General features: G+C 26.5%; 1 protein-coding gene across 2 annotated transcripts; it reads left to right on the top strand.

The window, feature by feature from the left end:
• The first annotated feature begins 21289 nt into the window (after positions 1 to 21289).
• Positions 21290 to 71093, top strand: LOC129961784 (uncharacterized). Of its 2 annotated transcripts, none has more exons than XM_056075352.1 (3): positions 21290 to 21364; positions 66870 to 67101; positions 70022 to 71093. In XM_056075352.1, the coding sequence occupies exons 2-3, from the start codon at positions 66959 to 66961 to the stop codon at positions 70332 to 70334; spliced, it is 456 nt and encodes a 151-aa protein (XP_055931327.1). In that variant the 5' UTR covers positions 21290 to 21364; positions 66870 to 66958; the 3' UTR covers positions 70335 to 71093. The 2 variants fall into 2 exon arrangements, with proteins under 2 accessions (XP_055931327.1, XP_055931328.1); XM_056075353.1 differs by lacking the exon at positions 21290 to 21364 and adding an exon at positions 21610 to 21663.
• The last annotated feature ends 996 nt before the right edge of the window (positions 71094 to 72089 follow it).

Here is a 72089-nt window from a genome sequence, read left to right as displayed (position 1 = left end):
AACAAGTCGAGCAGCAGTGATCGGACTTTAACCTTTCTTCAATCTTTTCTGGGTCCTAAACTTTCGTAAGACTTCAGCCGCCGATTCATTGCTGACATAAAACAACTTTACCAATAGTGCTTTATCCACCAGTGTCAACATCTTAATACAAACCTTATGCAAACCTTTAGAATTGATGTGTCAATCGCTCACTCTGCCTTTCATAAGACTTTAATTTGCATATTTCAACTGATTTGCTTGTGTGCAGCCCCCTCTATTGACAAATTTTTGAATTATTTTTTTTTCTGTATCAAAAAAAAATCCCCCTTCATGAGAATAATAGTTTCGCAAACCGCATTCAAATATACCCAGTCCTTCAATTTTTATGAATTTTTAAAGTATTTACAAATTTATGGGACACCCGGTATAATTATATAGGTGGCCTATCTAATTTTCAAAATTTCTATTTAAACGAATTTTCGGTGAACTCTAAAAATCCTTGAAGCTCTACAAAAATTCATTACGTCCTGAATTTTTCTTCTTGATTTCAAGTTTATTGTATTAAAAATAATTTGAAATTTTTGATAAAATTAATTTTAGTGTTTACGTGATCCTTTACTCAAATTCGTAGCACCGATATCTTCTAAAATCGAAATAAATAGTTTAAGACTTCGATTCCCTTTAAATGTTTTGAGAAGGAGATCTTAGGCGAAACTATTTATGGCATTAATTTATTTTAACTCAGTATTCAGTGTAAATCCGGTCAAAGTAGATTACTTTGCATTAGATGGTAACTTAATAGAGATTTATGTCATTGACGGTAACTTAATAAAGATTTATGTCATTGACGGTAACTTAATAAAGATTTATGTCATTGATAAATTGCTTTGAAGCTCTCCAGCTGATTTTACATGCTAATTGCAATTGTCCTGGATCAGAATATCTTCTAAATTTGCCATCCTCAGAAATTGCAAATGTAAAACTTAAAATAAATTTTTCGTTTAAAACTATGCTTTGGAAATTACTTATTCGTTTAAAATTCTGTAAATTATGTACCAATTGCAAAACTATTCAAACTTTTTCAGCAATTTCTGATATTTCTGTCATTAACCACATAAGAATAATCATTCTGAATTCTAATTCATAACATGTATATGAATTTTTAAAAAGTTTCATTGATTTTCTTTTAATTTACTCCAAGAGATGAAAATATTTCCATTAGATACATATTAGTTTATTCTGCGTTCTTTGAAAATCATCTTTTTCTCCGACTATCGTTTTATCGGAGCATTGATCTGATGATCATCTCTAGAAAATTGATTTTATGTTGTTCATATTTCACATTTTTCAGAAAGTGAGAATTAATTGCATTTTTTTTTTTTTTTTTTTGCATTTTTGACAGAGCATAAGTTTTTTCTGTTTCTTACGCGTAAATATTCGTTGCAAACAATTATAAAAATTTCAAAAATGTATCTAAGATGATTAAGAATTACTGCTTTGTTATATAATGAAGTTCATATACCTTATTCACATTAATAAAAAAAATCAAAATGAGAAACTAATGTAATGATCAATTTTTGAACTAATTTCTCATGTTTTCTTTAAACATTAATTCTCAAATTATAAAAAAAAAATCAAAATTAAATCTTAGAAAATTAATTGGAAAAAATATTTTCTTTTTTACAATATAATCTGCTATATCTTTTATAGTCTTCATAGATTTTCGAGAAGAAACTGCTATTCTTCTTTTAACGTTTATAGATACATTTTTCTGCTTTTATTTGGTTTATATTAATTACTTTGTGGGTCTTTTGCCTTTCATTTTCATAAAATTGCAGAATACATTGTCCCTATATTATCTGTCTTCAACTGTAATCAATGCGTCATTGCATTTAATACTGCATCGGAAAGTATGAATGCATTTTCAATTATTTTACAACTCTATTATAATTATATTGGAAATTCATTCCCTAAATAAAAGTTTAAAGTAAGAAAACTCATTGTGTTTTCAATTAAAATAGAGCAATGAAGATATAGAATTAAAGAAAAAAAAATAGAAATATTTAAAAAAAACATAGATTTTTTTTAAAAAAATTATTCTATGCAGTGCAAGTTCATTACATTTTATTTAAATTTGTCAATCACTCTTTCTGTTTAAAAAATATGTCAATTCTTTAAAAAAATTGTCACTTTCAATGTAATTCCTGTTGTAATAGATTAATCTTGTAATAGATTAATCTCTTACTTTTATATAAAAGTTAATTTAACCAAAATATTTGAAAAGTAGTAAAAAACATCATCTTTGAAAACTATAAATTTATTTTTACTTTATAAAATGTCCACAAAAGGATTGAATTAAGATATGAATTTACCTGCAATTAAAAAATGTTCCTACAGAATTTAAAAATGTTTATTGAGTGAAATTATAATAAGTTAAAATAAAAAAATAGTTTTAATGAGTAATATAGTTAAATCATTCATAATAAGGATTCTTTTTATAAAAAAATTATGAATATTAACAAATAAATTAATTACATGAACATAATCTTTGAGAATGTGATGTCTCAATGAAGCACTAGCTTAATTTTATTGCCGTTGCTTACTTTTATCGTTCGCAATTCTATGAATGAATCCTTAATACAAATAAACGCAGTTGCTATGTATATAAAATATACTTCCAGATATACACATAGTTAAAAAGAATATTAGCACAAATCAAACTCATTATTCATGGAAAAGATCTTCTCGACAATTTCATCACTCTGGCAACTTATTTGTGGACTATAGAAAAATTCGTAATAAAGGGAAGAATAGCATGATAATGTAAAAGATATTTCGACTGAGGGGAAGATTCTCTATTGTCAATTTCCATGAATAAACACATAAAATAGGTGCATTCCTTATCAGTATAAATGACAAGTAACATGATTATGATACCTTACGATATCTCAATATTATCTCAAGCTGATGATATAAATTTATGATGTTTCTTTCATAATATTGTAAAACATTGCTGGGATATCGTATATCTTGTGCTAATAGAGTTAATTTAGACATGCTTTGAATCTGAATTCTAAATAATATTGAATTACTTAAGTAATACAGAGTTGCAAGGAATAACTTAAGATAGAATGATAGTTTGATGATGAAAAGTCCATGTTTAACCAATCTATGCTAAACGATACGTAAAATTTGAATAAGCAGCAATATCACATAATCAATTTTTACTCTACAATCTTTTCAATTTTCAATGAAGCATTCTGATTTGTTTTAACTTTCTAATTAATGATGGCCCTCTGAGGTAGACTGCTAATATTCATATTTGATTTTCGCAATATAAAATTTTCTATTATGTATAATTATTTTGCACTTATAGAAAAATTTAAGCTGACTAGAAAAAAAAATTTCATTGAATATAAATATGAAAAAAATTGAGCAAACAATATATTGCCTTAAACAAAATCAATTCATGATAAAATACATTCTATAAAAGAGAATAAAAAATATCAATTAAATCAGATTTCAGACGATAAATGAATTTCTACTGTATTCTGCATCAAGAATTTGAAATTTTGACTTCTAAACATATTCTTTAACTTCAAATCATGCCCCAACAAATACAGAAAAATTACAATTAGATTTCTAGATTCAGAGATTCCGATAGATTGAAAATGTTCCGATCTTGAAATTCGTATTTCTGACAGACTTTCATTGACAAAATTGCTCTTTATTCATTTCAATTTTATTTTTCTAGAACTTCGAATTTTGATTTTTGGATTTCTTCTTTCCAGATAAAAGCTTTTAACTCATCTCGTTATATCAGAATTCAGTCGTACTATTGGTTTATGCAAATCAGTTGAATAAAATCTGCATTATGCAAGAAGGAATAACAGAAACGAAATCATTTCATTGCATGGATGCATTTTATTTTGTTTTCAATAAGTCAATTTTGAAAACAAATTCGCAAGTAATCGAACCATTGATATATATTTTCTTTAAAAAATTCTTCATAACTAGAAGAAAAATCTATTTTTGTAATTTCAATCCTTTTGAATTAATTATAAAATCATTCTTTCATACATACTTACATATACGTATACACATACATACATACATATATGCATGCATACATATGTTTTAAAATTGGATATGTAAAAAATAACTTAATAGTAATAAAAAATTTTAATTTATTAGTTTATATACCGATTTTAGAGAGAAACTTAGTATTAATTCATTATTTTATATAATTGTTAGAACTACATTTCCGATCTTTAAAATTTTTGAAAGTCTATTTAATTATTAATAATTTTTTTTCGGGAATATGCTTATATTTCTTTGGCGATCTCCATATAATGTTTTTTTTTCTCTCGGATCTGCAAAGAAGTGATTTTAATGGCAATCTAATGAATGTGAAAACTATATTTTCCCATTTGCTTCCTTTTTTAAATTAAAATGCGTTATTTAATTCTAATTTGTCAAAGAATCAAATCTATACGAATTTAGAAGATTTAAGAAACAAAAGGGCATAAAAATTTGTATACATAAAACAAACCAATTAGTTCATCAAATAATCCTCTAAGCAGCAACACACAATTACAATGGAAGCTTCTCCAAAAATACTTCTACATTCTGTCAATGAAAGCTTTTTCCAAAATTCTTCTGCATTCTACTTCAAAATGCTTTTATAACAAAAAATATATTCAATACGAAAGTATAATATTCTAAAATGTTTTGAATTTTATATGTTTGTTGAGATAAGAGAAAAATGGCTTTCCAAAGTCTTTTGGAACTCATGTGTTCATGAAAGGCATTCATTATTTAAGAATTTTTCAAGGCAATTCACTGCCTTTTAAAGAATTTTCGTAACATTCAAATATTTTCTGAAAAGTTATGGTAACACTTCCACTTAACCCATTAGAGACGACTATCCCATTAGATGACTCAATAAAAGTAAATGGCGTTAAAATGAGAAATTTACTTTTAAAAGGAATGTCAGATCTCTGAGAAGAAAATGATTCATATAGGATTAAATACAAATTGGAGAAGGATCTACATTTTGAATGAATTATATATAATGCTATCTGATTAGATAATAGGATTGTTGTCTGTACAAAGATTGTGTTCAGTGTTTTTATGCCTATGCAGTTATTTAGAACAATTATCTATGTCTCTAAATAATCGGCAATGGAATGCTTTGTTATATATTGAAGAATCAATTGATGAAAGAATTTAAGTGGATAGACTCGTTAGAAAAGATTGGTTATACATATACGTGTCTAGTGCAATTATTTGCTTTAAATTAATTTTTATTGTGTATAGTTAGTAGTTTTTTATTATTTCATAAACGAAATAAAAATGACAAAATTGAACCCTGTGTTTTTTAATAAAAGGATTATAGCAACTAATTAATTTTATACAATCTGAAAATTGCAATGCAAATCAATAAGCGGTATTCAGATTCTTTATAGGATAAAGGAACCAAATCATTGCTTTTTATTATTACTCTTTAAAAACATTGTTTTTTATTATTATGTAATAGAATTCAAAAACCCTAGTACAATATTTTAAACCAACTAGAAGGAGTTCGAAAATTCATCATCGATTTCCATAACTTTTTATAAGAGACTGAAATTCTTCTCGAATAAAGATCTGTTTGAACTTATTAAGAAATTAAGTTGTTATTAAGATATTTTATATAATTGTTATTTCGTTAAATACAACATATTGATAAATGTAATAAAATGATATATATTTGTATAATAAATGACAAGGTGAAATGTATTAATATCGTTGTAATTAAAAATTTGGTAATTGCATATTTTGTATGATGGTTCTTCCGAAAAATTACAAAATTAAAAGATATTTAATGCTAAAAGTAAATGATTCTGCTGATTCAATATTTCATTGGTGTCCATTTTTTCTATTGAATACTATTTTCCAGATTCTCTAAACGTTCTTTTTAGAAAAATAATTAAAAAACCTTTTGCAAACAAAATGGATATATTTATAACCTTGAGGCCAACTTTTAATTTAATTAGAAGTAAGTTTCTTTTTTTCATACATGTCTTACGTTTCTTTTTATCTTTTTACTCAAAATAATTACCAGCTTGAGATTTTTTTTCTTTTTTGCTGGTCTCTTGGTAAAAGAAGTCAGCATTTTTGAAGAATAAAAATCTAAAATACGTTTTAATTAGCTTGTTACAAGTGCCAAAGCTCCAATCAGGACTTTGAAGTCACATGATATTTAAATCCTCCTTAGGGAAGAGATAAAAAATAATTTGTTGAAGCAATAATTATAGTGAAAATGCGATACCCCAAACTTAATCGTCTTTTTTCCCCCAAGGAAGTTTTAATTCAAAATAGTCCTTCTTAATTACTTACTTTAAAAAATGTGGCATGGTTAGTGTTCAGGGTTACAGAAATATAATAAAAAAGAATTTTAGAAAATAACACATTTGCTTTAAAAAATATTTAAAAAAATGTATTCACAACAATGCACTAGTTTTTTTTTTTTTTTTTTTTGAGGACAATATATATTTTTTTAGAATATGCTTTTTTGTTTCTAAATATACATATTTACTTTCCATATTACATATTTACTTAAAAATTTATATTGTTATTTTCATCTTGCATATTTAAGTAATTTTCCAAAATTTGTAATTGAGGCACAAATTAGTCAACGCACTACCCATATAATATATGAACGAGTACGTCTTATTACGCTTGTATTGTATCTTTTTCTCCTTTAGTGATGTAAGATTGCCTTTAATTTCTTAAATCTCTTTATTCCTATTCACTTTGATTTCTTCATCTCTTAAAGATTTGAATTCAGTGTCTAGAAAAAAGAACTTTTCATCTTAATGATTGACACTTTCTACATAGAATGCTCTAAATTTCCTTTATGTGGGTTCACATTGATTTCAATTTCTCATGAATCGCCAATGCACATTAAACGCAACATTCTATTTTTCGTAACTTATACATATATCATATTGATATATGTTTTTTATGCGTGCAAAGGCATGTGTGTGCGCATATGTGTATATTTGGGAGAGCGATTTTGTTCTTATTTTGGCATGAGACTCTCTGTAACTTTTTGTTTCATGTGTTTTCTGTATACATGTTCCCTGTTTTACAATTATTTGTCCTGAAAATAATTGTAAAAGGTTCTTCCGAAATTTCATCATTTTGATAGGAAAAGTGTATGGAATGAATTGCAAACTAAAAAATTTAAATCTGTAACAAAAAAAAATTTTAATCTGAAGTCTATTTTATCCAAACATAAGATTTGTAATGTAAATGTATCAAAGGAAATTTACTCATTGCCTTGCTTTTATTTTTTCAATATTGTTGTTATCACAACACTACGTCCTTGTTTAGTTAAATTTTGAAATGTAAACTGAGGTTATTATTTTTCTCTTTACAATTAGACTGCAAAATTCTTGCATTCATTGTCTTCATGTAATTTTCTTCGTTACTCATTTTTGTTTCTAATATTTTAGGATAATTTTGGGCTCGGAATTAATATTTTTTTATTTCTCTAATTTCTGTTGTTTTTTTAATTTTTTTCATTATAAAGAAAAAATGTGATGAATAAAAAAACATTTCAGTAATTCAATGCAATTTTTGCATGTATTGTTTTTTAAACTTTCGGTAGTCAACAGTCGATAGAGAAATCTTAAAAATTCAGACAAGTGCTTGATGGTGACTTTTCAACAAACAGTGAGGAGTACTTTTCATCAAAAATCTTTTTAACATAACAGATTAAATTTTTATTTATCATTTTCGATAAATGTTCTTAAAATTCAAGTAGTTTCTGAAATAAAATATTACATTTTTAATGCCACACATGCGCGAAAAAAATAGAAAGACAAATATTCCCTTGTTAACCACTCTAACACAAGCGAGGCAATTTGTTTTTTTTTATTTCTAATGGAATATGAAATTTTCATAGAAAAACATAGAAAATTATTTCCTTATTAAAAGGAATTCTAATTCTCTTTCGGAGATTTGCACTAAAATAAGAATGGAATCTAGCAGTGGTTTCTTTTTTTTTCTTTGCAAAGCTTTATTTTCAGTTTATAATTATTCACAACAAAGGCGTATAATGATGCAACCAATAATATAGTAAAATGTAATGGCGAAATCATCATGCCATGTAATAAATCGTTTTCACAGGACAGTTGTTGTTTCCATGAGTTTCTCGCTAAGAATATATTATTGGCTCAAAATAAGTAGCCTTTCATCGTGCCCAAGGACGACAAAATAACTTTCACCAAAAGATACGTCACGCAACAAGTTCTCATGAGCATATATTCTTAAAGCTTATTAGATAAAGAATTTTTATCACATTTCTCTCACGTGAGATGCAGGTCCTTAAGATAATGTAATATGGTAAAAGATATAAACAACAATGGCATGAGGGGGGAATGAAATGGTCTATGCCGTTTATAAGAATAAAGATTAAAATAAAATTGATGGATAAAATATATTATTATCATATGATCACTTGGAGATTCTCAAATTTTATGATATTGAGGCTAAAATGCAATTACAGCTCACCTATCTAGATAAGTTCAAAAGCATTGCTACAGAAAAGGAAATCTGTGTTTACTTGTCATCCAAGGACGTTCCAATTAAGTCGTATTATTTTGATGAGGAAAATTGATATTTTTTGTATAATTATCGAACTGATTAAATGTAATGCTTAATACAAACGGTTAGAATCTTAAATATTCTACTAATGATAAATATTGTACTAAATGATGCCTTTTTTCATATTTTTATTTCCTGTATGACCCACAAGAGATTTTAGAAACTGAGCTGAAAATCTTTATTATGTTCCATTCAATCAAGCAAACATACACCAAGACGCCCGATGATTAGAGTGAATCAGAGTCAGGAAAATATGAATTTTGATATATTTATAATTAAAGATCATTAGATTCAGCTTTGCACTGCCGAACAAAATATGACATCCTGGAACTTAAACTTCCTTTCTACCTAGTTGAAAGCAGAATTGCTTATTTTGAAGTGGATAAAAAATTGTGTCTTAGATATGCAACCAGAATCTGAAGTCAGTGAAAAAAAAATTTCAAATTAGTGATTTCGATAGCCTAAGATATCAGTAACGATGAAGATAAATCTTGTCAGGTTCTATAAAGAAAATAATATTAAAAAGTTATTGGATGAAAGAGTACGAGCCTCGTCATCCAAGTAATTTGAAGCAAGAATTAAAAGATGATTCCTGAACTGTTAATGAAACTAAAGAAAGTTATTGTGAGTCATCAATTTATAAAAATTTAAAAGGTTTGTAAACCATAACCGTAATATAAAGAAACAAAAGACTACGATGTCAGAGAGTTTGTTTTTATTCGGGAGATGCTTTGCATATAAGTGAGTAATTTCAATTCATGGAGTATATATTCACAAATTATATTGAGTTTTTGAATAGTTAAGAAACTATTATAAATTTGTAGGCAATTTAAATATAATTTCATAATTTTTACCATTTGAACTTTTTAATATTTTATTTTTATAAATCCCACTTGCTCGTATACGAAATATATAAAAAGATAGTATAGTAACCGTCAAACCATTCGAATCGAGATTTTAATGAATATCAATGTTTGAAACTACCTTGATTTCTTTTAATGAAATGCTATACATAATAGCATTTCTATGTGAAATATACGAAACTTTGAAAGAAAAGCGTGTCATAATTTATTTTCTTTTATTGATAATATTAATAAATGGTAAAAACATTTTAAATTTTTAATTTATTCATCCTGTTTTGCGAAATTATTTTATTTTACTTATTTTTTCCCCTTTAATATCCAATTTCTATCCCTCAACAAAATATTTTATTTTCCCTTTCATGCAGTCTGAAAAATAATAAGATTTAATATTATAAAATCTCTCACAGAAGTTTCTAAAGAAAATTCTGTATCAACGACACAATAAATCAGCAAATCGGACATCAGATTTCATTCACAGAAAAGCACTTAAAGACATTTTCTGTAAACATAGTCGTCGTATTGATTTCATTTATTTCTCCCACTGTGTTTGGTTAATGATGCTTTTATTCCCGCTGTGATGAAGTAAGTAATAATGTGTAGGCTCTATTCTTAAGCATAAACCATGAAGCGTTAGCTCTTTTCGTTCGATTAACAATATCCATAAAAAAAGGCGCGTTAGTGTATTTTTGTATTTATTGTTTCTTAGGAAATTTCAGCTAGCTCATTATTTTTTTGTCATTGCTAAATCTATATGCATAGTTCTATGTAGGACAGCGATTGAGTTTGATTTAGTTTCGTTCAATTTGCATTCTTATTTTAAGCAACTCAAGGACTACATTGAGAAATATCTGGTAATTTTGCATAGTTAGTTCTGAATTGAGGAAAATGGCACCTATGTTACCATTCCTTTCTTCGATTTTCCAACCACGCCAGTTGAAATTGTGGAATAAATCGGAGAAGAGAAAAGAAGTGCTACATCTCGTTCAAAAATATTTTCTACGATTTACGTGCATGATCATTAGCTTTTGAACTGAGTTCTATTAATTTTCACTTCCTTTTCTGTTGTTCGAGGTTACGTTTTATAATTTCTTTTATTGAAAAGTGATAGAAACGAAATAAATTGCTTAAGAAGGATATTATTTTACCAAACTTACAAACTGTTTCCTTTTATTACAAGAATGTTGAGTTTTAAAGCAACATTAGAACTAATTTCAGATAAATCTTGCTATTTTGAACCTGTGGTCGTATGAAAAGGATGAATTTTTCACTTGGACCGAAGATCCCCTTTACAAGTTTCAATGCTGCATTAATGGGAGGGTGCCAGAACCTGGATCCTTTGAGTCGAGCTCAGAAGTAAGTTTAGCATTAATGAATGAGATAATTTATAATTTAATTTTTGTTTTAAAATAATACACAAATAAAATTAAATTTCAAAATATTTTTCATTTGCATGCATATTCCAATCTCCAAACAGTTTTTAGGCAAGTCATTCTTTTTTTTTTTTTTTTTTTTTTAGTTTTAATATCATATATAATCCATTTCTAACCTCCAATTCAATCATTCATTTCTTTGAAATGTAAAGATAGGCTTCACGTTTGTAGAAAATCATTTATAGATGGCTATAAGGGGCATAGGACGTGACGATACGTCGAAGAAAGCATGTCAGTCAACATCTTGTTTTATGTATTTTTAAGACACATCAGTACAATGATATAAGTTTCAAATTATGTTAAATGAATTTTCAAAATCATTATATTCATTTTTTGCACTTAGAAAGAAAAGGAAAGAGTGCAAATATATAATTGTTAAAATTGCATTTATATTTCGTCATTTTTGTATATTTCATAATAAATATTTTTTTTAATTTTATATAATGTGATTAGTAAATTTTAAATCATTAGTTAATGATGAATATATTTAAAAGTAAACAATAAATAATATTAAAATTATTTAATGTTTGAAATTGCAGTGAAATATTTATATTACACATGTATAATATTAAATTAATTTTTAAATAATCTTATTAAAAAATTTTAATGTAATAAGTATTAAAATATTTGTCAATAATTTTTAAGACCATTTATAAAATTATTTTAACCAATATTTTTTTATATAAAAATAAATTTATCATCTTATAATCATTATTTTGTCTTTGATAAATTTGCACTGAAATTAGAGTTTTTCACTTCATTTTATTTTTAGAAATTATTTCTTTAATTCAATTCTATTCTTCAAAGTTATCATTATAAGTAGACCATATATTTAGTCAATGAACTATCCAAAACTAATTTATATTTTCCTAATTTGTTGGCTGAATTCAATTAGTAGAATTATCTATGTTCTCTGCTAAGTTGTAATAGGTAGATAAGAGGAATTTGAATGAGATTTTATATATATGAGATAAATGGATATAATATTGTATCCAACTGCATAATTTCTAGAAAATAAACATTATTATCAGGAAATATCATCTTTCATTTGTATTCCTATATTTTCCCCAGAGAAGGGGAAATCCTATATTTGTTTCTTGACAATTTACAAATTAAAGAATGGGAAAATTAAATATTAAAATTAACAGATATGTATCTAATATATATTAAAAGTAATAACTTAATTTGAGAGCTTGAAAATCATAATAACACTTTTCCAAAATTATTCCGATTTTTATATAAAATGCAATAATTTAATTTGAGAGTTTGAAAATCATAATATAACTTTTCCAAAGCTATTCTGATTTTTATATTTAAAGTAATAACTTAATCTGAGAGTTTGAAAATCATGATAAAACTTTTCCAAAACTATTCCGAATTTTATAGTTAGAAGTTGTTTTAAAAACAAGTTTAAAGAAATAAAAAAAAATTTGTTAACAAGGAAATACATAAACGATATTAGTAAATTTGAGCTGCATACAATAATGATTTAAATAGAAATAAATAGCCTAAAATTAGCATAATTTTCATTTTTTTTAAAGTTAATTAAGAAAACAGAAATGTGATGAAATTGTGAAAAATTTGCTAAATTATATGTTGCTTGGCAATAAACTAAATATCTTAATAACTCCCTTTGCCAAACATCAAATGAAATGTCAGAACTCTTGAAATTGTCTTTATCAGATGCACAGGTATTGGAAAACAAATGCCAAAGAAATCCCGATTCAGTACTTGATATAAAGTCGTGACTTCTCCAAGTACTTAAATATTGAATCCTTTGAAGGAAAGAATCAAGTTCTTTGAATTTGAGAAAAATTTATTTTGTATATTTCCAAGAACTGCATAATATATATTTGATAAAGTTTTTCTCGTATTTAACAAGTCCAAATTCAGAGGAAGGTTACAGTTTTATAAAAAAAAAATTTTAAGTATTGAAATTTGTCAATGCAATACAAAATTGTAATATCAGGATTTAAAATAAGAATGAAATTCCTTCCAATTTGAAACTTTCTTGCAATAATCATAAATTTTCTCTCAACATCTTTCTCATAAATTTAAGAATATAGTGAGTTTTGTGGATTAGTTTCATCGCGCAGATAATGAATAGAATATGAATTTCCCACCTGTCCCCATCAATCGTTTGGATAAAAAAAATTGATACCAATTGGATAAAAAAAAATTGAATTTATTGAAAGAAATTGATAAATGGAATTTCAGTATCAATGCCACATATTTAATTTTATTTAATTGGACATCTTTGTGCTTTGGGTTCTTTTGTACTCATTCCAAACGTACTTTGCATGAGTATTTCTTTCGTACTCATGCAAAAGCAAGAGCCTTCTTATTCAACAACTTCCATGAAATTGTTTATAAAATTATTGTATCAATGTTACATATTTAATTTTATTTAATTGGACATCTTTGTGCTTTGGGTTCTTTTGTGCTCATTCCAAACATACTTTGCATGAGTATTTCTTTCTTACTCATGTAAATGGAAGAATCTTCATAATCACGAATTTCCATGAAATTGTTTATAAAATTATTTCATTTAACTTGTTTTGTAATCCTTAAAGGTAAAATGCTAGATCTCCTTTTGATATGGGTTCAAGAAAAGCCTTTTTCCCCAACTATTATGTTCTCTCCGACAAACCATTATTTTCTTTGGCTGTGTTATCGCCTAAGCAATGAATCAAGAAGGTTTCAAGTGGTCAATACTTTGACCAATCAAATAGCTTACTAATATTCGTTAAATTTAATCTTCGCTATGATAAACCCATAGTGTAATGCAGCTTTTGTGTTTAGCACTCCACATTCTATATGTAAGAACAAATACTAATATTCTTTATTTTTCTTTTCAGTAACTCTTCTGTTTGAAAAGTAACCTGCAATTTAAAGTTTTAAATATTCTATATTTCTCAAAAATGTTAGCATTGGTACAGTAAAATTGATATTGTATATGGAACCACCTCGAGGAATATAATCAAAATCAGTTAGCAATGACATCCCAAAGATCATTTTAATTCGGGCACCTTTGAAAATCGGAACGCTCGAGTTTCTCTTTCGAAAGTCAGAAAAATCCTTCTTCCTTCTCAAACCTCACAATGATAGTCCGTGTTTTTAAGGGATTATTTGTTTTACAAAAGAGGTCTCTACTAAGCACATGTATGCTCGGACTACCTTTCAGTGGTCTTAGAAAAATTCTTTGCCCTTTCCCACCACCCGTAAACCATCTGGAAGAACTTCTCTAAAGAACAAAGCAAGCGCCATGGGATACAATCAATCACACTTGGCAAACGAGGAAAGAATTTGGCAGTGATATTCTGGAGACTGATGTGAGTTCCGCAGATTCGTTGAACGGGTCCTTGCGACATTTCCTTGTTAATAGATTTAAATCCATTGATAAACTTCAGACAAACGATGAAAGAATTTTTTTTTACTGATTCGTGTGATTAATTAAGTTTTTCTTCGGTGTTCTACAAGAGTGTCACTAATATTTCCATAATTGTTTCAAAGTGAACTATTACCTAAACACAAACAGCTATTAAATAAATAAAATTAATTTGAAATATTAAATATATTTTTTACAGGTTCATAATTTATATTCATTACTATATTACTACATATAATAAATTGTATATTTATAATTCTTTTATTACTTTGTATACTTCACTAAGTAAAATTTAACTCTGCTGTTCTGTTTGGGACTATATGAGCCAAAATAAAATTTATACGTTCATAAAAAAATATAGTACAGAGATATGTTCATGAAACCTCTTGACATTTTTGGTAAATAATATAAATATGTACTCCTAGAGGGATTTATGTTTCTTTGTATTTCGAAGGAATATTTTTTCAATTTATACCTAGTATATCGTTCGGGTCAGTGTGACCCAATGCAAAAATCTATTTATTTTTACTCTTACGTTCACTTTTGCTTGGAATAATTCAAAAGAAAAGTATAACAATAATTTCTCTAATTTATCTGTTTTCGAAATCTGTTACATTTACGTATGTGTTTGGTTACATGACAAGAGAGCGCGTACAATGTCAAAACGTTGATACGATTGATAAGGGACCAAGCTATTTGCTCTTATTGCAACGTTTCATTTTTACTGCTGTATTTCATTTTCTTATATAATGTAAAAACGTTGTGCCTGTGAATGTGAGAGAAAAAAGGGCTAATCACATAAATTTGAGTCCCGCTGATATAGTTAAACTAATAGAAGCTTCTGATAGCGAAGAAGAAATAAACCGAGTATGAAAATCATACAAGTTCTGACAACGATTTTGATACCGATATTCAACAAATGAACTAAAAAAGAGAATGTTTCGGTCCAAGAATCGTGAAATAAAGTGGAAGTTGGATCCGCTGCCAAAATTTTCTATATCAACAGCTGCTAATGTTATAAGAACTACTCCAAGAGTCACAAAATATGTAACGGCAAGGATAACAGATATAAAAATTGCATTTGAAGTAGTATTCAATTCTGAAATTGAAATCGAAATCGTAAAAATGACTAATATTGAAGGACAAAAGGTTTAGTGGAAAAAAATATAGAAAGTAAAACTTTTCAAGCATACAATGGATTATTATTGTTAGCTGGTGTTTATAAAACATATGAAGCATCAACAAAAAGCTAATGGGATAAAGAAATTGGCAGAAATATATTTCATGAGACAATATCCCTCGAAACATTTTGCAGCATATCGAGAGTTATTTATTTTGATCATAAATTCACTTTTCAAGAAAGAAGAAATTTTGATAAATTAACTGCAATATTACATGCGAAATATCTGGAAAAAGAGAATAGAAATCCAACCAAAATTTTATAATCCTAATGAAAATATTATTAGTAGGATTTCGTGGCCAATGTTCTTTCAAACAATATATACCGAGTACGCCATTTAAATATGTGATCAAATGTGACATTAAAACATCATATGTACTGAAAACACAAATTTACACTGGAAAAGATCAAAGGTCAAAGCCAGAGAAAACTCAGGTAATGCGAGTAGTGTGTGATCTTACCTATGGGTATTCGAGGAACAATATTACTTGTGATATTTTTTTCTCATCTTACAATTTAGGACAACTTCTATTTAAAAGGAAAATGACTATGCTTATCACCATTAGAAAAAATAAATCAGAACTTTCTGAAGAAATGTCTAACAAAAAAAGTTCACTGCTCATTATTTTATTTTACATAAGACACAACAGTTGTAAACTGCATTCTTAAAAAGAACAAGAATGTTATTCTCCTGAGTACTTTGCATCATGAAAGAGAGTTTAACAACAAATCTGACAAAAGAAACCATTAATGATCTTAGATTATAATTCAACTAAAGGGCTGTGGGTACACTTGATCAACTTTTAACACATACACTTGTAAAAAAGAAACCGCTCACCCATGATAACATTCTATAATATGCTTCATACAATGCATTTGTTCTATGGACTTCAATACAAAGTGAATGGAACGAAAACAAATTGACTAAACGAAAGCTATTTTTGGAAGAACTGGGAAAATCACACATTGTAGCACGGCCATACCTACCATGATTTGAGGACTCAATAAAAGTAGTGAAACTAATGCAGAGAAAAGCGAAATCTGGACCGTCAGAGAAAAGGGGAAAACCATCGGGATCTGCTGAGAATGCTTCATTGTGTATCAAACATGCAAGGTGCAATTCTGTGCATCAATGACAACAAAATTAATATGTTATGCTACAATTGTAAAGATCACATTTGCCAATTTCATGTAAGATATTACCGTTCAAATTGTAAATAAACGTAAGTTTCAGTTTCGAATATTTTTCTGCTACTTTTATAAATGCTTTATATTATTAGAACTATTTTTAAACTTACATTACTATTGTTTAAACCATTTCTTTAATGGAACCTGTCACTTATTGCAAGAAAAGTTAGCTTTCTGAATCCGATCATATTGACCCTAACGCTACATGCGTGGAGTAAATACGAACAGAACAGCAGAATTAATCTGCCTTTTAATGAATAATTTGCTTTTTCAAAATTTCAGCCTCTATGTTTCTGAATTCAAAATGCAAATTTCTTATTCAGGAAAACTTCAAGAAATAGTACTCTTTGAAAATCGGGAAAAAAACGCTTCTTTCGGGTAACAATAAGGACAGAAATTACTTTTTTCTGCTGAAAATTCCTTTTCAACACAGGAAATTGATATTGGATATTTTCTTTTTCATTCCTTTAAATTTAAAACCAAGAAAACGCGTTGGGTTTCCTGTGAGCTTGTTCAAGCCTGGAAAGAATAATTAATTTAAAATGAAGATAAACAGACGTAATGAGGAAATTCAAGAAGCCATTTTTATTGGTTTCTTTTCCATTATTCATTAAATGTTCGAAAATTCATTTCTCAATGATAATTTCAATATTAAGAAATGGGGAACATTTTCTGTGACAACTCTAGTTCTTAATAGCATGATTTTATTAAAATGCAAAATAATTTTTATAAAATAATCTGTTGATCAAAATTGCATAAGTGCTAAACGGCAGTGGAAAATCTAGGGAACTGGGATTTTTAACCACATGTACAACATATTTTTGATTTGTTATGAATATTTAAATTTATATATATCTATATAATATTTTCTATTTTGGACTATTATAAGTGATATCCATTTTTGGCTTATTTCTTTTATACTATTCCACTCTTTTATAATCTGATTTTGGCTATCACAGTTTTGATCAAAATAATTTTAATCAAATCGTTTTTAACAGAATAATAATAAAAGCATATTAAAATTTTTTTTGTTTTTATTTGCTTTATTATATTCCACAATTCAACATTATATATATATTGAAAAATTATATTATTTTTATGGAGTTAATATTTATATGCCATCCTTTGTTTAAAATTAAATTTCAAAAAAAAAATCTAGGTAGTATCAATTATTATGTAATATTATTAGTTATTTATACCTGAAACAATTAAAAAATAATTCCAACATTCGAAAATTTGAGAATTTACTCATCAGAAAGTCAGTGATTACAAAATTCCATCTTTTTGGATATAAAATAAGTCAAGTTATAGCAAAAACCTGTATAAACGAGCATTTTCCAAAATACATACGTTTTGGTATTTGATTTTACCCTCTGTCTTAAAATAAATTAATGATTATTAATTTCAGAAAGATAAATTTTTTTAAAAAACTGTTTCAATAAATTTATAAATAGTTTTATTTAAATTATATTTCTATAAACGTAAAAATTATTTCATATGATTAAATATAATTACTTTTCAAGAATTTGTATTTTATTTAGTGGTATTTTTTAATGAAATGGTTTTAAAAGTGAGATTTTCAAATAGAATTTTTAAAGTAAAAGCTTAACTTGAGGGACATTACTAAAATCGGTAGATTTATTGTTTTTCTAAAAAGCAAAGTGGAACGTGGATTATTGCCTGAACAAAAAGGGAATATTTGTATTTTTTCTGGTCCTTAAAGCAGAATTTCAACTTGCTAAGGAAATTCAATTTTTCTTCTAGAACTAGCAGATTTCATTTTTTTTTCAATGAGTACAATCAAATAATAAAAATAAAATCTTTAACTATTGAACACTTTTTTGTGTCATTAATCGAACAGTGAAAATAATGTGATTGTTAGAATAGAATCAACAGATTATTATTAACCAATAATTCTGACAAAATTACGTTCCTATGACCTTTTTTCAATACCTAATAATAATAAATATTTTGTGCCTGCTTTTATATAATATATAAAAAAGTCATAAAAATATGTAAAATTTTAAGAATAACATTAGATTATCATAATAAATGAATAAGTAAACCTAAATTCCAAATTTAATTAAAAATAACTTCTGAAAATTATCGATATCAACATTACTTGTTACAGACTTATCTTAACTTTTAAAGCCTCACGAAAGCACGCTTACGAACGATAACAGGTAATCTGTATTCAAACATAAAAGGAAGTAGAATGATAAATGCATTTTATGCTTTATGCTAAGTTGATCATTCAGATTATTTCTTGAGTCTCTTTTATGCTGCGGTGTGCCATTTGTAGTTTCTAATGCGTCGTTCAATTCTCAATTACTTTGCTAATTAATGTTAAAAAACTGCCTTGTGCATTTTGCTATTTCAAATGAATAAAAACTTTAAAAAAAACACTTTTAATCAAACAAGAGTTTTTGCTCCCGATTCAATATGAATTTTGCAATTTTGCTAATTCGGCTACAATTGCAACCATAACCAAGGTCAAGACGATAACAGGTAATCTGTATTCAAACATAAAAGGAAGTAGAATGATAAATGCATTTTATGCTTTATGCTAAGTTGATCATTCAGATTATTTCTTGAGTCTCTTTTATGCTGCGGTGTGCCATTTGTAGTTTCTAATGCGTCGTTCAATTCTCAATTACTTTGCTAATTAATGTTAAAAAAACTGCCTTGTGCATTTTGCTATTTCAAATGAATAAAAACTTTAAAAAAAACACTTTTTATCAAACAATAGTTTTTGCTCCCGATTCAAAATGAATTTTACAATTTTGCTAATTCGGCTAAAATTGCAACCATAACCAAGGTCTAATCTGCACCTCATGTTTCAGTATTAGTAAAGTTCGGTACCCACAGTTCTCGTGTAATCTCAAAAGTGCAAATAACCGCAAGACGAGCTACCCAGCCCTGCCGAATCAACCGGAATAATCTGAAGTATTAGGCCACCACTACAGTAAATCGGGCAGTGAGATGAACGCAAAATAACCCTTATTACAGTGCAGTCCATACATTCACCATCCCAAAAGAGATACGACCCCTCATCGGCATAAAGGAAATTTAACTCCACACCATTTTTAGACCTATTAGGTGCGCTAGAGCCTGCTTAATTAACTTCTACTAAGAACACAGAAATTAACTCAACAAAACAAAATCTACTAGTGCCACATATAAAAGTGCATATTTTGAAAATGTGTCTTTTTGTCTTCTTTTGTTTTCCTTGAAATCGTAATTTTGTCCCTGAATTATTTAAATAATTTTATACTATAAATGTTAAATAAATATTATATTATATCATAACATTCTTTTTATTAATTATTATTATGAAGAAAGTAAAAGTCATCAAATAACGATAGAATTTAATCTCTTAGTAAAAATTTGCCACTTAATGCAATGAAATTAAAAATACAGCATTAGAATAGATATTTACAGAACATTTTAAAATGTAGTTTCATAACAACATCTATCAAAGCTTTAGTTTAATAAAAATTATTTATGAAAATTTCGCCAAAAGTAATTGATTAATTCTTCATATCTGTACATTTTTTTTTATTTTGATATCTCAACCATTTTTGTCTTTAAGAAAAAAAATTTCAATTGATGTGGTTTGCTTGTTTTTACGGTTCAAAAAAGTTTTTGAACTGTAAAGATTGATTTATGGAAATAGAGGGGAAAATTTTTGTTGCAACATTTTTTTAAACTTAAGAAATAACGAATTAATAATGCCTAATTTTAATTGGAATGTACCATTCTTTCCAAAACAGAAATAATGAATTCGTGCAGTATATGATTCTATGTATACATACACATTCACTTGTAACAAAATTAGTCATTGAAAAATTAAAGGATAATAAATATAGTTTGTTACGATGATTTTAAAAAGTCACTATTATAATAACAAAATATTCTACTGAAAGGAGAATCTTCTAAATTTTGATACACTTATTTTTAAAAATCACAGTTTCTGTTGTGGAAAACCATTTAGCTATATCAATGCTACTAATCACCCAAAAACAATCGGGAAAGTCTCGTCAGATCTTTTAATATATCCTTTATCCAGACTAAAATATACATCGCTTTTATTCAAAATTTGCATTAAGTTTTCCAAATTTCTATATAGTGTAAAATAATTATATCAATTTTTAACTGATTTTTTTCCTTCAGAATTCCGCTTTCTCAATTTGCTATGCATAAGAAATGAGCATTCTAATATGGACCATATATATGAGTAATCCTTTTCGGAAAATGGAGATTTGTTATTTGTATATATATGTGTGTGTGTGCTTCGATGCTTTTTCTTATTTTTTTTTATTTATAAACTATATTACTACTTTATGAACTTTTAGATATTGTATTTTATTTATTTATTATTTTTATTTGTTCCTAGTATCATCGCCCTCAACGGAGATCCCGAGCTTTAGAGAGATTCTGGTGCTCAAAAAATCTGGACAGCCCACTAAGTCGCAACTTAACTTTTCGTGATGAACATTATGGACGACCCCCTCAAAGGGTTAAACCACTTACCCATGATGCAAAGCGCAGCAAGACCTGCTCTTGACAGGAAGGTATCACGTAAACTCCGCTGGAGCGACTGTGTTGACGACAGCCGTGCTCCACATGGCTACAGAAGACGATTGCAGAATAAAGGATGTTTCAACTCCCACAAGAAAGGGTAAGTTTACTTTACAATAATTAGGTTTTGCGTCTTTTTAAAAACAGTCTGTTATCTTTAATGAAGCTTTGCGAATGTCTTCATAAATGAAGTTTTCTAAAGAAAACGCATTAAGCATAAATTATTTTTATTGGTAATTCTTTACATTTAATTCATATTATTTCTTTCTTAGGAGTAAATGATTGGCATATTTAAATAATTAATGAACTAAATATTAAAATTTTTGAAATGTGAGATATGTTTGTCAAAATATATTGTGTTCAACGTGGATTGTTTGGACGTATTTTGATTGAATATAAGTAAGGTTGTTTGTGATTACTTATAGTGAAAAATAAAATGTTTAGAAATTTGAAATTTTAATTGAAAAGTTTGTAACATGATTAAATTGGATTAATTGGCTTTTATGCTATTTTTAAAATGTTACTTGTAATTGCAGTATAGATAAAGTGCGTATGTATTTAAATAATTGCAAATTAATAATTAATCAAACCTATCAAATTTATCTTCCAATTTATTTTAACATAATAAGTTTGGTTAGTTGTATACTATTTTTAAATTATTTCATGTGATGCAAATTTTGATGAAAAAAAATTATTTTACTATAGAAAACTACCAAATATTACATGTAGTTATTTCTTACTTTGTTTACTTACTTACTAAGAATGTTTTTTTCTTACTAAGCTTCTGCTTAGAAAGGAAAAAAACATTCCAAAGTTTTAATTAGATTTTTTAATAAAAATTATCAAAATGTAACATTTTTCCTCAATAACTTCGTATACTTTTATTGAATAAAATCTGTTTTATACTATTTTGAAATTCAAACAATCATTTTTCAGAGTTTTAAATTTTATTTTAGTGGAATGTGATTTTCACATTTTTAAATACCTTTAAAAAATTTAAATCACACTAATATTTTTTATTTTAGTTGCTACGCTTTAACTCAAGTGAATTGCACTTTAAATATATAATTATATATAATTTTGAGCTTATTATCGTCACTATAATTAATAGTAAATTTTTATAAAATAATTAAGGGTAGATGGTTCACGTGTAAAATTTTATTATTTCAACTGTCCTAAATGCCAAAGAAAAACTGTTAAATAATGTTTATAAAATTTAGCAGCACAGGCATAAAATCATACATTTATTCTGAATTGACTTATGCTTTTTCATATCTTTAATTCCTCATATTGATCGTCAAGCTTAATTAATGCAAAATATTTTAATAACTCATATTGTCACAAAAGTATTTCACATTTTCCTGTATTTTAGTTTTAAATGCGATAAAGTATTTTAATGGCATTGATTTCGGCGCTAAGAGCTATATTTTTTCATTTCTGTAGTCATATTCTATTAATACTAAATGTTTTATTGTTTAACCAATAATGAATTATTTCTACTTTCCAGAGAAACAGAGTTTGAAATTTTGACTAATTCAGTTCAATTTCTAAAATCACGCTGGTCCGAATATAACTTTAAATAAAAATTAAATTTATTTTTAACATTCTTTGCTAATTTATTATGAATAGCTATTAAGTAACTGTCATGAAATTTTTGCGTCAATATATTTCGTTATAAAATTGCATCCAAATGCTTTCTTATATCCAATAGAGATTTGACTTTCTCTCTCTCTCTCTCTCTCTCTCTCTCTGTGGGCATGCATGTGTGCGTGCGTGTGTGTGTGTGTGTGTGTGTGTGTGTGTGTGTGTGTGTGTGTGTGTGTGTGTGTGTGTGTGTGTGTATGTGTGTGTGTGTGTATGTGTGTGTGTGTGTGTGTGTGTGTGTGTAAATAAATAAATATATATATATAAAGTAAACGGTAATATATAGCTTTTAATAATAATGGTAATTATTATCAAAGTGTAAATCAATTTGAAATTTATCGTGAGAATTTCAGAAAGAAGTATAGTCCTGAGATATTGTTATACAATCGGATTTGCCATCTATGTTTAATTTTAGGAATGAATTGTAACCTTGCAATGATGCCTTTATTTTAAGAAGCAAATATCCAAATGTTGCAAATGAAAATTAATTCTCTTTTTTGGGTTAAAAATATGTTTCATCGTGCAATTTCTATTAATTGTTTGTCTATAATTATTTCCTGATTTTAATCAATGCTGCGTCACACCCCCAAAAAATATATGTAATTTATTGCAGAAAATGCAGGAAATATGCATTAAGTATAAAAGCAATTAATGAAAAAATAAAAATGCTGAGTACGGAGTTAAACGAAGATTTTTTATTTATGTTTCAAGCCTGCAGTCAAAATTGGAAGAAAGAATAAAAAGGTGTAAAGTTCTCCTTCATTAAGATTATAGTAAGGAAAGAAATCCCATCTTCTTAATATTATTCGTATGTCTTTAAATTATTAAAGACCTGTGCCTTATTAAAGCATTTATTCAAAGTCAGATTTCATGCGTATATAAAATAAAATATCGAACTCGTTAAGAAAGAATAGGAACAATACTTTTTGTGAATTTCAATTTTTTTATTTTTATTTTCACATTTTCAATTCTGCTGTTATAAATTCTTAGAATAATCATCTGTAATTTTGGATTTTTTTTATAAAAATATCTAGACTTCCAGGTTATTTTTTCTCAGTAGAAGAAAAGAAAAATAAATTATTCATGATAAAATCATGTTCCTTTTTTATAAAATGTAAAATAGATGAATGGCAAAAGAATAAAAATAAGCATCTGCTTAGTTAAAGAGAAGTTCAAGGATATTGCTATTATCTTAAATGACATATAATGTTAAAGTTGATGAAGCACGAAAAATAGATGAAACACTCATTATAATCAGGTGAGAAAGAAAATTTCAAAATTTAAAACCAGTACTTCATTTTAATACAATACTTGAGAATATTTACAAAATAGCGAATTAAATTATATTAATATTGAAAATCATTAGCTCTTCCGATTTCTTAAGTTTACGTTTCTACTGATTTACATCAGAATCGGAGAGTTTATGTTAGACCTTGTATATTTTATTCAGAAATTTTTATATAACTGCTCAAATGTCATTTCAAAAATATCACGACACTTAAAAAACAGGTTTTTGAACATGTAATATCTGAAAACTTATAAGACCTACTTCTGTTTAGCTTTTTTCTGTGTGGTTTGTGCAGTTGATATAGAGCATTTGCATCAATTATATCTACATAGAAAATTTTAACAGTTTTAATACTAATAATGATTATAATATCAAAAGGTTAAAATAGTAAAATAAGAGTGAACACAGATAAAATTAATTATAATTTTAGAGACACTTGTATTAAAGAAGTTGTTAGTTTTGGTGAAATATAAGAATATTTTTTATATCAGCATGTAAATCATTTTTTAAATTCATTAAAAATTTTGATTTTTTAATTCATTATCTTCCATGATCATATTCATAAATCAGCATGGATTATATTAGTAATTATGAGAAAACGCTAAATGTTTTGGTTTTCATTTATTTCTAAAAAAGGAATGCTCCAAAACAATATTTCCTCAATATCTTTAATAAATTCTTGATGCTTACAAGTGTTGATCAAGCTTGGAGCTTTAAAACAATAGTAATTAAATTTTAAAGTAAGTGAATAGAAAGAAAGTATTAACATAATTGTCATATTAGGACCTTAGATCCAAAGAAATTTTAATATCCATGTAGAATATTGTTTTCGTAAACAGATAAGGAAAATAAAATGATATTTTGAATTCAAAGCCCACTGAAGTTTTGAACGATTTATCACTTTAATTAGAGAGCAGCCTTGTTCAAAACCTCTAATTATAAAAATATTAAAACCTCTAATTATAAAAATATTAAAACCTCTATTGTTAAAAATATTATTATTACGTTACATTAATTATTATATTAAATTATTATTATTTGAAGAAGGTCTTAATACTTTTAAGGTTTATAAATATATATGTCTTCCAAAAAATTCACGCCAATTAAATTTCTTCTTGTCATCTTCCAGTTTTATATCAAAAATATTTTGATATTTTCTTTTTGAAATCTTAAATCCCAAATAAATAGCAAAATTACCATCAAAAATTTCAACATTTAAATATACTTTTTTTTAAAGTTGAAAATAATAATTCAAAATCAAACTATGAGTCTTATGATATTTCAAATGCTCACAGAAAACCTTGATTATAACATGAGAAATAATTCAATAATGAATTCGTCAATATAGTTAATGTATTTCAGCCTTTTAATTTTTCTGAATTAATAAAGCTCTATTCACTGAAAATGCCAGAATATGAGTCTTTTTATTTAAAAATACTATTATAACACAAATTAAAATCAAAAATCACACAAATTATGTTCTTCAAAATTTAAAACAATAAGTAAATTAAAAATTAACACACTTTCATGTTTGTAAATTCTTATTTATCTGATGACTTTATTATTACTATCCATAAGAATTTTTACGATTTCTAAAGCATTTATTCCAATTTTTAGGGCATTTATTACATTGAGATATAGAAAAATGTTTTATTTAAAACTTTTTTTTTCAATTCAATGGATTTTTTTTTTCATTTTACTGTGTACTTAACTGAAGCAAGCCTTTTGTTTATCAATATTAAAGAAAATCATTGAAGTACGCCTTGTAAGAAATTCTTAAATCTTTTGAAAAAATAAACATCTAAAAAAATTTCTTAGAAAATGAAAAGCTCTTAAAAAAATAAAAAAAGGTTGGAAATTTTTGAAAAGCAAAAGAATAAAGAAATGCAAATTTTCATAAAAAATTTTGCATATATATTGACTATACAATTAAATATGTTGATAAAACAAAATAAGTGAGCATTGTTTTTTTATTTGCCATTAATATACTACTGATTCTCAGTGCATTTTATACAGAATCTTTTCATGCAAAAAATACGTGTTATAACAGAAAAATGGGAAAAAGATTTTTTTTTATCTGAAAGAAAAACTGTGCATAAAGAGCATGCAATGTGAACATTAACTCTGAAATACCTTTAAAAATCGTTTTTTTGGGAAATGTATTTATTTCTTTTTCATTTAATATATTTGATATAAAAACATGCATGAGCAATGAAACAAAATAAAAAAATATCATTTTGATAACATAAACAAGCAAATTAAATAAATATCGCTACATTTTAACGATTATTTGTATATCAAATTGTAAAAAATATTACTTTAAAAAAAACACTTTTTCTGTCTTTGATTATACCCTTGTAAACGAAACTCATGTTTATCCAAACCAAACAGAATTTACTAGATAAGGGAATAAAATAATTGGAGAAAACGGTACCAATATCGAAAGAGCAAATTAAATCGTTTTAAATTATAGATTTTTGGAGCAATTTTCTATGTAAATATATTACCACAACTGTTTTAAAAGTGATTAAGTACTGCATGTTATTTGTTTTCACTAAGATGTTTAACCGTCATCTTGCAGGAAATGTAATTGATGGATGATGTAGAGAAAATATTGCATCGTTCTGGTACTCATCATGTTTCGCTCCCATACGTCTTGCTATATAATTAAACGGAAATAATGTCTCGTGAGGATCATAAAAAGAGGAAATTAAGGGCCTAGAGGGCAAAATATTTTCATTGGTGTATTTATTGTTTGTTTTGGAAGCTCAGATATAGTTCTCTTATAGCTACGTGTTAGTCTCAGCGACACTTAGGAATCGAGTTTTGCTTTCTGGCAATTTTTTACTTACTTTCTTCATAACGTTAACCTCAGCCACTTAATTCGTAATTTGAACCTTTGATGAGATACCAGCTGAGTACCGGGCGTAATAAAATCATTTCCTTATTAAATCTTTATAGAAGACAAGGAAATAACGAATGGCTCATAAATAAAATATTATTTATTAATATTAGCATATCAATAAATTGCTAAAATACAAATAAAACATTCACAACTTAAAAGTAAAAAAAGAAAATTTTAAATGTATGTTTACTAGTTTCTTTTTCTTTGTTAGTTTCTCCCGGAAAAGAAGATTATCATTTTTCACACTTCTACTGAGATTATATACGCACATTCAATAACTCATGATATGAGCTTATATTAGTAGATTAAAAGACTTATTTAAAACATATAGAAAATAAATAAATCATAAAAAAATATTTTTAAAAACTCAAACACCCTTTAATAAATAGAATATTAGTGGAATTAAAATAATCCGCATCATTTTTAGTTGAATGTTGTTCTTATATTTGGTTGTAAATTAAACTGTATTTCCTACTTTCTTCAAATTTTTGGGCTCAAAAAATGGAAATAAAAATTTCAAACTATGTAAATGTTATGGAAAATATATGTTAAATGTATTTCATAGTATCTTTTCCTCTAAACTTAGACTCATGTGAATTGAAAATTTAGTTTAAGAACATAACGATAAAATTTAGTGTTTATAATGATAAATATACTAATATTCATCAATTTTTCCATATCTCTGCATGCCTTTAGAGTAGTTATTAGAATATTCAAAGATTCATTCTAAAATGCTTAGTCATATTATATTTTTAATTTATTGATTGAAGCATGTAATTCAAATTTTATAAGCATGTGTCTCGTTCCACTTATTACATGCAGTTAAACTTATCTTCACCACCATACCTATAAACTGAAGGATTAGTGATGATTTCTCTCTAAAATTTTTCCAATTAGAAATTGAGAAACACATGCACCATGTTTCACCAAGATCATCTTTCAGAACTGATGCTGAAATATCGGTCTTCCGGACATAATCATACATAGGTCCAATTGCATTGCTACTAATTTCTTTACAGTTCTATGTTTATGGAGTACCTTTCAGAATGTTATAAAGGCTATCTTCTTCGTTTATTTGAAAACAATCGAAGAACGTCTTTTGGTCATTTTGATAAAATAGCAATTTTAAAGCATATTTAATTGGTCAATAATCGGGTAATTCTATAAGTTTTGACAATCACATTTTATATTTATTATACGGATATAAAAGTAATACAAGTTCTAATCCTTTCCCTTGCTAAACCCAAACAGAAAGACATAGGACACTGCAAATCTAAGCACTCAGTGAGAAAACTACAAAGAAAATTGTAGACCACCAAACGGCAAAACAGATGACCGACTGTTGGCTCATTTTCTCTTAAGATCCCCTGCGGAATGCCAAATATAAGATCACTGACAATCGAAAGTTCAATTTACTTTGTTCCACATAATTACTAAAGAGGTCCTCCAAATCCCCTGACATATGTTAATAAACATTTGCCAACGAACATCTATCAATAGTTCTTTCACCATAACTAGCAAACAGATTTTGTCTGAGAAGTCCAAAACACTATTCTCCGGAGTACTCAGTTAAAAAAAAATTACTAGGTATTTTTCTGGCGCTGCTATTTTCAAAGAAATGTGTTGTCAATCTGCCATTTAAGGATATCTGTTATTGATTTCAAATCTATCATCATCTTGCTTTCAGTTTTAATTTGAATATATGTTTTCTAAAGCTGATGGTGATTAAATTCTTTTTCAACCATTTTTTGTTAATAGTCTTGCCTTTCCATTTCCAGAATCTTCATATGCGCTTCTATTGGAAGAATTAAATTTTATACTGATACATTTCATTGATGATCCTGATAACGTTATTATATTTCCATTTTTCAGAGAAGAAATTGAATAATATAATATTTTATCAGGAATCTAAAGAAGTTTTGATATATTTTATATATTACTCTTCACCTGACATCCTTATTTCGATCGTCTCCACCATAAAGAAACTGTAAATAGTTATTTAATCTACTTTATGATCATTATCTCGCTTATTTTGGTAAAATACAATGGCCACAACCAACTATGTGCTCATTAGTAGCCCGTAGTTTATTTTCTCTTTTTAGTCCTTTTCCATTCTCCTAGTTTAGTTTTTTTTTCAATAAAATACGGTTTATGAAAGCGAATTTCAATAAAAATTATTCTTGAAATATGATTTTCCTTTGATGACATTGGGTAATTTTGTCTACGATCAGATTGAGACACAATTGTATATTCTTTGAGAAAATAATAATCTTGTAAAAAAATTAAAAAGACATTCGATCTTTAAGCCCAAACATTTCAGAAAAATAATATTTTAGGTTTGATTTATTTATCTTTTTATTATTTTTATGTATTCCTATTTATTTGGCAACGATAATGTACTTGTAAAATATCCTTGCGACACATGCATGTGTAAATGCAATAATAAAAACAAAGAAAAACATTATGGTGAAATATATTTAAAAATACTTTTAAAATTCATTAAAATTTGGTAGGTTTTACAGAAATCAAATTGTTATTGACTGAAAGATAATATTTTTTTATTTTAAAATCTTTTTAATATGATTTTTGTACAGAATATATAACCCGATGTTATGTTTTCAATCATTTTTTAAATAATCATCTTACTAAATATTTGGATAATCCTTTTTTTAGTGATTATCTGTTACTCAATGAGTAGTTAACAGTGTCAAATTTGGTAACTCAAAGTTCGAAGCTCTTTAAAGCGCTTTGTACAATTTCACGTATTGCAACATGCAATTTATAGGTTTTAATCAAACGATAAATATTATCAATAAATAGGTATCCTAGTGACATATTATTTGTAATCCCAAACTTTCTCCAATCCACCGCCTGTTTAATTAAATCCTGAATCCCCTGGGGAAAGAATATTGTGAAATGGTTAAAGTAGGTTCTCGATAAATATAGTCAAGTGCAAAATAATAAAAGCCCTTGAGATATGTAACGGTACAATTATAATTAATGAAATTCGATTATCATTACCTTTTCTAGAGAAATAGCCTTATTATCTGTTAACCATTAACAGCAACAATATAGTAAGATTGCTCTAAAGCAAACTTAAACAGATTTTTTTACTTTCTCGTTAGTATGATTAGCTTTACTTATCCCTTGTTAATAATTTCCATCGGATTTTATAATTTTAGTAAATTTATTTAACTTCTCTCTGTATGTCTTAAACTGGAAATAAATTAAGTGTCATGATGTTTTAATTAATGGGTGTGATTCGAAATTAAAATCATATTATTTTAAAATTAATTATATCTTATATACGATATCATTATATTTTTGGAATCAATGAGTTATATTTAATTCGGCTGATTTCGTTTTGCTCATATAGTTAAGAAAAAAAAATTATACTGAACACTGACAAATGCTCTTTCACAAAAATAATTATCAACGATATCATTCTCAATAAAATATCTTTTTTTAACATACAGTTTCCTATTGATTAACAGTCTATTAAATAATTTTGCAATAAAATACATATGTTAACCTCAAAGTGATTTATATGCGTTTAAATATGAAATTCTAGAAAAGGAATTTTGTACCGAGTATCACAACGTTATTTTTTGCACATCAGAAGCTTTACCTTGAGAATTAAAGCTTTTTATTATAATTTTACTCTACATATTTTTTTTTGGTTCAAAATTGAAAAAAAAATAATTAATATATTTTCTGGTACACGTTCTTTAACAATGTGATATTCAAACGCCAAATTTTATATCTTGAACTTAAGAGACTTTACAAGTTTAATGGCGACCTAATTTCACTTTCCTATATAATTCTAATTAATTATATTGTAAACCTTCAAGAAGAAAGAAAAAGATACCTTTCTTTATCCTCACAGTCAGTCAATCGTTTTTGGAGTAAGAATATTTTATGCCGAGATGACAGAATCCAGACTTTCACAGACCTGCGTTCTAAGAAGCGTTCGTGACTTTCAATGATTTATAAGGCTTTAATACTGTATAAATTAATAATAATCACATCTTCTGTCAACAGTTTGGACGTGCTCGATCAATCAATATGATATAAAAGATTCAAGTTGATTCAAAATTGAAATTCAAGACCGCAATTTTAAAATGCTATGAATTTTGAGAGATAAATTTCTTCATCATATTGAAGAGATTTTTGAAATCAAGTGCAGATTAGGAAGATTTTATTCGGTTTGTATCCATCCTTTAAATTTTTCATCGACTTAGAGAACTTCTATATACTCACGCTATTAACTACTATGATAAAATGTAAAAAGTTACAAAAAATGTATTTAATATTTTATAAGCCGCATGCATTTATATAAGAAGAAAAGGACAGTGAAGCTGAAAACATAAAAAACAAAATCTAAAAATTAAATTTTAAATGAAAATTTTAAAAATGTAAACATATCTGTCTTTGATCCATTGTCCCCTCCTAAGATAGTATTACAAGTCAGAATTATATTAATTCTATGTTAAAGTATTTATATATCATATTTTAATATGTCCACTATTTTTCCATTTGTATGTAATTGTTTAAATTTGTTTTTAATATAATTAAAATTTATTTTTTTATATTGCTTATGTTATGTTATTGTAAATAGAAATTTCAGGGTTAATAACAAACCTTTTATACAATAAGGTGATTTTTTAATTAATTTTCCATAGATCTTTTCTGCTAATTAAATAATCTTTGGAATTTAATTGTTAATTTAGTATTTTAACTTTGAGCTTTTTTTTTTCATTTTATATATATATATTTATATGTATGTATATATATGTATGTGTGTATATATACATACATATATACAAAAGTATTAGAATCAAGTTAATAGGAAAAACAAAAACCAAATAAAAATTAAACCAAAAAAATTATTAAAAAATATTAAAAAAGAATCCGGCCTGAAGACTTTTTCAAGGGTCACCCTCAGGCAGGGATTCAAATAAAGGGATTTTTTCTGTGAGGACATACAGACATTAAGTCTAATAATGATTCCTCGTGACCCGAAAATCCCCCGAAATTATGCTCAAGAGATATACCATTTTAACAGAAAGGAAATACAAAATAACAAATTAGAAAAAAACCACAAAGTAAAAATACAATAAAAACAATAACAATAAAAACAAAAACAGCATTAAAATTAAAATTAAAATTAAAAACGAAAAGGCCAAGACATACCATCCAACAGTGAACGAAACTTTAAACAATCGATTGTGATTTCCTGTTTTTGAAAGTTAACGGTAAATTATGTAAACAGAGGTAGGCACCCAGCGCCATCTATTGAGTGATCAACATAATTTCGGGGGATTTTCGGGTCACGAGGAATCATTATTAGACTTAATGTCTGTATGTCCTCACAGAAAAAATCCCTTTATTTGAATCCCTGCCTGAGGGTGACCCTTGAAAAAGTCTTCAGGCCGGATTCTTTTTTAATATTTTTTAATAATTTTTTTGGTTTAATTTTTATTTGGTTTTTGTTTTTCCTATTAACTTGATTCTAATACTTTTGTATCGATTCATCTGTGTTTTAGAAGTAGCTGCAATTGCGCTCTCTAAATACTATGAAGTTCCTTTTTGGTTTTAGTTTAAATAGGTAATAAATTTTAGTTGCGATTTCGAAACTGTTTTGTTTCGTTTTCATTTTAGTTTCGTTTTCAAACTTTTTCTTACTTTAGATTGGTTACTCGTTCTTGCATTTGGTTGGAATTTAGCTGCAGGTGCGCTGTTCCACGAACTGCAAACTTTTTAAATAAAATATTTTTAATAGTTTTTTTTGGTGGTGGTGGGGGGTTCAATAGGTTTTTTGGTGTATTGCCTAAAAAATTTAAGAATTTTCAGATCATTTTTCCTGATTTTACTTTTTCGAGAATTCCTTGTTTTTTGGCGTTTAGGAGATATATTTTCATTTTAATAAATAAATTAAACTATGCAAAAAGTTAATAACGAATTTATCATAGCGCATGGCCCGTCGCGCGCTCTACCAAGGGGCACTGTGGATAGCTTTGTGTCAGGAGCATTCACGGAGAAAAAATTACTGACACAATTGTTTTGTTTAAAAAATCTTAAAAATACAAAAAAATATAAAATTTGTGGAAACGGAAAGTGTAGGACATGTCCTTTGGCAGATAAGGAACAGATCAAAAATGAAAACTCAAAATTACAAACATTCTGTAAAAACAAAAATTTGATTTATCTCCTTAATTGTTCAGAATGTAATTTAAAATATATTGGCCAAACTAGCACCGAGCTTAATTTAAGAATTAACAATCACAGATCCGATATAAAAAACTTCATAAAAAATAGGACCACTGACTTCGAACTGGAGCATTTTCAAAACCATAACTTTAACAATATTAATATCTACATTCTAGAAGACAATATTAACGAATTAAACAAAAGATTAGATCTGGAAAACATTTATATTTGCAACCTAAAAACTTTATTTCCTTATGGTCTCAATAGTAAATTAAATGGGGAAGGTTATGCAGATTTAAACAATAATTGCATTTATAACAAATTTAACATTTTTAAAAATTTTCTAAATAAAGATAACTTTTCTAAAAGATTTAAAAGAGGTAAAGGGAAAGGAGGCAATTTTCAAATTATATTTGAGGAATTTCAAAATTACTGTAATCTGGAACACAATAGTGAAAACATTCACAGAATTAGGAAATACATTTTTGGTCTTAGAAATAATAAAATGAAATGGTTTTTAAATAATAAATTCGGGGAATTAGAGTTTAAAAATTCGTACACTAAATGTATTATTCTAGATCTTATTAAATGTAAACTTAACATTGGAAAAAACGATTTACTTTTTAATAATAAAAATAATGTTTACAAAGAATACTGTGTGATTAAATTCTTGGATATTTACTTCGAATATCTTAAATTACCCAAAATTATACATAATAATAATATATTTTTTCCTCTTGCAGATAAAACTAATGTATCAATAGCGTTTAGTTACACTTCAACTTTAAAGAAAAAAATTTGTAATTATAATTACTATAGCAAAAATTTAGATAAAATAAATAAAACAGATTGTTACTGTAACAAGGAAAAATATAAAGATTTTATAGATATTGATAAAGGTCATATTATTACAGGTAATTTAAAAATTATTGAATCCAACTCTTTAAGAGATTTGATGGGAAGAGGAACAAAATTTAGATTAAGAGAAAAAATAAACCATAACAAAATTTTGATTTCTATTGGTAATGATTTGGATGTTTTTATTGCCAAATTATCTAGAAAATACCACTGGCCTGCGGAAGGTTTCGGGGAATGGAAAGTGAGAATTTTAAAGGAAATTAAAATAAAATTGAATACTGATTTTGACAGATCTAAAGAACGTGGGATTTATTTTAGTAAAACATTAAAAAATGAAATAAAAAATTTAAAAGAAAAATTTGTTATTACAGTAATAGATAAATCAGCAAATAATTTCTGTTTAATTTGTAAATATTATTATAAAGAACTTTTAATTAATGAATATAACTCTAATGCAACTTATATGTTAAAGAATTCCGGGAAAAAGGAATTAGATAAAAGAATGCTAGCTTTCGCAAAAAAAACCAAAACTAAGACTTGCTCTCTTAACTATCCTTATTTATTCCCAACAGTTAAATTTCATAAAAATCCATTAAAATTCAGATTCGTAACCTGTAGCACTGGTAGTTATAATTACTATACGGGTAAACATTTCTTTAAATACTTAAAAATTATCCTGGACAAAATAAAAAATGAAGACAACTTTATTATTTCTAGTAACAAAGAAGTATTGGATTTTCTTAAAGATAACAACATTAATAAACTTAATACTTTTGATTTCGAAAATTTATACACTAATCTACCTCATGAAAAATTAATAAAGGTCTGCACTTTTATATATGACGAATATTTAAATGAAAATATCATTCCTAAAAATAACTGGCTTGAGTTATGTAATTTTAATATTACTGAAAATTACGTGTTTAATGGTATTAATTTTTATAAACAAGTCAAGGGCATTCCAATGGGGACAGCTTTCTCAAGTGCTTTAGCTAATATTTTCCTGCATTACTATGAGAAAAAAATAATTAAATATAATTTAATAAACGGGTGGAGATATATTGATGACCTACTTTTGATTAACTTCGACAATACTAATATTATTACTAATTGCTATCCAAAAGATTTAATTCTAAAAGATACAAATATAAATCAACTTGAGGCTACCTTTCTAGATTTAAAAATCGAAATTGCTAATGATAAAACAATAGTTGGTATATACGATAAAAGGGATGATTTCAACTTTAAAATAACAAAACTATGTAACTACCATTCCAATCTAAACTCTAAAATTTTCAAAAATCTTATTTTCTCACAAGTTAACAGGATCAAAGGGTTTGCAATAATAAAAAATTCTTATATTGAAGCATCAAATATCCTCCTTAAAAATTTAATTAAAAATGATTTTCCTAGAAATTACTGTAATGTCAATTTTTTAATTAAACAAGGTATGGTTTGGGATTAATCTTTTGGCTTAAATAAAAATAGAAATTTACTTGCATATTGGATCACTCAATAGATGGCGCTGGGTGCCTACCTCTGTTTACATAATTTACCGTTAACTTTCAAAAACAGGAAATCACAATCGATTGTTTAAAGTTTCGTTCACTGTTGGATGGTATGTCTTGGCCTTTTCGTTTTTAATTTTAATTTTAATTTTAATGCTGTTTTTGTTTTTATTGTTATTGTTTTTATTGTATTTTTACTTTGTGGTTTTTTTCTAATTTGTTATTTTGTATTTCCTTTCTGTTAAAATGGTATATCTCTTGAGCATAATTTCGGGGGATTTTCGGGTCACGAGGAATCATTATTAGACTTAATGTCTGTATGTCCTCACAGAAAAAATCCCTTTATTTGAATCCCTGCCTGAGGGTGACCCTTGAAAAAGTCTTCAGGCCGGATTCTTTTTTAATATTTTTTAATAATTTTTTTGGTTTAATTTTTATTTGGTTTTTGTTTTTCCTATTAACTTGATTCTAATACTTTTGTATCAATTCATCTGTGTTTTAGAAGTAGCTGCAATTGCGCTCTCTAAATACTATGAAGTTCCTTTTTGGTTTTAGTTTAAATAGGTAATAAATTTTAGTTGCGATTTCGAAACTGTTTTGTTTCGTTTTCATTTTAGTTTCGTTTTCAAACTTTTTCTTACTTTAGATTGGTTACATACATATATATATATATAGATAGATAGATATTGCTGTTAATGAGATAAATCCTTTATTTTTAATAATAATAGATTTATCACATTGATTTTAATATACATAATATATAATAACATACTCATTATTGAATTTCTAGAAAATTCTCCAATTATATAATTAAATATTATAAAACACGATATTGTTCCATTCTAGTCGGTATTCTACAAATTCATCTTAAATTTTACGACCCAGTGGACCACATCGTGAGACAAAGATGTATACATATCTTGGAAGGTCATTCTTAAGGGACGCCATAGGATCAAAATAATGGTATGATTATGCCAGCTTCCAAAATGCCGGCGTCCTGGCATAAGGGTAGCGCATCTTCCCCTCGGTTCGAGTCTTAGTTTGGGCATGGTTGTTCTTCCGTTGTTCTATCTGTGAGATGTGTGAATGTGCCCTCCTGTAAAAAAGGGTTGTGCAAGCGAATGAGTGATGCCGGAGTAGCGAAGTCGTACTCTTGGCTCTAGGTGGCACTACTATAAAAACAAGAGACGCTCCCCCACCGGCTTAAAATCGCTGTCTTCGTTTGTCCATGGCAAGTGCCATGAGAAGCAACAACAACAGCTTCCAAAATTAAATACGACAAACGGGCGAAAAAATCAAATTATACTCCGGACGCTGCTTGCTTTCGCTACGCCACTGTTATAAACAACAATGTGAACTTTTTATCAGAATTCTTGAACTAGTACATTAAAGTAAAATAACCTCTGTGTGATATCCTTCCTCTTGTATCAGTTCAATTAATCTATCAGTTCATATTCTTTGGAGAATTTGCATTTACTTTCAAAATCATTATTACAAGATTTGGTTTAAGGATTTTGACGGGAATTTTTTTTTCTATACTGCCGGAAAATTGAATTAAATTCTTTTACCTGATTTTAACGCAATGAGGAATTTATTGAAACGTTTCTGCTTGATTTGATTGTGAGCTGTTTAATTGGCACAAAAAAAAGAAATAATTTTAAAATATAATAATTTAACATAAATTTGATTTTTTTTCCAGATATTTTGTAATTTATTATTATTTTACAGAGCATGCAAACAGTTTAATTTGTTGAATAAGTCTTAAAATTATTAAAGAAAATATTTTTTTCGAAATTGATTAATTACCTTGAAATTTAAAGAAACGGCCTGAAATTATATTCACTTGCGCTTTCATTTTCAATGTAATTTTTTATCTACTTTTTCAGTTTAATTTTGCTTTATTATAAATTCTTTCTAATGTCACCTTTTACTATTCGTTCTTTTTTTATTTAATTTTTTAGGAAAATAAATGGTTAATGCACTGACTGACTTATTTAATATACTTCTGTGAAACGTCTATTGCATATTTTTGATGTATTAAGAAAGTACTTAGTTTTGCTTAGTAGCTCATTTTTATTAATAAAGGAATAACAATTATACCATAATAAAATTTAATTATTCGTGAATACTTAACTCCATTTCTAGGCTACTCCTGGCTGGCAAATGCACCAAAATTATTTTATGTATATTTTATTAAAAGCGTTCCTGCCAACAAATTTTGTCATATCTGTAAAATCGCTTTTCAAAACTTCATGAACTTCTCCTATAAATAGACTAAGGGTTGTTGAGTTTATTTATTAAAGTTCGTCATCACTTGTGTTCTACCAATTCTTCCACTAGAAGTTAAGAAATTGATTTTCAATATGGAGCACGTGCAGAAATGTTGGCTCTATATCTTGCTGTATGGCACTTTTGATGAGAAATTATACTACTCCCTGTTTAATAAGTTAATATTATTGATGATTTGAAAGTAAACAATATTTTTTCAAATGCAAAATGATATCTACAATAAATATAATTATCTGTGTATCTAATATATTTTTAATGCTTTAATTTTTTCGAAGGAAATAATTAAAAGAAAAAAACTTTCTGATAAGAAGAATCTTTTTTAAATTGTTAATTTTTTGCTTACTAAAGATTATATTAATTTTTACTAATAAGAAAAAATTAATAATAAGATTATTGAATGAAATTCAAATGTTTTTTGTTATGTTACAAAAAAAAATATATAGGAAAGAATTTAATTGAAAAATATACATAAAAACAATAGCATAATATACATAAAAAAACATATAATTTATTTGCATTTTATCAAAAATATAGTGCTGCAACATTTTCAAACCCCAAAAGCTCGTTAATAAATAAAATCACTGGCAATAGTTCTGATCCGAAAAATAAGACTAGTAATGCGAAAAATAAGAAAAATAATTTACATTTACAATAGAATAAACGAATACATTAATAAATTCTTATTATATAAGATAATAGAATATATAATATATTCCCTAAATCTCAAAATCACAGAAATTCTTTTCATACCTTTTGAAAATTACTTTATAAAACCTAAAATATCTAAGATTTTCATTTATTACTCAAAATACAATAGATTTTTTCTTTTTATTTATAAATATTATTCTTTAAAAGTTAGATTTCATTTATTATCTTCTGATTCTTGTTTTTATATTTGCACTTAATTTCTCTTGTATCTCATTATTTAAAGCTTCTTTTATATTTCTTTCGAGATTTATGCACCCTTATTTCAATTCTTGATATTTATTTCCTTTATTATTTCTTTGTTAATATTAAATATAGAAGTAGTTAACTTGAATTTTTGTCCTCATTTTTTAAATTTGAAATAAATTTACATATACATACATACATGTAATGTAGTTTTCACTCTGATTGATTTGTAGAGATTATCCTCTCTTGGCCGACTACTTGTAAACCTAAATGATTTGACAATGTCTTATAATTGCACACGGAATAAAAAAGAAATATATGCTATAAAGCAACAGAAATATCTGAAACAGAACCTCCAATTTCTTTAGCATTGTAAGCTATTATTACTCTCTTCGTTTGAAATTAGACATTTAAAGAAATTTGGGTGCATTTATTTTAAAATTTCTTGTAAAAGCTGGAAAGAATAAAATTTGAATAGTCATTATTCATAAGTATACCATTTAAAAGTTTTATATTAATAAAAATATTCATAAAAGCTCTCTTCAATAATGCTTTTAAGCCTTGAAATCCGAAATAATTTTCAATGTTTAAAGCGTTTTGTCTATTTGAAATTTTGAAAAAATTTTATGAATTTACATAGACTAATTTATCACCCTAAATTCTAAGAATTCTATAGCATTCGCTAATAAAAATCGTAATTCCAAAAATCAAACTAAGATCTCATTATTCACCGTATAAAAATTAAAACTCTCAATAGATATTCCCACTTTTTAAGAAATTAGGCTTTATGTTTATCTTTACTCATAACTAGCTAATCTTAAGCAAAATAATTATAGGCATGTAATGAATAATTCAATTTTATTCATAAAATAGTAACGCATTTTTGCAAATGGAAATTAGTCTTTTGTATCATATTCCTTCAAACATTCAAAATCTGCTATATGTATATACATTTGAAAAGAATGTTATTGTTTACAACAATTTTTACTGTTGCTTTTCAATCAAAAGATTAGAAGTTATTAATGACAAGTAAATTAGAATATAAATACATTTTCAATTGAATCATCGCCTTTACATACAGAGAACCTCTTTATGACTTATTAAAGTTTCTAACAGAGCTTTGAATTAAGTGGAACTCAAGTCTAGTGAGGATTCGAAGATTCATTATTTATTTCTAAACGTAATTTTTCAATTATATTATAAACAATAAATAATGAAACATGAAAAAGAGTTTGATTATAATTAAGCACGCCTATAAATTTTAACTCGAACACTAAAATAAAACATGCTTTTCAATTTGCGACTCCGATGATATGCTTGAAAACCTTCACAAAACCTTCACTTCTATTCCCTATAAGGATTGTTTTAATCTGAACGTTTCGCATTCCATATCATCTATGTCATATTTTAGAATGATCATCCATGAACTTCTTGCAATTCAATCAAAAATATAAAATTACTCACATTCTGAAACGTTAGAAATTTTATAGATATAATTCCCTAAATTTTTCCCATAGTAAAAACTCTCTATTTAAAACAATTAAATTAATTCTACGAAATTCTATTGCAAAACAGATGCCTGAATTTAATAATTATTTAAATCAAAATTAATTTTTGCATCTAAAGAATGTATCTAAATGATGTCTTGCTAAAAACATTGGAAATATATGCACATAGATAAATCAACAGAAATCTTCCTTAAATTAATGCCTATAATTATAATAATTTTTTTAAAAAATTCGTTTTATTCTTTTTGTTATTATCTAGGCAAATAAAATCTTTTTTGGAATTTATTTTTAAGAATACCACATTAATAAGAGTTTGTAATTTTAGTAAGTATGTGTCAAAAATTTTTCATACCCCAACCCAATTTAACTCACCGTTTCTTTTATCAACATAAGGCATGAAACATTATTTAAAACCTTTGTTATTAAATAATAAAAAATAAAAAATTTCGTTTTTTGAAAATTTCTAATTTTAGCCAAGATAACAAACTATGTAATATCTTAGATAATGTGATACATGCGAACATCATTAATGAGTTTCCTATGTGCAGAAGTTATTTTTAAGCGATTTTTTTTCAGAACATCCTAATTCAATTACGTTTCGTGATTAATTTTTGTTCAGAAACAGAGAAAATTGATCGGTCTGACAGCAAACTGAAGAAATGCCTGCAAGCAGAATTAATTACGCTGATGCAGCTATAGCATTTGCTGACTTTTCGGCCTCGATTTTCAGCAGATACTTCGATTTCCTTTCGTTACTTGTGGCATACGCAATTTGAACAAAGCGTAACTTTTTCTTAAATTTGCAGTTCTTATGAAAAATTAATAATATGGTATGTTCATCAAATGAAACATTTACAAAACTGCTTTTTTAAACTTTTATATTTTTATTCTATAAATTAGCTCTTTCTTTACAACAATATAAGTTATATAAGCCAATTCTTAATTTTGAAAAATCTTACTTTGTCACCATAAGCATAATAATAGTAAATAAAAAGAAATTTTATTTAAAAAACACGGCATCCAATCAGATTTCACAAGTTAAGAGGATTTTTAAAACCATTTTTGGCAGTACGTATTGAAATTTCTAAAAAGAAATAGAGGAAAGAAGCACGAAAATTTTCGCAAATCCATTTTTAGTCTCGTCTCATAGCTTAAATTGTCATGGTTTTATTTCTCTTTCTTACCTTATAAAACATTTGACAAAATTTGAGCAAATAAAAAAAATCATTGATCCAAATAATTTTATATACAGCGTAGATCTTTTAAAAGACTAAAAAGATGTTATTTTATAATATTTATCTGGTTCAAATTTATTTAGAATCATTTACCATGTAATACTGAGACCATAAAATCAAAACAATTCTCTTTGATTTGTTTTAATTTTAGACTGCTTTCTTTTTTATGCTCATTTTCAGGAAAAGATCTAACATAATGTAAGATAACAAAATAATTTCTTTTGTTAAAAAAAGTTTTTGCGAAATATAAAACAAACTATTGAATTTTCTTTGAGAATGATATTAGTTTATATTACATTAAAAGTGTACAAATGGATGTTACTATATTTAATGTCTAATGAAAATTTCAAGAAAATAAATTCGACATACACTTTTTCCTTGCCTTAAGTATATTTGTAACAAAATTTGGTTAAGTTTGGCAGCAGACATGCACATTTTCTTTTATTGTTATGCGAGATAAATACCCTATGGAATTAGAAATGTAAAACAATTTGAAATCTTTGAAAATGATTGAAGTTCCGACAAATTTATTGTATACTTTTAAATAACTGATTTACTTTGTAAAAACTGCATTTGAAAAATTCAAAATTCTGATATTGTGGAATATTGCCAAGAAAATTTACTTCTTCAAAGCTCGCTAACTGATGAAAGGGCATTTTTTCATCTACAATAAATCATAAAAAACATATATTCAAACTACGAACTGCAGAATAGATTAAGTTTTTCATTTTTCCTTCTACATTATTTCTCCTGTTATGTTTTTAAAATCAAGTGAATTTTTATTTCAAACTATCATTTGATTATTAATAACAGAGACTTTATCTCCATTCCAGAATCCTCAATAGTTTTTACACTATTAAAAATAAAATAGATAGCCCATTCTTTTTCAGAAAGCACTTAACATGTTATATAATGTATAAGAAGCATGTTATTTTAAAAAGAGAATGAACGATACAGTTTGCTTATATATTTCTATCTTTTTCCAATATTTTTTTAATTCATACATCTTAATATGTTTTCTTTCATTTGAATTTATAAAAAGTATCTTTTATTTATGTTTTTCTATATAAATGTTTAATTAATAATTATTTATGTAATATTAATAAAATTTATTTAAATATAATATTTATTTGTTCAGAAGTATAATTTCTTAAATAAATGAGATGGAAAATTACCTCTTTAAAATTCTTTCTTTTTATTTCCACCTTTTATTTTATTTTATTCATTAGCTTTATTTTAATTTTATTTTTACTTGGTAGGGTTTGTCTGAATTTTTTGTCAATCATAAGGCAAAGAAACAATAAAAAAAGAGAATTCGAATTTCTAATCCGAAACATAATGACATCCAAATGATTTAGACTTATATCGTCTTTCTTATCCTTATTCCCATTTGATTGCAGAGGCTGTTGCATTTTATGATTGAAGATTTTAACAACGCCAAATTTTCAGAACGAATGTCATTCTAAAACCATTGCATGTTTGTACATGTGAAAATTATGTTTTAAAATTTATATCCAATATAGGCATTTCTTTTATCATAGGTCTAATAATTTTGGCTAAAAGTGTGACAAGAAATTTTTGTTAAAAAGAGACAAGTGAAAACCTTGATAAATCAAATGTTTCGAATTCAATAAAAGTAAAAGGCATTTAAAACATTTTGGCTAAAAGTGAGACAAGAAAAATTTTTGAAAGGAGACAAATGAAAATTTTGATAAAACAATTGTTTCGAACTCAATAAAAATAAAAGGCATTTTAATCATTTTGTGCTAAAAATAGGGACTAGGAAAATTTATTGAAAGAGGACAAGTGAAAATTTTGATAAAACAATTGTTTAGAATTAAAGACAAATAATAGGTGTTTTAATCATTCATATTTAATTTTGAAAAAATGTATTAAGATGAGGGGAAAATTATCCATTAAAACAATTTACATCATTGAAAAGCAAATTTAATTTTAAAGTGGTGTGAAAATAGATATTATGCAATAATATGCTCCTAAAAATTTAAACAAAAGTTAGAACTTTAATTGGTAACTGTAAGTCCAACAGTAGTCCTATTTAACTCTGAATTTTGTGATGTATGTTATACATCATGAAATGTGCAGAAAACATTCCTGTCTGAGAGCAATAACATATTATGCTTTCTCTATTATTTTACTGAAAGATAAAAACTATTGAGAAAGGATTCGTCATCATTAAATGTCATTTGATAGCGTATACATTAAAGGACCTGAAACAATTCAATTTTGAAATTAATTGCGCTTTTTGCAGTTATTGTTTACGGTATTAGCTTTTTGTATTATGAAAGATAGCATTGCAGATTGATGTTTCATGACATGTGCCTCGTGATTTATGATGACTTAAACTAAAAACTTTTATCATAACTGGTAAAATTGTATTTTAAATCAGGCAGTTTAAAAGTAGTTTTAAGAGGAGAAGGTTTTGAAAAGTTTTGAGTAATACTTTACTTGAGAGTGAAAAAAATTTAATGTTCTTCTTAAATTTTCTTCATCGACGTCATTATAATATCATAACGAATCCAGGAAATGAAAGAATGGAGTAAGGAGAACAATAGGAATAAAAAAAGTCTTATTATTTAAATGTCTTTTTATTTAAGACTAATATTTTTAGTCTTTTGAATCATGGAACAGTTATTAAAAGATTGACAAATCTATATTACAGTGCAGAAAAATCTATGCGAATACTGATAACAAAGATTCTACGAGCGTAAATATTCTCTAAAAATATTGCTTTCTATTCTTGTTATTGCTACATATCATTCTATGGAAAATGTATGATAAAATAGATGATCACTGTTCTAAATTTTAGATATTTGATGAAGTTTCTTCTGTATATCATAATTTTTGACATTTGAATATTCTTATAACTTACTGCATTTTGCCATATATCAATAATCTGTAACAAAAGGAAATATACGTTGCAAGTTTATTGCATTGAAATTCTTGAATTATTTAATTTAGTTGTAATGTAATACATTCGTTCCATGATATTTTTACAAATTTTAAGAGTCGTGCAGTATTCATTCAATTTTTTCCTAATCCAGAAGTTAATTTCACCTTTAGAAAATTCAATTATTTATTTTAACATCAATAATAATGTGTATAGTTCCTTGAAAAAAAGGGATATATCTGTTGATTTCCATTGCACTAATCTAATATTAAACAACTTGATCATCATGTTATTTTTAGCATATTTTAAAATTCTGTCATTGTTGTTTGTCATTATGACGGAAATAAATGCAATTGGAATCTCTATGTCCTTGAAAAGCTGGATTATGGATGTCAAATATCATTCCTACAATGAACCTCTAACAATTAACCTGACCATCTCGTCACTTTAATCCAATAGTGGTGGGACTGGTTTCTGTTTTAAACGAAGGATGTAGAATATAAACTGAATTATCATCAAGGATTTCTTCGTGGAAGAAATGTCCGCTATTCATATTTGACAGTAATGAATTACTTTTCTTCGCGTGATTGTATCAGAAGTTTACGGGAAGAAGTAGGCATTAAACTTGTACATATATTTTTAACCTGATACTTGGCAGATGCTCAGACTCAACTGGGAACTTTATAACTTAAAAATGGGCTCTACTCGGATTTCTGCATCCCCCATGGTGATAATGAAGAATGCAGAAGGTAAGAAGTCCATATCACCGTTCCACTTATTAAAAGACTTCCGCATGCAACTGCATTTAAGTTTTAACTACTTTCATGAATCAGAGGAATAAACAAAAGACCTTAATATATAACTTTATTTATTTTACAGATGTCACCATAATAGTAAAATATTATTTACAATTGTTATAATCAGTCAGACTTGAGAGTAAATGTTCCAAAACCACTAATTAGTACTGCAAACAATTTTAAAATATTTCGTATTAGAAGTATTCGATACTCATTTGAGTAAATACGTAAGTCATAAATACATTTTCCCTTCAAAATTAAAAACAATCGGGTTTTAATTCCCATTCTTCGTTTTGCCGCCACGCTATTTCAAAGTAATTTGGGGAATTTTAATTATTTTATCTTCTGCTTAGGTTAATAATTAAATGTTTCTTATTTTGTAACTAAAAAGTGTTAATTAACTTTTTGCCCCTTAAAAAAATGCAGAAAATATTACTATTAATTCATATTAGAATGCGCCAGATTTTATTTTTTTTCATTATTGGCTACTTTTGTTTTAAAAAATATGACATTTTAAATTCCTTGTCGAAGTCATCAATGTTCATTTGGGATGGACACATCTAGAGACCAGCTATATTTTTAAAGTATTACATGCATGTTACATGTTCCTAATGTTCTTTCAATATGACAAAAACTTATAAAAACGTATTGTTTATGTGTAGAAACCATCTCATTACTTCCTTTCTGTGTATAGTGTCTCTATAGAAACATATTTCGGTTGAAAAATATTTTTTTACGTTTTCATTTATACCTAAAATATTTTTAATGCATCTAATATAAATAAAATAAAGCAAATTTGGGATTTTTTTTAAAAAAACACTATACCTCATATGTACGTCATTCTGATTTAGAAATTTCAAACACATAAAATTAATCGTGTTGCTTTGGCGAATAAGAAAATAATGTATTTGAATTTTGACCTACCGAGACTTACTTTAATTCAAAAACTCGCATCAGCGTTACCTGTAAAAAATGGTAGAGAAAGGAATTTAATTGGCTGTTTTATCTAATTATGGTAATTTCTTAATCAAATAGACACCAAATAAATATCTATTATTTAAAACTTCTCAGTAGCTTTCAGATTTCATTAGCAGATTTTTCGAAGTGCAATTTATCTAATGGAAATTTTCATAGCAATTAAGGCGTACGTATATTTAAATTCTTAATGAAATAAAATCTTTCTTTTTAGGTGTTTTTAAATTAAAAGATGGAACTCTTCCGAATTTTTCTCTTAATTTTGTTAGATTTTTTTTATTTGTAAGTATAAGCGAAATTTAACTTATATTTTCTTTTGAAAATGATAAATTCTTGATATAATACATTTTTTCCAAAAATCGTGAAATTTAAATTTTAACCGTAGTTTTAATTTCATTATCTTTTAATGATATAATTTGAAAGTGTATATATTATTTTTGAATCGAAAAAGGCAAAAAAGACTGTATTCTTTAAAAAAATTCGTAAATGAAAAAATTTTTAAAGAATACTTAAAATCGCAATCAAATAATAACTATTATTCTTTGATTATAATAACTATAATTATATCCAGGGATGCAATTTCTATAGGATTAGACATAATTTTATTTCCACTATATTGATTTCATCTATCTATTCATCAAAACCTATGGTTACAGTCAATCAAGTATTGCAATACTTTCTCATATTGTAAAATTTCTTATTCAAAATATTGAAGTTTCGAATGAAATAAAAGATTTAGTTATTTATTCCTATTAAATCTCCAACTGAATGCTCAATATTAAAATTAAATCAATGTATTGTTATACATAATTTCATAGATAAGAAGTTATAAAGGAGAAATTCCGCCCTATTAATAGAGTTGAAAGAAAATGTCTTTTCCCATGGGATTATTGCTAAACCAAGAGTGAAATAAAAAATGTGTTCCATTACTATGGCAACCTATCATAGGTTCCGGTGCTCAATCACGCCACGCGTCGATGAAGATAACGATAAAAATTTGTGGCAAAAAGCAAGATATAACTGAATATTTAGATTTAATATATTTTATTCACGCTGTTTGTACTGAAATGTACACATGTGTTCAATAAAGAATATGCAAAAAAGTAAAGCACATGCTCTTAATTTGCCTAAAATATCGTTTATTATATGAAGATTTAATAAAAAGACTTTTTGCAATTTTCCTCTAAGCATCATAATTATAGTGTATTCTTTTTTGTAATAATAAATAAAGCAATTAAAAAAAAGTGAAAAAGGCTAGAAAATATACGTTATTATTAAATTTTAGATGCTTTTTATATATATGTATAATGCTTTCTATCTTAAAATTTTCCTTTTATCTAAATTTTCTTATGGTTAAATATTTCGTTATTAATTTATCTTGTTTATCCAATAACGAATTGTCCAGCTAAAAATTCCTATGTATAAAAATTATTAATCTTTTTATTAATATATGTACAAAAAATCACAAAATTTTATATGATCTGGTAAAAAACATATTTTGTAGTAAAAATGCATAGTATTCTTAAAATTCCATATAAGTCCTAGTCTGGTAGGCCTATCTCTGTCAGTTTTGATATGATGGTAAATATGTGTAAATATGTGTGCAAAAATTAATTTAAAATTTGCCATTTTAGTGTGCGCTTAGAAATAAAAATGTAATTTTGTGATCAAAGATCTGTTGATAAGGCAATTGCAATACATTTTCTTATTTCTAAAAATTCGGAAAGATTGGAATTGTAAAATTTTTATTCACGGAATTTATCAAACACTTTATTTGAAATTCTTCATAAATCAAACTCAAAAGAAAAAGAATAGGTTTGTTTTCTGTTTTAGAAATCCAAGAAATATAAAAATAACTTAAGATATATTATTTCAGTTCTATCGCATTATCACTATCAGGATAAAAGTATGGTCAATTTTAACAGCTATACACGGACAACAATGATGTTCCAGGCTTAAAATAATAGTATTGATTAACAAGTCCATTACTGCTCAAAATGAGTTCAGAAGTTTTAAGAACTAAGTGAAACAATATGTTTCTCTATAACATTCCTAGTATCCTCAACCTGGTTCAAGTCCTTGACTTACGCAAACACAAATTTTTCATCAAAATAATCATTCATGTCTAATGATGCTAAATTTCTACTAACTAAATTTTCATGAGATAACATTACCATTTTATAGGATGAAAGCTTCGTCCATTGCACTTGATTAGAAAGAACAGTTGGGTCAAGAAAATCGGAAGCAAAATTTGAGCTCATAAGTGTTTTTAAAAAAATCTTAAAAACTATGGCCTTTTTATACCTCAATTCATTTGCTTCCAATTGACATATGTGTATGTCGAACTAAGATTTCCATTTCTTCGACTTAATATGAAGAGTATTCATTGCTTGACATTTTGTACACAACGTTCTTTCGTCGAGCTTTCCTATGCAATAAATGAGTACTAGATTGATTGTTACTAGTGATTGCTGCTAGGAAAGATCAGAGATGGATTAGTGTACTAATTCTGTGACGTTCTACAGTTCGCAGCAAATAACAATAATCTGTGGCACATGTATGCATGGTTTTTTCTCGATCAAATATCTTAGAACTGCAATCTGGAAGATAGAATCGAGAATTGCTGATGGAGTCACGTTCAGCTATCTTCTATAGATTGGGCATCTAAAGACTAGACACAAGGTTCATTTTTCTTTCGCCCAATACCTGGCGATTACTATTCTTCAAATAAATAACTTTGAAGCTAATACTTAAAAAATAACCACCTAAAAATTCTAATACGGTGTTTCTATTTTCAAAGACTACTGAAGTTTCTAAAAACTTGTTTTTCAGAACGTGTCTAGTGATTCTAAATTATAGCAGCTTTACTAATGTGCATGTTTTTACCGCTTATATTGCGTAATTTGTAATTAAAAAAATTGTATATTATCGTCAGTGCAGTTGCAATTGATTTCGATTTGTTCAAATTTTTATTCAAAAAATAGCAATTCCAGTTTATCAAAAGTTACATATTTAACAAGAAATTAAAAAATTAAAATGACCAATATAAGATACTATGGAATTAATTATAAATAAAGAAGAATTAAAATTATTGTTTTCTCTCATTCAATTATAAAATTTCAAATATTATTCCAAATAACAGGGACTTTTGACACATAATGCATTTTTCCGGGCTTTCGTTTATATATCAAAAAATTTTAAAAAACACAAGAATAATTGCATAAAAAATGTATTTACTAGTGGTATGATTTATTCTCAAATTCTATAACTAGCATTTGTAATGTAAATAATCTGCTTCGAGGGGAAGAGTCAGACATTTGAGACAACATTTTTTACTATGTGTTAACCATGATATTCGTAAATCCTTCTCTGTAGAACAGAGCGCAATCTTTGATTTTAACAGAAATTTTTAAACTTGCTCATAAAAATAGTTTCGATTATGAAATCTCTGGATTTGTTTCGAATTTCTTCCCTATCTTTTTCTTAAATAAAACTAAATGGGAATATGTTCTATCACAAGCTAATCTGTCGAGTCGTCAGACAGAATTTCTCGGAAATTCAAATTCCAAGGGCAATTGTTTGGGAACACCCTCTAAATATATTATGGAAAAATTAAAACATGTCAATAAAGGGGAAAACTTATTTATCAAGGAAAACTGAATCGACTAAATGACTGACTTCAGAGGGAGGAATATTGGAACAGGGGGATATATATATATATATATATATATATATATATATATATATATATATATATATATATATATATATATATATATATATATATATATATATATATATATATATATATTGATTTATTCTTAACTTCATTTATCTAGAAATATCGTGGTTTAATTTAATTGACTTCAAACAAAGATTTAACTGAACTTATCTGAATAATTACCTAAAGAAAGATAATTTAAATATTCCTAAATATACATTTATTAGATTTTTTATAAATCTTTTATTCAGAATGAAACGCGTACTATCATACTTTATTATTCTGTTAGGAGTACTTAAGTGAATTATAACTTAAGTTCAATAAAACCTCAATATTTAGAAGTAATCTAATTTATATACAATGTGCCCACTAAAATATGCATGTGCATACAATAAAAAAAATTGTAAGAAATCAAAAAATACTCTTATAAAGAACTTTCTTGGTTTATTATTCAAATTCTGAATATAGAATTAATTTCTTTTTTTACAAATGGATAAAAAAATATTTCTTTTGTGAAATAATAAATGAATAAAAGTATTAAAATATTATGAATAATTAAAATGAATCTATCATATGTTTATTTAAATATAAAGTGACACATTTTCATTAAAATGGAGTTAAAGCTTAAATACATGAAAAGGTAATGAATGATTCCAGAAAAATAATCTAAAGATGAAAGAAAAATACCAAATATACGATTTTCGCATTGTTGGAAGATCTACATTATAGTTAAAGCCTGATGATGATAGCTATGTGCGTGCGTACATTTTTATTTAAAAGAAAATTTATAAAATCAAATAATTTGTACTTCTTTAATCATAACTACACTACAATATTTTCTAGAATCAAATTAATAAAAATCAAATAAATATAAATACCTTAATAATTTAACCTTAAAATTTTAGCTGTATTATTTTTTATATTTTTATAACATTAAATTCATAATTTTTATACGTATATTTATTAAATAAATTCAAGAACTTTGTGTGTGTGTGTGTGTGTGTGTGTGTGTGTGTGTGTGTGTGTGTGTGTGTGTGTGTGTGTGTGTGTGTTTACTTATTTATCGGTCTGAAATAACCCAAATTATTTACCTTCAAGATACTAAATAATTCTAGTACTAATAATAAGTAGTACTAAATAATAAGTAGGTCAACAAGAATTGTGGCACTGTTTATATGTAGTCTATGGCACATACCTCAGTCTTATAATAATAAATGTCTCAGCAAGAATGGTGACAATGTTTACAGTAGTGTACGACCTATACCGGTTCTTACTAGAAAGTATTTTGCTCTAGTATTGTAATTGGACAAATGGACAATATCATTATTTTTTTTTATCTTCAGTCGGAATTTAATGCTTGAATACAGTATATTCAAATACTATATGAATAAAGTTTCTATATTAATAATATTCAGTCAAATTCAAAAGTGCAATTAAAAGTCCAAATCTGCATTGAAAAAAATCTAAAATATACATTTTAAAATAGCACAAAGCATATAAATCCATTATTTTATCACTGTTTAATAAAAAAATCTAAAATTTAGAAAAATAATTTAGAATTACCTCATGGATAAACTGAAAGCTCATGGATAGGGATCCAAAGCACATACCTAGCACCAGTAATAAACTAAAACCGTTAGCATGACGACATTCGAAACTAAACACTTTAAAAAAAATTGGATTTGCATAATTATCTATCTCCATTTGACCATTCATCTCCATTTGACCATCCATCTCCATCCATAGTTATCCATCTCTATATTCAGTTTATCCATCTCCTTTTGTCGTTAATATTTCACCAATTTGAGCGGCTGCAAAACCTCTGGTCATAAGAATACTTAAAATATACCAAAACTAAATCAGTGAGAAATAGTTTATACTACCGTTTACCTTAGAAATAAATCAGCACTCAAAAATTCAATATTTCAGCCATTAAAGATTGCATATAGCATATGAAAATCCACAAAAACAAATACCCATTCCATATTAAACGACACACCGATGATACCATTTACGCAAGAAATAAGTCATAATATATTCTCAGAATATGATATATATTACCTCTTTAACTGAGATCAATAAAACACTTTATTAGATGTGTCCTTCACAATGTATGAGTGACGTCATCCTTTCGGATACTCAAATCCGGATAAAAATCCAACATCCACTCATAATATTAAAATTGTTATATATTAGTAAGCAAGCAACTGCCAGGTTGTGATTCAGTATTATTTAGCATTATTTAAATGTCTATCTATCTGAAAACTGAAGCATTATAAGAAAGAAAGGGAAAGTGCCCTTTCAGACCTTTGTTGGGTTTTTTTTTTAATTTCCGTGGCTTTTTGTGTAAAAAATAAAAATATTTCATTAAGAACTTCGTTTATTTATCTTGTTAATAATATAAGCATAAACAATAACACATTTTCGTAAAATATCGTATCGTAGCATTTTATCTTTTGCGGATCGTCCCATATTTAAAATTAGAGAAAAAAAATAATGTTGTTTATTCAAAATAGTAGTATAGTTTATTCAAATAGTCTCTTTCTATGCTATTGTGCTTTCGAAAAATGTATTCTACGAGAAGCTTTAATATTTATGATAAATAATAATTCATATAAAAAAGAAAAAAAGATGAAAAGTGACGTTTTTTTCATTTATGAATAACAAAAATTGTAATGTTTATATTTATTCTCAGAAATACAACTATTTATTTAGATAGATAGATATACTGGAGGGGGGGGATGGGACACTGAAATGCATATACAGATTGACATTCTTTAAAGGCATTCTTTCTCAAAAGCAAATATAACTACGTCTATAAATATCTTTGACAGCCAGTGTGGATAAACAATTTTTCGTGACGTCCTGCTGATATAATGTTTACTTTCAAAATTGACAAGAAAACTGACTGGAAATACAAGATCAGTCTTATTTTAAAACTGCCGGATATTTACTCTGTTTGTTATATCGCGAATGAAAAAATGCTGTGCCACATATTTATAGATAGATGTTGACATTTTACCCATATTTTTTGCAAAACAAAATATTTACTTCCAGTTGCTGCAAAACAGATCTTCAACGCATATTGGATGGTAAGATCACAATCTTTCTTTCTGAATTAAAAAAGAGGAGAGGAGTGGATGTTTAGGCTTGCTGGGTCTGCATAATACGAATTTTTCTTATGGATGATTTTTATTCTTCAAATTTTAACTGTATCTGTAACTAAATTAAATAAATTTTATTATAACAGTTTTTGAAACACACTTCTGTATAAACTCTGAACAGTAGAATCTGTAAATTTATTTCCTATTATTTACTCTTATATTTATAGTTCTCATTCTTGTCATCCTTATAGAATCTTTTTTTTACACTTATAGACTTCTAATGGCATTGCAAGAAAGGAATAAAAATTTATGCAGATTAATCTAATAATTAATAATCAAGTTCACAAAATATTAAGATGGGGTGTTGTCGTCAGATTACTTAATTTGGCTTACTTGAACTCTGAGGGTCATAGGGCTATTTCGATGCAAAACGAATTTATCAACCCCTTCTGGGAGGGCATAGCTTGAAAGTATATGCATTATTTACAGTGTTAGTGCTTGAAGCATTAAAGTACCTTCCTGATCTTACCCTGTGTGTTTCTTATTGTGAATATTTTATATTTGTCAAAAGTACAAATTTTTGTAATTTAATAATGTTTTACTTCATACTTAGGTTAATGTAATTATATAGCTAAAGAAATATTTAAAATGTATTGTAAAAACAAGTGAGAATTTCAACTAGATTGAGAACTACTGAATGCTGCAAAATTTATTAGCAGCGAAAAGTGTATGATAATTCAAATATAGGGTAACTTGTACTCTGTCGAGAAGTGGTTTCAAGTAATCCTTAATCTCGTTTTTGATAGTGTATTTTAATTCTTCAAACTGACAATAACGAACTGATATCATTAATTTTTGCCATTTTTTTTCATTAAACTTTTTAGTTCCTATTCATGTATCATTTCTTAGCATGAAAAAGAAATTCTCTATAGTTGCAAAGTTCTTCTAGCAACAACACATACGCGAATATTATGAATGAAAAGAATAAAGTTAATACCATTATTGTTAAAATGATATTATACAGAAACATTTCACTAGGAGAAATTTTTTATTATAGAAGTGGGTCAGTGTAAATGGAAATAATTATCAACCTAAAAAGTTCGATGAATAATATTTTTCCATACGTCATTATCATACTTTGCCTATACATTAGTGAATATTGAATTAAAAAATGTTTCGTTTAGCTTTTTAGAATTTGATATGTCTACAAATTTAATATCAAAAAACATAAAAATTATTGTAACTAAAATGCCTCCAGTTTTTTTAGGGAGTGCTCTTGGACTATATCGGCTGTTTTAATTGCAGAAGCATCCAAACAGTAGGGAAGCTGTAATTAGGGTTAAAATTTATATACTTTCTATACATGTATGAAATAAAATATTAGTCTTAAAAAATCTAAAGATTTAGAAACATTTCACTAACAACAAAAATTATGTTAAAAGCAAAAGAAAAATATATGTATTTTCTCAACTTTTATTGCTTGTGATAATGATCTTTATAATTAAATAATTATTAAAAATGCAAAATCTTATATCTGCATATTTTCCTTGCACAGAATGTATTAAAAGCTTTAAAAAGAAATTTCTCTTGATTTTAATGAAACGTTTCTTTTTATAACGTTTCAATACATTTTGAAGAATAGAGCAGTCATTTTTTTTCAAAATATCATTAAAATTTCATTTAAATCGAAATTCCATGACTGAATTTTCAACGTTAATGTATTTATAGAATTTACGACAACATATGTTATTGTTTTAATGAGATAATTCACTATTTGTACATTCTATTTGCTTATCTTTATCATAATTTAAAATTACGGTCCATTTTTTTTCGGCCCGTCCTTAATTTAAATCAGATAAAGCATTAATTTTAATCACAAATACGCAGGGGTTTATGTGCTTTCAATTCATATTTGTCCTCGTTCAATCATAATTTATTTCGAAACATATTTTAACAACGCATTTCTTCTATTGACGCACTTAATTAACATTTTAAGTAAAAAGATTTTTCATTTCATTTTAATTTTTTCAATTCAATCTTACAGATAATGTTTGATAAGAAAAATTATTAATCACTAAGCGTAGTTTGTTAGAAGTGACTTGGACTTAGCTTCATTTCTATATCTATCTAGACTATATGCAGAAACACACTTAAACATTTATTAGTTTATATTAAAGCGCCAAATTTCTGTGTCCATATTTAATATCTCTAATCACAGTGCTTTTAATTTATGGAAATTTTATGCTTTGATATTTTAGGCAAAGTTGTCTAAAGTTAAAAATGTTTTAATTTCTTCTTATTAGAATAATATGCTTTACCATAATTTTGGCTTTTATTTACGTTTAAACTAATAATTAAAATGATATTTTACCTTTTTATCTCCAGAAATATTTTATAAAAATTCTAAATTTTATATACGTTGTACCAATGAGATTAACAATCTATTATTAATATTAACCACGGCTGTTACTAATAATAATTAATTTAAAAGTCATGTTAATAATAAAAAGTACCGGTCAATGCGATAAATTGAGTAATCACATTTATTGGTAATAATTATCCATTAGTCACATTAATCGTAACATATATATAACTTGCGGTGTAGAAAATGTACATAAAAGAGTATAAACATTTGTTTTTGTTCTAAAGATACTAAAACAAGAATAAGAATGAAAAGGCAAACTTTTCCTTACGGATATTTATGCCTCATACTTTTGGGTGTGCGTATTTCCTCCTGAACACGTCAAAAAATAATGACGATCGCAGCTGTTTTTTTGTCGATCAACTACTTTACTGTATAACTGAAGAATCTTGAATGCAATCTGAAAGGATTACAACTCTGAATTCAGTGCCATTGAAATTCTTTAGTGTATTCAGGCTTAACTGCATTTAATATGATATAATTCAAATATTTGATTTAGTGTGGTATTAATTTTATTGCATTTCCAACGTGAAGATGTTCAAACGTAGTCAACTGAAGGGTTCTTTGGGACATCTTTCTAGTTAAAACCTAAAAGTCCAGTCATAAAGAACATCATGTAATTTAGATTACAGTTTGCAAATAAATCCTTAATAACCCGTAAGAATTTATTCGAACATTAGTTTGAGTACACTAAAATACGAATAATCCCTTTTTCAATGTTTTTCAAAATCTGAGCAATAAGAAATCGAAAAACATTCTGTTTTATTTTGTTAGTTTTACCGAAATAGAATAATCAGATTTTGAAAATCAACATATGGGTATCATAATATCATACCTAATCATATATTATACATCATACCTAATAAATTCTTTTCTAGAAGAATGTTAATAACAAATATATTTAATGATCTTGCTTTATTTTCCATTTATATAATATCTTTTATTATAACAAAATTATAGCAAAGAAAATATTTATACCAATTTTTGGGCCTTTAAAGTTAATCTAATTTCATGTTTAGTCGGTCCCTCAGATAAAATTAATGATCTGATATATTCTGAAACTAGAATACAGCATTTATAATCATTCACTCTTCTCTAAATACTAGATTCCAGCTTGAAGGCGAAATCTCGATTAGTTAATCGATTTCCGGCACAGTATTCTGTTCTCGTCTTGGCTTGGATGATTACTTTATATTAAGATTCATCGGAGAATTCCGAATTAATTTGATTGCTCTAAAAGAAAGTATTAAAATTTCTTCTTAAAAGGAATATAAATGATTGAACAAATTCATTATAATTCTTTCATGCTATTAAAATTCACAAATAGCAAATGTAATTTCATTTAGTGAAATTGTCATTTATCTACCAAAAAAAGAATATGATTTCGATATTTTTGATATTTATTTAATTTATTTAACTTTCTACATAGAAATTATGTTATGTATTTACTGAGAATGGACCTTTAATTTTAAGAACTATGTGAAGATGGCACAGACAATATTTATATTACATTATAATTTCCTATTATCTGTTTTCTCCTTTTGAGACTGTTTGAATTGTATCAAATTTAACGTGCATCAGACCCATGCATGAAAGATCTTCTGTGAACATTAGTTTCGAATTGCAGTCATTTTATCTTGAAATAAAGCAATACCATCACACCAGCGTGACCATTTCTACCAGATACGATTAAATAAATTAAAGCAACTATTTTCTCGAATTTTCAGTAATTCTTATTCAATCATATTGGATTTGTTTATAATTAAAAGTAAATGAATAATAGTTTATATTAAAATCTGATCTCTGGGTAAAGTTAATAAATATCAATAGTTATATATACTCTACATATGTATAAAATTATTGCTGAATTCGCAAGAAATGATTATCGTTCAAAAAAGTTGAAAGATTCATTAAATCCCACAATTGTAACCATATGCATACAATGAAAGTCTATATGTCCCCAAGAAAATATCATCCGGAAAGTGTCTATCTTAAGCAACGAAAAGTATGTTATAGAGGATGCGTAAAAGGAATCTGACAAGACAAATATAGCAACAAGCTGAAGAAAACAATTTGCTCATGGAAATAACAAATAATTGGCAAACTATTTGTAAAACTAAATTATGGCATATAATTATAAAATTGCATTTTGGCATGTATTATAAAAAATAACTCTTATTCTTACGTATGGTTGCTCTTACATTTAGAGCGCTCGTAGTTACTCTATGGATAGTAAGTGCTCACTCAGAAAGTGTTCAATTTTCAATTAAAATTATCTACATATTGATGGTTTTTTAATATTTTCGGTAGTACTTTACTTTATTTATTACTTAAATGTTAAAATAATTTATATTCTTTTTATAATTAAAAACGTATGCTTTTCAGTGATAGTAATTTTATTTTCGCACAATATTGCTTCTAATTATAATATTTTTTTATATTTTTTATATATATTTTGGAAAATATTATTCATTATTTTAGTTACTGGTTTTTATATGATCGTTGATAATGTATTGATTCGAGATACAATATCAAATACGTTGTATTTTGTGAGCGTCTTATAATTCAAATATAATTTTAAAAAATTAAATATAATTCATTAATTAAATATAATTTAATATAAAATAGTAATAAATGAATCAGGCCAAAAAATTATCATGCAAGAATGTTTCTATCTATAAGTTTGAATATCTTTTATTTCTTTCCTTCCTCCTCAGAGAGCAATATTTCGTTGAGCCAAAAAAATAAATACAGCAATTTGAGTTTTCTTTGATTGAACATTAAATAAAAGTTTTTGTCGAAAAAAATAGAAAAGATCTATTGCGAAGTATCAAATTTCCTAAGTCAAGGAAGAAATAATGTTATTCTAAAAGAAAGTATTTGAAATAAGAAATGTTTTTGATACGTCTAAATGTCTTCTCTTCCAAACTTAGAATCAGTTCTGAAAATTGTATTGTACTCTTCAGTTATCTGTCAATAATCTGTTAATTTTTGTATTAAAAGTTTCAGATTACCAGCAATCTTTAAATCCTTATATTAAAGAATACAGAAAATATTGCCACAAAATTTTTGAAATACTGATATTACACTAATATGTTAAATAAAAACTTATATAAAAATGATGCCGAAATTTATGAAATCAGTTGAAAATTATACTAGATAATTTTTGGAAAATTCAAAATTTGCATTTTTTCTCTATTTTTGTAGACAAAATATTCTAGAGAATAAAATGGTACACATCGATAAGAAAGGACATAATAATTTTGAAGCATTGTTCCAAAATTGTTCCCAAAAATAAGAAAGAACACATTTATAAATAGATGAAACTGTCAATCATGAAGAAAGGCATATCTAAAAATTGTACGTCACAAGTCTTTAATTAATCACAAAGGGAAAAAAATCGTTTAATATAATGCAAGCTATTTATAAAGAAGTAATAACAGAAATAATAACATTGTAAGTAATTTATAAGGAAGTAATGATAGAAATAATAATGTTTCTAATATGTAAAATATGTTTCTAATTTTTAAAAAATAATACCTCCACAGGGGATGAATTTCTGCACCAGCATGTATCCAAGATGGAAGAGAATTGCACTCAGATCAATTAAAAATGTTTCTGGCAAAATAAATTAATATATTAAAAATACATATATTCTATGGATTAATAAATGGTAGGATTACAATATGTGTCTATAATGAATTTTAAAAAAATCCTTACTTATATATAATATAAATATTAATTATTCTGTTAACTTGTTATGTTATTTTCCACTTCAATACAATAAAATACAAATTTTAGATGTTATATTTGTTGAAGTTTATTAGAATATGCCATAATAATTAATTACTTTATTTAAAGTATTTAATTATTATGACGTAAAGTAAATATTAAGTAAAGTAAAATTAAAAAATTTAAGTAAAGCAAATTTAAGTAAAGTAAAAAATTAAGTAAAGTAATTTAAGTGAAGTAAAATTTAAGTAAAGTAAATCTTTCATTAGTAATTAAGTTAATAATTTCAGAATCTTATTGTTTTAGTTAGATATACTTACTTAAAAATAAATTAAAAACATGTAATCATTAAACATTGACTGAGATAAAAAAAAAATTGTGCTTAAATTTTAATTTAAATTGTGCAAACTTAAAAAGAAGGACCTCGTAAAGTGCACTACATGGGACAGCAAGATGGCTAAATTTGTCATTTTTCTTATCGTTTTTCATCTGAAGTGGGGGAAGAATTTAAACAAAGCAGTTAAAACATGATGTGAAAAAAAAGAAATTAAATTAAGTATTTAATTCATGCTCTAAAAAATAGTTGGGCATGCTATTATTTTAAATTCTAAAATACGGACCACTTTTAATTATCACATTAATAAAAGCATGGAAAAAATTCCAATATCAAGATGTCAAAGAGAAAAGGTCTAGGATTCCAGTACTGTCATAGACCTGCCAATACATTTTCCTTTCAGCGTTTTTCTTATGTCAATGGTAATCTCAAGGTTACGAAGCAACTAAGAAGATTCTATTTAGAAATGCCCTTAGAAATAACAGCCGCTTATGACATTTTTTATACATTATACAATAATGACAGAAAGAAGAGACGCAGGGGAAAATATTTTGTTGTTGTTTTGAAAAGGAAAATTGACTGCAGTTTTGAAATTGGCTGCAAAAGAAAACTTAGTACTTCATGTATTAAACTTTGTTATAATACGTAGGTACATATAGCAAAGTTTATCTTTATTCTTAAAATTTAAATTTATGTCAGTGCAAAATATACAATATACAAAATTTTATTATTTCTCTTAAAGAAATTTTGATGTAATTGATTTACTTGTTGAATTATACAGAATTTCTGAAATAACGTTAACTTCAGTATTGGTCATCTTAATTATTGAATACACAGGTCAGTATGAACCAAGGATTTTTTTATTGGCTTTAAGTATATTTAATGCTTGGAAAACAAATGTAACATTAACTTTTGCCCATCAGCTTTGGTCTGTAATATCGCTTAAATTGACACTTTCAATTAATATCAGATAGAAGGATTAAATTAAATATTATCCACTGTAATAATTATGCAAAGCAATTGAAGCGGCCGATAAAAACAGCGATACTCATGTACAATACACTCACTACAATAATTTAATTAAATTATAGAAATAAAAAAAATCAAATAAATATAAAACATATTTTATTTCACCTCCAAAATTTTCTTTTGTTAAATATGTGTGAGGGAACTTTATTTACTCTATTACTTTTCCTGATTCCAGCTAAAGTTTTTAAGCAGATGAGTTTCCATATGCTCGATACTGGACCATTATTTTATTGTTCTTTGTTCTCCGCCAATGTCGCTAAAATTTCTCTGAAATGTCCCAAATGACTCTTAGGTTACTGTTAAGTTAGGTTAGGTTTTTTTTATTCCGTATTTTTGTATTCCGTATTCCGCCAAATTTGTAATGTATTTTAGTTTACTTCAAAAACACAATACTTCTGTAAACCTCAAAGTGCATTAAAAATGAGAAATATCGAATAATATTAAAAAAAAGAATTACTTTGTTCCACTCCGAAAAAATTTTATATAAATTTTTGAGTGAACTTTATCTACAAATGTCAGAGTAATTTACCATCATATGAATATCTCATTAACCCATTTCTGGTGAAATCATTCTTGCCTGAAAATACTTCCAGGAGTTTCAAGAAAACTGCCTATGAGAATAATAGACATGTTCATAAAACTACGTGAAGATTTCTGAAGTTGCAAGTTTATTGTTAATTAATTCAAAATATATTTCAAGCTTGTAGATATCCAGAACGCTCTGGACAAAATGATAAATCAGGACCAGTCTTCTTGGTAGGTGTCAGTCATGGATGTAGGTGTCATTTATGTAGATTTATTCAAAATGAATATCACCTATAAACCATACCATGGCGATCCTAAAAAATGTCAGTTCTAAAATTTTGGGATTTGTTGTCGCCGTTTTTGTCAGACTGTGCTAACCTGATTAAAAGCTTTCATTTTTATTAGATTTATATCCATTTCATTTTTATTAGATTAAAGAATCAACATAAATATTATTTGTGTTGTATTATAAGTAGCCGATAAATCAGTTTGAACACAAAAACAACCAGGCTGAATAGCAAGACGCCAAAACAGAAGCTGAGATTTGTATATCCGCTAATGACTCAGAGAAATGGGCTGAGGACATTTTCAAACTCCTTTCAGTGTTACAGACAGCAATGAGCGCTTATATATAGGTGTTATTTTTTTTTCTTTTATGTATTAATCCAATAAATATAAAAAGCAAATATATTTAATATTATTCTTTTGCTGACAAAGATGATAATTGGTCTTCTTTATTTATGTTATGCAAAATTTTAATTACGTTTATCTTGGCTATGAACTAAAGAACTGTAAGTAACAATCCGCACTTTGATGATAATCCATAAGCTTTAAGTAATTCTAATGGAAAAACGATTTATATCTAAACATTCAAAATTAGAAAAAAGACTGATTTCACTCAGGTAAAACTAATTAATAATTTATCTTTAAAACAGTAGTTATCTTTTGTTAATCCAACGTTTATATTTCACTTTTTTGGTATGAAACCAATTATATGAAGTACACTTACAAAATGGTCTTAAATTTGTGAATCTTTACTGTAAAAACTATTTAATTATAATATGCTGCACTGAGAAAATATTAAGATTTAAATTCAGTATAAAGTTTTTGATAAAGATAGGCATTTAAATTTTACATTCAGTGCAAATATAAATGATACATATTATTATGAATGTCGATAAGTCTGACAAATGAAAGTTATCTTCTATATACATATAGAATTTCTGGGGCATCATAAAAAGTGTTAAAATAATTGTTAGTCTTTTAAAATAGGTATTAAAAAGGTATGCAAGAAGAAAACATGTTGAACAACTTGCTTCTATGCATTCTTTTGTAAAAGTAATGCTGAAAATATAAAAGAAATTTAATGTGATTGATTTTGTCACACAAGCCTACTAAAGTAAAACTTGAAGGTCAAGCCAAGTGAAAAAAAAACCTACTTAAATTAGTCACATACATGGCATACGGATAACGTTAATGGGGTTTTATATGGGATAAATTTCCTTTCATTCCTTTTTCTATCAATATGATAGGAAATAAGGATGTGATCTAAATCAGCAATCAGAAAAATAGAATTGTAGTGGGGAAAATGCGAACTGAAATGTTTATTACAGATTTTCCTTCACAAAATTGATTCAAAATTATGTATATTTTTAAACTTATAGATTTAAAAAAAAGAATATCCATTTAATTATTCCCCATATTTTTATCCAGATGTACGGACAGACGCATTTCTTCAGAATTAATTGAAATACATTTAAAACTGGCAAAGGAATTTTCTTAGTATGGCAATGCTTCTTCTAAGTAAGGAGAACAAAGAAAATATAGCATATGAAAAATTTGATTTAAAACTAAAAATTTATTTTATTTCATTTTACTAGCATGCAAAGACAATTTATTAAAATATTATATAATACATAACATTTATTACTTTTAAATAACATTCCTTTCCCTTTATTTTTCTTATTAATTGTTTAAACAGTTTTTAGATCAATTCATTCCTTCGCTTCAGTAATCAAAAAAATGAAACTAACTCTGATTAACTTTCTACTCTTTGTCTCCAAATAGGCGTATAAAGAATTCTTTTTTATCTTCTAAAATGATAAAGATTGATTCTTTTTCTTTTTTCACTTCGGCCTTTCATGTTGTAAGTTGTAAGAACTTAATTCCGAGATCTATGCGTGCATGAGTCCTAGGAAGTGAACTTGAAATAAGCAGCAAGTGAACCTGATAAACTAATTATAGAAAACTAGTGATTTAATGAGAAGGGAAAAAATTGACTTCAAAAATTGGTCGATATTCTACTCTCTTACTATTCAAAGTTCTTCTTGCATGAATGTAAGCAGAATAAGTATTTGAATAAAGTTTAAGTAACCAAGTGTTGTGAATTAGTTTTATACTTTGGTTGTTGTTGTTTTAGCTCCGTTAGTTTTATTTATTTATACTGAAAATGCTCCAAATGTATCCTAAATTTCAATTAGCACTTGTCCACACTAAATTCTAATGGCACTTGTCCTAGACAAGTCAGTGGGCTAGTCTAGGACACGTGCCATTAGAAACAACAAGAACCACATTTTCTGTTATCAATCAGAATCAGTCTCAGCCTATATTTATAAAAGCTTTTGTTTGAATTATTGGATTTGGAAAATTTATAATAAATACAATTACAGTTTGCAGACATCATCGTAATAAAGGCAAGGGAAAAGTTGTTTTGTTCTTCTGATGGCGTTTTCTTGTCTTTACCAAATGCATATAAATGAGTAACTGCTTTGAGTTTGGTTCTACATCGCTTGATATAGACAATATTGGAGGTTTCTTTTCTTCACAAATAAGTATTTCAAATCAATTTTCAGGTCAGAGAAACGGATATTACTCATTCAATATTTTATTCACTATCTAAGTACAGAGATAGTGAAATAATGATTTCTGTTAGAATCTTTGAGAAATTAAATTACACTACTCTCGAAATTCCAAAGAGAAGTTCTAACACCTGAAAGTAATTGGAATGGTTTTCTTGAATTTTATATAAAAAAGTGCAGTTGCGTTATGAATGATGACTTTTTTAATGCATAGTAATAATTTACATTGTTCAGTTAAGATATCTTGAGAATCAAAATATAAAACGAGTGAACTCGTTGATTCAGAATCATATAACTAACATATATATTTGGAAACATATTGAAAGGACTTTTCTCAATCTTTAAATGAGCTGAAGCAGCGGGTGCTGAATGCAGTGTCTTTGTTTCCCACACATAGATGCTTATATAATATAGCTCTAAAACTTCCCATGAAATATGCTATTGAATTTTTCAAGGGTGTATTTCCTAAGAAAAATTTAAATATATATTATGACGTAAGAATCACATATTCTGTGGTAAAAAAAACTACTTAACTAAATATTTTTTGAGTAAAATTCATTTTCTTCAAAAATTAAATGTAACTAGAAAACTAATTATTAATAATAAATTAAGTGTTGTGCAAAATGCAAACACTAATAAGATAATAAATATTTCAATAAAATTTTATGTTTTCGATTGAATTTCTCGGTTAAATACTAAAGAAATGAAGTTGTAACATAGCTTTGAAAGTGCCATGAGTATCATTTAAATAATCTAAATTCCCTATTTTAAACAAACTTGCACAACTTTATCTTTATAAATTAATTAAATACGCTATTTAATCACGTTATATAATCTGAACTTAAGAAGTAAGAAATCCAATTAAACATTTAATTTGTTTCATTAATTTTTCAAAACTTTTTAATTGTCAGATAATAAGGTATTTTCCGACTGATACAAAACGTGTAATTAATTTGCGACATTAGCAAAATAAAAAAATATATTTGGTTTTATTTAATTGAGTTTTATGCATAAGCATCGATCCTCTAAATTAAATTAATTAGTATTAGAAGTAAGCATAAGGTTAATTAGTGCACATCCGCAATTTAAAGAAGTTTAAAAATAAAATTAAGTTGTTTCAAACAGCAATTAAATAAATGCATATATTTTATGAACTTATCTAATGATAAAAACGGCGAAATACTATTTAAAATCAATCTATTTAAAATCACTTTGCAAAAAAATGTTAACTTTCTGAAGGAAGGGGGGAGGGGATTAATGTATTAATGTCTTTTATTCTTTTTTAAAATAAAAGATTAATTAAAAACACTTATTAATCAATTATAATTAAGCATTTTGAAAAATTATTGGATGGATTCTGAAATAAAAAGCCGAATTAATTCATTGGGGTTTTTTTTTATCTGAATTTAATAACTCTGAATAAATATGCTATATATATGTGTGTGTTGTTTTGTAAAATTGTGTTGTCTAAATATGTGTTTATACATATATATATATATATATATATATATATATATATATATATATATATATATATATATATATATATATATATATATATATACATATATATATATATATATATATATATATATATATATATATATATATATATATATATATATATATCCAAATAAACCAACACAGTTTAATTTTTAAATTCATGTTACATTTCTGTCATCTTTATTATCCATTAAAATATATTTTTAATTAACACTTCAGAAATTTGCACACAAATAAATATGTTTGAGATCTTCACATGACGATGTATCAAATTGCATGTAAGTAAATTCATTAACTATAATGGCTTGTAATATCAAAACTTAAGTTTCTCATTAATAATAATAATAACTGCAATTTTTTATCACATTTCTTTAGCAAGAATGGCTATACGAATGTTTAAAAAAAAAACTTTCCAAAAGTGTGCAGTTGCATATCTTTCATGTATTTTTTTCAAGATTTGTGTGAAACACATTATCATTCCTTTATTTTTAATTTTCAGATAAATATATAAAGAAGATTTTATAAACGGGGGAAAATATATAAATTGTAGCAAATCTTAAAAAAAAAACAGACATGAACACAATCTCTGGAGTCAATATCGGTGATAATTGCACATCAAATTTTTCTAAAAATTAAATTAATTTTAATTAAAATGAATCATTCAGTGAATCATCAAATAATATATTTGTATGTATTAATGTTTTTAAACAAAGGAATTTGATTAATCTTGCACAAACACCTATAAACTATATATAAATATATAACTAAAAAAGTCAATTTTTCCCTCAAAATATGCAATTACACATATGACAATATTTAATCTTATTCTTACTTTACTAAAAATGAATGATTTGTATTTGTCACCATTGTTATGAGCACTGTGGACTATATAAAGTATAAAACGTTCAAAAATGAATTTTTTTCCCTTATCATATGTACTTATTCGTATGACAAGATTTCTTTTTATTGTTACTATGCTCAAAATAAATCATTTTTCTATTCATAGTTTTCATTGTAAGACTTTATTATTGAATGTTAATTAATTTTTTTATTTAAATACATTTTTACCAGTAAAATTATATCGTTTGTGTTAAAATTTTTGGTTTAATAAACAATAATTTTTTCAATGCTATGAAATAAAATTAATTTAAGCTCACATTAAAATTAGTGTGATCATTAAATTTCTAATTCATTGCATATTTTCAGGAGAAAAAAAAATATCTTCCTGCTATTATATAGCTTGATACAATATACCATTCAATATAAAATTGCAAACTCTGTCGAAGTTCGACATGTGACTATGACTTTAAATGAATTCAACCCATTGAAATTATTTGCTGATAATTATTGAAATCTTATAGTTTGCAGGGGAAGTGTTTTAACATCTTCACTTATGTATTGAGGATTCAGGAGAAAAAATTGTTTATCTATTATTGCCTGAAACTTCTAAATGCTAAACAATAGTGATGGGAATAGTGGTCTGCCAGTTGGCCTTAGCAGTATCCATTGTCCGAACATCACGAAGCTACTAAATGCTTACTTGTCATCACTGTCGTCCAACGAAAACATAACGCTGTCCATCAGTGATGTCACGTAAGTGATTTTTTTTTCCTTTTTAGAATCTATTTTGTATCAAATAATATTATGTGTTTCTGAAAAAAATTATGTAAGGACGAGGGAATAACTATTACAATTACAGACGAGATGTTTATAATAGTATTTAAAAATTATCATTTAATCTTAATATATTTATCAATTTACTATTTAGTAAGATCTATGGGTATAAAATATCTAGTGCAGTTTCAAGAGGCCAAATTGTAGGAGCCCGTCTAACTGGAGTAAGTGTAACCGAAACAATCCAACTTTTAGGCGTTTCTATAGGTACGGGGTATAAAGTCATGACAGCATACACACATCGCGGCAAGACAAGCTCAGCAAAGCAAAATAGTGAGCGAAAAAGGAAGCTCAGTGAAAGAGAACGACGGGCATTGAAGCTGATTGTAATGTCTAAAAAGCGAATAACTGCAGCAGAAGTGACTGCAGAGCTCAATACCCATCTGGATTTTCCAGTGTCAGTGATTGCAGTTAGAAGGCACCTTCATAAACAGAACATTTATGGCAGAGCAGCAATTCCCAAGCCATTTGTCATAGATGTTAATGGTAAACTTCGTCTATAGTGATGTCACACTCACAAAACCTGGTCTATTGATAAATGGAAGAAAAAAATATGGTCTGACGAATCGTGTTTCACACTTTTCCCTACAACAGGACGGGTGCACGTTTGGAGAACACCCGCATAAGCGTATGATCATGACTGTCTCCTTCCAACTGTCAAGCATGGAGGTAGATCTGTCATGATATGGACAGCCATGTCGGGTTTTTCTGATGGATCAATCGTATCCCTGAAAGGAAGGATCACTGGGGAGAAGTATAGATAAATTTTTGCGGACCAGGTCCATCCTCTGATGCAAACTTTGTTTCCTGCAAGAGATGAAATTTTCCAGGTTGATAATGCAAATCCCTCCATGCAGCTAGACTTGTCAATTCACGGTTTTTTGAACACGAGGATAAAGTTAAAAATCTGTCTTGGCCCTCACAGTCACCCAACCTCAATATAATTGAACCGACATGGTTTATTTTAGAGCGGAATCGATACCCTCGCCGGCATCTCTTTCAAACCTTTCATAATATCTCCAGGAAGAATGGTATAATATTCCTCTAAACACTATTTCACTTGTACGAATCGATTCCGAGTCGAATCCTATCTGTATTACAAAGGTCCTACATCCAAAGGCGGTCCTACACCAAAGGCGGTGAATAGTATTAAAGAATTCTTTATAAATCAAAAGTATTTCCATTATTTTGATAACCACCTGTAATTACTAATGAAATAACAGTTTTTTGCGAAGTAAAAAAAACTTATAAATGTTGACTAAACTTTTTTCTTCAAAATTCAAATTTCCTCTATTAAATAAATTCGTAATTCTCAAGTCAACTTGATTATAAAATCTTACAACATTAAAATTATATCATCTAGAGATATTCTTTATTCTTTATTTCTTACTGCCATCGGTTTCAGGATTCCAACCTTCTAATGGTCAGATATTTACAATATTATTGAGTACTATTGTATGTAAAAATAATAAAGTAGTTCCACTCCTGTTGTTTGAAACCATTCTGTTAAAATTTAAATACGCTCAATCATAAAAAATAATTTAAGAGATCCCACACCCCCAGCACCCAAGATCATTTTAATTAGATATGAATTATAAATCAATATAAATCCTAAAACAAAATCTCGGTGTAAAGCAAAAAGGAATCATCCCAGGTGACGCGTATAACATATGCACAATCATTACATTCGCTTGATATAGGATTAACGCAATGAAAATCATGAGATTCAAAATGACTCTATCAGCAAGACCTTTAAAAAAATTTTTACAACATAATGGTATAAAATAACTGCTGTTTTATTGATTTTAATTTAATTAACAAATTTATAGCATAATTATTGCAGTTATTTCATAATAAAGGTATTTAATATAAGAATATGTTTTATTTAAGTCGTCAATAAAAAGCCTCAAAGTTCCTTAAACTCAAATTAACAGCACTTAATGACCTTTTGAATTTATCAAGTGTTACTTGTGAAAGGTACTTTGTAAGCGTTTTAGTAATTGGATTTTTCTTCTTTGAGAATATCTTAAGTGGAGTCATGTCTCTCTGGCTCTCGGGAATTCAACAGGAATGTGTTATACCATGCTTTCAAGATCTGTTCGGGGAGAAAAGAATGATACTTCAAGCGGAATAAAGCATCTTCTCATTGCTATCGCAACATTGTACTCTGTCTTGGAGGAATGCTAGTAAATAAATGTTTATGACGTAAAGATAACATTAAAGCCCTCCAATATTTATTAGATCTGATCTGATATATTTCTTTTTGTCAGAATAGCTGAAGCATAGTATTTATATTGTAAGACCAATTACATTGAACGAACTGAAAGCATTCATTAATACAGAATGCTCCAAAATGTTAATTGATTCTGTTTGGCCACTGGTTATTCCATCTGTCAGTTTTATTTTCGATTTATGGTAAATTGCATTAATTGCTTAAAAGCTTTTGATAAACAAGAAAATTCTACACTTGTATAAATTAATTTTAGATATTAATCTTTCATGTATGTTATTACTTGTTTATGCGGTAGTTATTTGAAGTGTTATATTTTTGATAACAACATTTATATTTGCAAGATAATAAAGTCACTAATATATCTTAATCTCGAATTAAATGTTAAAATAATGGACTTTAAATATATGTGACAATAGCACAAATCATCCTAAGAAGTCATCACTCTGAAGTTCCAAAAGCAATATTTTATAAAATGAATAAAATTTATATGCATTTTTAAGGAAAATGGGCTAATGTAATTGAGACACTAAAAGTGTGGTTTTGAGTTTTTAATTAATTTAGAATCACGATGTATAATTTCAAATAAATATAAATTCTTATTTTCAGGTCTCAAACGCCAGATCCAGCCCTACAGATGGCACAAGAAATATCACAGCGGAATGCAGTGATATATATTGTAGTGGTTCTGTTTTTTTATTCCTTTGGCATTGGAATTATGATGATCAAATACATGCGAAAAGAAGCTGAAGAACAGGAGGAATTCAAGATGTACCGCCGTTATATGAGTGATACATGCGACAACTTCTCAAGTACTACAAGCAGAGGCAGACTAGCCAATCGCTTGGCTTTGCAAGCTCTCAATATGGTCAATGCCATCCCACAAACTAGTCAAGCCGGAAGCAAAGTGACGTTTGTGTAGATCACAATTGCTTGCATCCTTCATATATTAATTCATATATGCAATTCTTTAAATATTTATTATGTGAAAGTAGTAGAAAAGGGTGTTCTGGTACATATTTTCCCCCATAACATCGTGAAATTATATACATTTTTAGAAGCTATCAAATAAGTTGATTGATAATTGATCTGACTGCAAGTACTGCAGTAGTAGAATTATTATTTTATTTGTACACTTGAGCCAAAATACCTGTATATGAAATGTAATCATAATGGATATTGAATAATAACATGGACGTTTGCTTTTAGATATTTTACTATATGAATGAAAATCTTTTAAATTATGGAGCATTATTTTTTCAATGGAAACTATTTCAATTTTTTAAGCAAATAATATATTTAAAATCAAATCATTTTTAACGATTTTCTTTCAAACCGATTTTAAGTTGGGTTTTTTTTTTTCGAGAAGAAGGCGATAAAAGGTAATACAAATTTGTTTAATATATAAACCACTCGAAATCAGTACTGGAATTTATATCTTTCTTTAAGAGTAGGAGATAATCCCATATTGTTAAATATTTGAAATATGTGATTTCACATTTGTTTTATTTAACATTATTTTTGGAGGATCATGGCAAATAACCACGTTGCGTTATCTTTTGGAAAGAGTAACTTTTACTTTACTAACAAAATTGTTAGAATATTTTTGGAACTTGAATTGTTATTTACAATCCAAATTATTTAAAAGAATCATTTTAATATGTGTGTAGTAATATTTGTACTTGCCCTTATTAAAATAAATCTTATATTTTAAAGAATAATAAAAGTGTTTCTAATGAATGTGAAATACATTTCTAATAAATGTCTTCTGCATATATATTAATATTCATTAGAGACAATTAGTCTTCCCTAGAAATTTTGAGTCCTCGAATTTCGTATAATTAAATTTGGTATATTTTACGAGTTTAAAAGTATACGACATGTGTTAAATAAATTTATTATAGCTATTTGATAAATATGTTTTCGCTATTTCTGAATTTTAATTTCAAATTTATTAATCTTAATCGTATTGGTTTACATTAATGACTGTTTAGTGTTTTAACATTTTTTAACTGAAAATACATCTTGAATATGATATGAGATATTGTTTTAATAAATAGTTAAAAAGCGCTTTGAAGGAATTATTTTGGGATGAAAATGAAATATCTTTTTGCCTTCAGTATTTGCTTTTCCTGTTGTTTGAATATAAAATTATTACCCTTCCAAAGAGAAATCGTTTGTGAAGAATTTTATAAAATTATTTAAAGTAATTTATTTCGAATTCTAAGGTGATTTTAAATATATAAAATAATTTAGATTTAATTTTATTATTCTAAATATTCCACCTAAATTATTTTGAAAAGCTTTGGCTCTATTAATTGCCTTCATAATTTTTTTAAATTTTTTTAATCATTCAAAAATTTCTATTCATTTTAATCATCTAGATAACAAATGCATTTATACTTTTACATTTTAAACGCACCACGGCCAAATTATTTTCTTTCTAAATGAAATAGATTCCTCGTTATTTACACAATAGTAGCCATTGCAAATTTTAAATTTAAATCAAAATTTCAATTTAATGTATGCATAAAGCTATGAATTTAAAATAAGATAATAAATAAACTATAATACGTTTTGATGCAAATGGAAAATTCGATATTTTAATTGCATTATCATTAATTTAATGCCATAAAAATTGCAATATCTTTTTGATAAAATGCTAACATCTAACATG

Source organism: Argiope bruennichi, chromosome 2 (assembly GCF_947563725.1).
Source record: "Argiope bruennichi chromosome 2, qqArgBrue1.1, whole genome shotgun sequence".
In the NCBI taxonomy this organism is placed as follows: Eukaryota; Metazoa; Arthropoda; class Arachnida; order Araneae; family Araneidae; genus Argiope; species Argiope bruennichi.
The sequence above is the reverse complement of the archived record's forward strand: the minus strand, read 5'-3'. Positions and strand labels throughout refer to the sequence as shown.

Coding starts and splice junctions, on each gene's coding strand:
- LOC129961784 (XM_056075352.1), top strand. CDS start 66,959: ATGCTAAACAATAGTGATGGGAATAGTGGTCTGCCAGTTGGCCTTAGC. Junction 67,102..70,021: donor CTGTCCATCAGTGATGTCAC/GTAAGTGATTTT, acceptor TCTTATTTTCAG/GTCTCAAACGCCAGATCCAG.